Source organism: Lygodium microphyllum, chromosome 25 (assembly GCF_053477565.2).
Source record: "Lygodium microphyllum isolate KBCC chromosome 25, Lygodium_microphyllum_v1.1.10, whole genome shotgun sequence".
In the NCBI taxonomy this organism is placed as follows: domain Eukaryota; kingdom Viridiplantae; phylum Streptophyta; class Polypodiopsida; order Schizaeales; family Lygodiaceae; genus Lygodium; species Lygodium microphyllum.
Window position 1 is genome coordinate 49,201,527 of NC_141159.1, and position 72,089 is coordinate 49,273,615.

The 72,089-nt window shown below is 41.1% G+C and overlaps 1 protein-coding gene across 8 annotated transcripts; it reads left to right on the forward strand.

Annotated features, from left to right (window-relative positions):
* The first annotated feature begins 3,977 nt into the window (after positions 1–3,977).
* On the forward strand, positions 3,978–57,743 carry LOC148014204 (uncharacterized). 8 transcript variants are annotated; one of them, XR_015688660.1, is made up of 14 exons: positions 3,979–6,522; positions 6,659–6,701; positions 19,104–19,185; positions 19,282–19,373; positions 19,463–19,532; positions 22,929–23,019; positions 23,123–23,151; positions 49,622–49,712; positions 49,808–49,897; positions 49,980–50,126; positions 50,588–50,631; positions 56,368–56,465; positions 56,533–56,582; positions 56,861–56,943. XR_015688660.1 is itself a non-coding variant. In XM_087666854.1 (14 exons), the coding sequence occupies exons 1-14, from the start codon at positions 4,627–4,629 to the stop codon at positions 56,982–56,984; spliced, it is 2,877 nt and encodes a 958-aa protein (XP_087522980.1). In that variant the 5' UTR covers positions 3,979–4,626; the 3' UTR covers positions 56,985–57,743. The 8 variants fall into 8 exon arrangements, 3 of the variants coding, with proteins under 3 accessions (XP_087522981.1, XP_087522980.1, XP_087522979.1); XM_087666854.1 differs by having other exon boundaries at positions 49,661–49,712; positions 56,368–56,434; positions 56,861–57,743; XM_087666853.1 differs by having other exon boundaries at positions 56,368–56,434; positions 56,861–57,739.
* The last annotated feature ends 14,346 nt before the right edge of the window (positions 57,744–72,089 follow it).

The window sequence follows — 72,089 nt, forward strand, 5'->3', positions numbered from 1 at the left end:
GTAAGATTTTAAACTCACCTTCAATGCCCAAAAAAAGCTTCAATTTTAAGGTTTGGTTAGACTCCCTCTACACACAAACAACACCTCAATAAATGTTTGCCTTTTTTACCATTCTCATGAGCGGGCAAAGGTGTAGTTGATCCAACAAGTCTTCCAATGCTCACGAGTAAAGTCCATCCTTAGAGATCTTGCTAGCCCCTTAGGCAAGCAACTTCTCCAAGACTGGGCATGATCTCAGGCTCCTCTCTCCAAGAATATTGAGGAATCTTCACCAAAAATGGAAAAAGGAATGCCCAATGGCGAGGATAACTACCTAGAGGAGAATGATTAAAGGGGTGTGGAAATCCTCTCCTACATACAGAGTTAATGTGCTATGATGGCAACTAATGATCAAGAAGCTCCCTTTATGCATGCAAGGCTCACCAAGAGAATCGTGGTTTCTCCCTTATGTCCCTTTTGCGAACATGTAAAGGAAACTCAAAGCACCTCTTTTGGGATTGTTTGCGCATCACTCCAATGTGGAAGGAGGTGAGGGGTGGCTCAATCAAGCCAATCTTCAAAGCACCTTTGGAATGACAATAGCTCTTTTTGTTGATCATGCCAAAATGGCCTCTAGTACATGGACGATCACCACTCTACTTAGTGGATTGGCAGTGTAGTATGTATGGACCAAAAGAAACAATTCACCAAAATGATGGTTTATGATGTGAGAGGCCTCTCATGCAACATACCATGCTCCCTGTGTGTGTGTGTGTGTGTGTGTGTGTGTGTGTGTGTGTGTGTGTGTGTGTGTGTGCACGCGCGCAAAGGCAAGGTTCCTTCATGCTTGTGTGTTGAGTTTCATTGAAGACAACTAAGTTGAGGACCACCATTTTGCCGCCTTTGCTCTCATTGGCATTTCTTCATTGTGAGTAAAATTTGTGGTTCATTGGCTCGAGTTGGGAAGGTTAGGGGGTAGACCCCAAATGTTGCAAAACCTAGGGAGTATTAAAACATTCTCAGTGGTGTTTTACTACACTCCATGTGGAGAGAGAGACCTCTATATGGAATGCACACATAGGGGAGAGAGAGAATCTTAAACCAAATAAAATTGTATTTTTCTCTACAATGTATAGATAATATGGCCTAGTCTTTTTTCTATTTGATGAAATGATTTAATACAAAAACTTCTTCTTGTGCCTAAAATTTAAAATATAGCTCATTAAAAAGTTACTTTTAACTTTTTATATGATAAGAAAATAAGATATCAAGGAATTTTAAAAAACTACGTTTTGAAATACAATGTGCAATCATCTTACTAATAATTATAATATATTTTTGGTGTGGCTTTCAAGGTTTTTTAAATAATGCAATGACATCTATAGGAAATCTTAAGGTTTCTTTTAAAACCTTTATTGATTTTGTAGGATGTCCCTATGATGCTTATGTAAGATTTTAAACTCACATTCAATGCCCAAAACAAGCTTCAATTTTAAGGTTTGGTTAGAGTCCCTCTACACACAAACAACACCTCAATAATTGTTTTTACCATTCTCATGAGTGGGCAACGTGTAGTTGATCCAACAAGTCTTCCAATGCTCATGAGAGTAGAGTCCATCCTTAGATACTTTGCTAGCCCCTCGGGCAAGCAACTTCGCCAATGCAAGACTAAGCATGATTTCAGCCTCCCCTCTCTAAGAATAATGAGAAATCTTCACCAAAAATGGAAAAAGGAATGCCCAATGGCGAGGATAACTACCTAAAAGATAAGGATTAAAGGGGTGTGGAAATCCTCTCCTACATATAGAGTTAATGTGCTAAGATGGCGACTAATGATCAAGAAGCTCCCTTTATGTGCAAGGCTCACCAAGAGAATCATGGTTTCTCCCTTATGTCCCTTTTGTAGGCACATAGAGGAAACTGAAAGCACCTCTTTTGGGACTGTTTGCACATTACTCTAGTGTGAAAGGAGATGAGGAGGTGAATCAGTCAAGGCAATCTTCAAAGCACCTTTGGAATGGCAATAGCTCTTTTTGCTGACTGTGTTGAAATGGACTCTGGTACGTGGAAGATCACCACTCTACTCAATGGATTGGCAGTGTAGTATGTGTGGACCAAAAGAAACCTATCGCCAAAATGATGGTTTATAATATGAGAGGCCTCTCATGCAACACACCATGCTCCTTCTTTGTGTGTGTGTGTGTGTGCGTGAGGCAAGGTTCTTTCATGCTTGTGTATTGAGTTTCCTTGAATACAACTAAGTCGAGGACCACCATTTTTCTCCCTTTTCTCTCTCTGGCATTTCTTCATCATGAGTAAAGCGTGTGGCTCATTGGCTCGAGTTGGGAAGGTTAGGGGGTAGACCCCAAAAGTTGCAAAACCTGGGGTGTATTAAAACATTCTCAATGGTGTTTTAGTACACTCCATGTGGAGAGAGAGACCTCCATATGGAATGCGCATGCAGGGGAGAAAGAGAATCTTAAACCAAATAAAATTGTATTTTTCTCTATGGATTCATACAATGTATAGATAATATGGCCTAGTCTTTTTTCTATTTGATGAATTTATTTAATACAAAAACTTATTCTTGCGCCTAAAATTTAAAATATAGCTCATTAAAAAGTTACTTTTAACTTTTTATATGATAAGAAAATAAGATATCAAAGAATTTTTAAAAACTACATTTTAAAATACAATGTACAATCATATTACTAATAATCATAATATATTTTTGGTGTGGCTTTCAAGGTTTTTTAAATAATGAAATGACATCTATATCTATAGGAAATCTTAGGGTTTCTTTTGAAACCTTTATTGATTTTGTAGGATGTCCCTATGATGCTTATGTAAGATTTTAAACTCACCTTCAATGCCCAAAACAAGCTTCAATTTTAAGGTTTGGTTAGAGTCCCTCTACACACAAACAACACCTCAATAAATGTTTGCCTTTTTTACCATTCTCATGAGCTTGCAAGGTGTAGTTTATCCAACAAGTCTTCCAATGCTCATGAGTAGAGTCCATCCTTAGAGATCTTGCTAGCCCCTTGGGCAAGCAACTCCTCCAATGCATCTCAGGCTCCCCTCTCCAAGAATATGAAGGAATCTTCACCAAAAATGGAAAAAGGAATGCCCAATGGTGAGGATAACTACCTAGAAGAGAAGGATTAAAGGGGTGTGGAAATCCTCTCCTACATACATAGTTAATGTGCTAAGATGGCGACTAATGATCAAGAAGTTGCCTTTATGTGCAAGGCTCTTTTGGGACTGTTTGCACATTACTCCAGTGTGGAAGGAGGTGAGGAGCCAATCTTCAAAGCACATTTGGAATGACAACAGCTCTTTTTGCTGACCGTGCCGAAATGGCCTCTAGTACGTGCAAGATCACCACTCTACTCAGTGGATTGGCAGTGTAGTATGTGTGGACCAAAATAAACAATTTAATATTTAGAAATGACAAGAATGGGAAACCTGATGACCGTGTAAATAAATTGAAGCTTGAGGTGATAGCTGTGTTTGGAATACTCAAGGAGAAACTTTGGCTTTACAAGTTGCTGTGTAAGAAGCTTTGTTGTAAGGAATATTGCCTCGTCGTGTTTAAATGATGCACCTCTTTTACCAATATTAATGTGAGCAAGTGCATTACAAAAAGGTGTAGTCGATCAATTTTTTTTTCAAATGAGGCACAATTTGATGTTTGGAGCTTTGTTTCTTGATTCTTGAAACATGGCAAACAATAAGTAAACTACATTCCTATGTGAAGCTCCTCTTTTTACAACTGGATACAAAAAGCTATATTAGCAACATTTAAGTAACATGTATTTGTAAAACCTTCTGAATATTGGAGAATGTCATGAAAAAAATCATTTGACCACGGGAATAGTATTTCACTCTTAGGTCGCTTGTGGGTCAGGTGGAGCTCTGGACATACCTTGCCAAGTCCATTTGACGAGGGAAACCCTTAATCAAAAACTTATAAGGATAATCTGAGTCACTCATGGGTGCATGGCAAGAAGAACTAAGTGAGCCAGAAACTAAAACTTTCAGTGTAGATCCAAGCCGCTAAATTTTCGCTGCTGCATTGTGAAGCCTGGCGCCACAGAGGAGTTCTTCTGATGTTAAAGTTGTCAGTCTGGTGGTGTTGATATTCGAGCAATTGCTTTCCTTCCTTCTTCTTCTTCTTCCTCCTCCTCCTCCTTCTGGTGTTTTTTCTTCTTGTTCTTGTTCTTGTTCTCGTTCTTCTTCTCGTGTTGTCATTGGAGCAAATTTCTTTCCTTATTCTTAGTCTTCCGAGTGTCGATGATGTCGTAGCAAATTTGTTTTCATCCATTCCAACATCAGTGTGAAGTATTTCAAGCATCGGGCCACAAATTTACAGGTATACAGGCAGGCGATGCTCGAAGTCTCGTAAGAGAATTCCCAGCAGAGTGTCAAGCACTGCGCAGTGCCAAGAATTGCTCGCAGCGGGCATGTCTTGTGCAAGCGCACATGCTCAACGATAACGGTTAGCTGAAGAGAGTTGTAAATGCTTGAGACTTGCTCCAGGTAGCTGTGAAGTTTAGGACTTTGCCTCGGTTGCCTGCAGCAAGGTCGGCATAAAATGAAAGATCCAAGAGTGGCCACAGACTGACAGTTGTAAGAAACAAGAATATGCAGGCGGAAGACAAACCTGGAGGTCCCAATCCTCCAAAGGCCATGGCACCTGTTGTCGTGGGCAGTACGCCAACCAGCCAGTCCAATCCTCCTTTGTCAAGGCGGGTTACAATACATCGGAATGCCATGCGTGCACACTACAAAGGCAAAATACCTAGCTCTATGGTGAAGCCATTGCATGCGTCTAAGGTCTCGTCTTCCTCCCAGGCCATGGGTTCTGGCACTGAAAAGGACAGCCCTAAGAAGGCATTGCATGCACCTAGGGTCTCATGTTCTCATCAGGCCATGGATTCTGGCACTAACAAGGACATCTCCACTAAGGCATTGTGTCCCTCCAGAACGTCCCATAGCCCTATGAAGGCATTGCAGGTCCCTTCTGCCTCTCAAGCCATGGATCATGGTGCTGACAAGGATAGCTCTATGGAGCAATCACAAGCTTCTAGGATCTCTACTACCTCTCAGGCAATGAATTTTGCCAGTGACAAGGATGTATCAAAAACCAAAGTTCCTGTTTCACACATTGGATCCCACAGCTCTGAAACCAGAGGTACACTCAAAGATTCAGGTTTTCAGGACAGAAGCTTGACACTTACGGTTAACCTCACAGGGATGGCTTCACAGCAGTCGGCTTTTCAAGCAAAAACAAACAGGCCCATTAAGTCATCCCATGAGGTCATGAAGGAAAGAATGAGAGATAATAGTGGTTCTTGCTTGCGTGAAGTAGATAAGAATTATTGGGAGAAAGTTGCTGATACTGGGGTTGCTACTGGTCCTCACGATGAAGGACCTCGAGTGTCGTCACATGGAACACTAGCATCTGTTTATAATGCTTCCACGGATATCTTAGCTAAGAAAAGAGATCTGGGATTTATTGGAAGTCCAACAAGCACATGGAAGAAGAGGCAGATCTGTAGCCAAGAAGCTACACCTGGGGTGTTTATTGATGTGAGAAGCTCAATGCCGAGGACACACAATGATTTGACATCAGGCCATGGAGGTACTGTGTCCAAGAATTGCAAGCAAGATTTGAAGAATTCTAACCATGACAGGCAAGGTTGTGGTAATAAAACGCAGCTTCCACCAAGGGATTCTAATGTTCCATCTAATTTCATAAATAACTACATACCATACAGACAAGCATCGTCAAGTAGGTCAGTCCCATGCCTTAAAAAGGTGCCTGATGTACCTGATAATACATTGCTGGAGGGGCTTGAGACAGGTGGTGATATTCATTTCAATAGACACAAAAACAGGGAAAAAAGAACATCAGGGGAAAGTTCGGAAGATGTCCCAACAATTGGTAGCAAAAAACCAAGAATAATTGAAAGCTGTGCCAAAAGTAAGCGTTCTACTGCAGCAGAGAGTGTGTCATTTGAGTCAAAGGTGGAGATCCATACCAGTAAACAGAAAAATTGTACAAATAGTATTCTTCATACAGATGCAAAAGGGGTCCAAATGATTGATGATAAAAGATCAATAATAACTGAAACATCTGCTGAAAGAAAGGGTTCGAATACTGTAGAGGATGTGCACAAGATATCTGGGGGCATGCCTCAAATACCGGAAACATGTAACACAACAGCTGAGGATAGAACTAGGATGCCTGGCCATTATGCTAGAGCCATATGTTCTATTGAAACAGACAATGTGCCTGAAAAGATTGTAAATGTAAGCAAAGTTATAGATACGCGTTCAAGTTTAAGAATCGCAGGTGAAGGGTCAGAGGGATCATCCTTGGATAAGTCTACAGATGCACTAGAGGACCTGAATCAGAGCTCTGCTGCAGCTCATAGTCTTGAAAAATCTTTGTTAGATGAGCTTGAAAAATCATTGGCAGAAGGAAATTGTGAAAGGGCCAGGGAAATGCTTACAGCTTGGAAAACATCATTTAAAGTATGTTGGCTACTACCTTTTTGATGCTAGTTATACCACGCCATTGTGATCTCAGATGGAGGTCTGAAATTCAAGATATATAATGCAGGACTTGTGTTGTATGCTGCATTAATCACTCTTTTTGTTTCTTAATCAGGGTGAAACACAGAAGGAAGGGGAAAGGCACTCATTTTCAAAAGGTTTTAAATAACTCAACTCTTGTGTATATTTCTTCATTGTCTATTTGCTCATTCAAGTAGCCTTTGATCAGATTTTTGCAAAATTTTTTTTTTCAGGAAAAGTATTGACGGTTACTTTATTTTGAAAAGGACCCAAGTACAACTAATAGCTTGCTGTAGTGGAATATTTAACTGTACTTTTAGCAGTCCAATGCTTTTGACAAACTAGACCTGATGAGTTTTTGAAGACAGTTTCTATAGTGGCTTGTAGGCCCCCTGAAGAAATCATCTTTCCTTATGAGCTCTGCATGCAATTCTAGACGTTCTTTATCATCTTCAGCCCTCCTGCCTCAAATTCATGATCAGATCTGCACATTAACATGCTGCTCAAGAACGGCTGCAGGATAGAATTTAGAAATGTTGGGATCAAAATTGCTAAGTTCAAAGAGCTATTGTGATGATGTATCTGCCACTTTGAGGTGCCAAATTGCCAAGAACAATTCATTATTTAACAATGGTCAATGAGCTAGACTTCTGAGTGACAGAGGAACTGAGCTGCGAAGGCACAACCACAAAAGTAGCAGTTCACTTGCTATCATGGATGAATTTGTAACGTACCCGTCTCTCGATTGTCTAGGCACATTTTTGGTGGTCCATCGAGAGACGAGTCTAAGCGACGCCGCCCGGCACTCCCATGGAATGTTATGGGGTTTGTCGCCTAGGGTTTTCCGAGTCCGCTTCGCAACGGAACGCCAACCTACTAGGATCGACTTGAAATTTGGGTTTTTAGTGAACAAGGTCTCCCGATAGCATCCTAACGTCGGATTCTGGACATCCTACTTTATGCAGAGATACTCAATCCGAAGCAGATTCATACTGGACTTGGTTCAAAGAGAATGGGAAACGAGATGGATGCGCTACTCAACCTCTTTGCCCGTAGGGCATAGCCTTATTCCGGTCCTCTAAAACAGCATAAATCAGGTTTTAACTTAATAATACCTAAAGTCGAACGATGGTAAAACGTTGTGAGAAGCCTCCTAGTTCTTTGGGACCACCCTACCATAGGATAGATCCGTCGGGGTTCTGCCCATCTGCTTCCCTTGTTAGCTTTAGTTTTCTAATTAGGTCCTATCACATTTATGTGTGACATTTAAAATCAGCTTTCTTAATTAGGCCTTTTAGGGAATAGGGTTTGTTCACGTAATTTACAGCATTGACATGAAAACAAAACAAGTAGTTCTTTTGATAAACAAGTCCCTTAATTTATCTTCAAGTTAATCTTTTTCTCCTGTCTATACAGGAGAAATTATGTATCCCTTCTGTCCAACAGAAGTGCCCGGTCCAAATCACATGGCACCATAATTTCCATCCAGTATCTAAAATAGGATCTTTCAATGCTACAGATGTTAGGCTCACGACAGTCTTCAACTTCGTCCCAGACTAGGCAAGGGGTGTCCAGAGCTCCACTAATCCCAAGTGACTTAGGAGTGAAACACGATTTCCGTGGTTGGCCTTTTCACCACTCGACTTTCGGCCTGTGAATCGAGCAGTGTCCTCTCGGGGTAATCCGCGGTGCGATCTTGGAGATGATCCATCCATGCAAACTATCATTTCTTAATTAATCCATTTAGAAATCAAGCACGAACAAGGCATTCAACCTTGATATCATTGCCCAAGAAAACATTCTTTTATTTCCATGGCAACTTGTCATTATAGACCCCTGCTATGCATTTACCATTAAGCACGAGCACTTGAAATAATAATCTAAATCACATTTCAATAATCAGCTTAATGCAAAAAGCATTTAAGACGATGTAAATTAGTCAACAAAACAATGATATTCTTTTTTAACATTGCGGGAATAGTCGCGACAACCTTTCATCGCATATTTTCTCTCCCCCTTGGGATCAGGAGCAGTTCTACGTAAGATTTACTTAACACACCCTTCTTTCGGCTAAGGCATATATAAAGGTTTCAAATACTATACAGGACCTAAGTTCTATTAATCACTTACATTGATCGTTAACCCAGCCTTCTTCCCAACAAGTACAAAATCATTGGCCTTTCCTTTGACTTAGGGTTTCCTAATCCTTGAGCTCTTCGCTTACCCTAGAGTTATTGCATCTAGCCCAACCCTGAATAGAATTGATAAACATAGTCGCTATTGGACGGGTCTCAAGGTGTCTTAATTCAATTTCTTATGATTGTTGTTTATGTTAACTACGCGTTAGAGTTTTGAGATTGAATTACCTCCAGGATAGATTGTTTACCACGTGATTTGTCAAGCGTGTAATCTCAATGTACTTTCAGTGTGGTAAAATACTTAATTATTATTTTTCAGAAAAAGAGAGTCGACAACGCTTTGGAACCTTGTATGTCGTTCATGCGATGTATGGATTTGTCGCATAGCATCTAGATGCACTTTGCAAACTCCACATTTCGAATACGTGAAATGAAATTTATTATTTTTGAAGACCTATTCTCGTGTAGCATAGTATGGCGCCTAACGTACTTCATGTGAGAATCAAAGCAAGCATTTATCAATTTGGAGATACGTTACTTACGACCGGTATCGTGGTTGGATAGGCAGTGATGTCCTCGCTCGAGGCTTTGTTGCTCATTGTGGGGTTTCCATCCGTGCGTGTCATTTTCCGCTTGGGGACCATTCTCGATCTTTGCGAGTTGCACAAGACTTTCGCACCTTATGCTCGATTAGTGGGGCTGATTGGGGAGAGAATTGAGGTCGCGAGTGGTGGATAATCTTGCGAGAGAGGTATAGGTTCCTGGCAACGGAAGAAAAAAGTTGCGTGTCGCTACCCTCTTCGAAGGGGAAAGGGAGGAGAACCTTCTTGGGGGGGGGTCTCTCTCTCTCTCTGTCACTCGCTCCCTCTCTCTCTCTCTCTTTTTACCTCTCTTCTTTCTCTCTCTCTCTCTCTCTCTCTCTCTCTCTCGGCAACAAAAAGGGGGGGCAAAGAAGTAATGTCACCTCCCCACTATACAATGGGGAGGGGGATTTTATAGGTGGTGGGGGTGTATTGTTGGGGCGAATGTGTGGAAGAGGTATGGTGGTGGTCTTTCCTCACTTACCACCTGTCATAACATGGGGATTCGAGAGGGGGGGAAAGGTAATAGGCACGTGGCCTCTCTCCATCATCGTCACTCCCTCGTCATCTCCGTTTGCCTCTTCGATGTCTCCTTCCCCTCCACATCATCACCTCCTCCCTTGATGCTATCGTCGTCGTCGTCCACTCTACATCGTTAGCTTTCTCCCTCGTCATCTTCACGTTATCTCCCCCTCCCTTCGCCAGCCGTCGGTGTTGACAGGGGGGTGTAATAATAAAAAAAATTCAAAATATTTAATTCGCTTTGGGAGGGGTTTTATGGTCCATGGGGGAAATATTACATCCTCTTCCCCTTAAAGAACTCGAGATGTCCTCATCTCGAAAGAATTGGGGATTTTGTTCTGGAACTTGTGTGGTAGGACCCGTTACACTTTCGTTGCTCACTCATAAACATATGGTCTTTTAAAACAACCACTTATTGTATTAGATATATCCAAGTCTGGATTACAAGAGAAGAGTTTATTGTAGTTACTTTTGATGGATATCTTCTAGGTTTTTCCTAAGTATCTGGTATATTCTGGATCATTGAAGCTTGTTCAATTTCATTCCTTGTAAGTTCAAGTTCTCTTTGAGTTCTGTTGGGACAATTGACGTAGTTATGTCCAATGTTGTGGCACTCGAAGCATTGGTGTTTAGGGTGCATTGGACATTCCCTTTTGAAATGACCTAACTCCTTGCAATAAAAACAACATGGAGCTTTATCACTTGCGGTCACAAGATTCCTGGTTGTCCTTGGCAGAATTTTCTTCTTTAGACCAAATTGTCCTAGGATCCTTTTAGCGGATCGAAGTGGCCTTTTATCTCGGAAACTCTGTTCCCAGATTGTCCTCTTCTTGGTTGGGGACTGAGCTCCATGGACAATCGGCTTTGCTTGTAATACTAAAGATTACTTTCAAGCTTCGACATTCTGGTAATATCTAATCTATATTAGTTGAGAATAACACTTAAGGAAAATTCATTGCAAGTTATAACTGCCATTCCTTGCAAGAGTATCTCTAATCATTTGCAAGTTCTAGGCTCAAAATTGATGCAACTTGTATTACTCGGATTAACTGTAGTTACAAGAGTAAAGTTTATTTCCATACAAGTTGTATTACATGTCGATAGAACTTCTAGGATTTCTAATCATCCTAAAAAGGTGTAGTAGGCTCTAGGTCTTTGTTTTCATTTGACTCCTCTATATATCCATAGACTGCATTTGTGTAGCTTCGTTTCCTTGGAGGCTCAATGTCTTCTGGACTTAAGTTAGGATAATCAACTCGGATGTGTCCTATCTCATTGTAGTGAAAGCATTGATGGTAGGGACATCTCCTATGGATGTGCCCTATCTCTCTGCATGTATGGCATCTCTTGCCCTGATCTCAGGAATCCTCTTTGTTACAATTGCCTGAATTAAGTTCTTAGATGATTGGCTTTGCTCAAAGTAACGCATCTTGTAAGTCCGTTGGACGTATTGCTTCAAGATGGTGGTTCAGAGGAGTGTTTAGTCCATGGTAAAACTTGGATACTTGCTGTGCAATATCCATAGGTGGTGTGTATTTTAGTAGGGTTACAAACTTCGAGTAGTAGGCTTTCAAGGTTAATTTCAACTCCTTGAGCTTGAAGAATTCATTCATCCTCAAAGTCTAGTAGGTTGGCGGGAGGTATCGTCTGCGTACAAAATCCTTCAACTGAGCCCAAGTAACAACGCTTTCAGAACACCTTGATCTTTGCACCATTGCTTCCACCATATCCGAGCCTGGCCAACTAGTTTCAATTTGGCTATCATTCCTTGATTGGTAGCAACAATTCTTGTCTATCGGCTCAATCTATATCTTCGCCTTTGCTGTGACGTCTATCCCTTTTCCGCCAAACTCAGGTGCCTTAATTTACTTGAGAAGGAATTTCTTCTCTTACATGTTAGCATTCGTGGGTACAAAAGGTGCCTGATAGTCAAGCCATACCACTTAGGTTATTTTGTTTAGGATATGCCTACGAACCATACATTAATCAGTCACGCAACATTGTGAAGTTTTGCTCTAATACCAACTGTAATGTACTCACGTCGCGGTTGTCCAGGTACGTTTTTAGCGGTCCATCGAGTGAGAAGTCTAAGTGATGCCGCTTGGCACTCCCATGGAATGTTACGGGGTTTGTCGCTAGGGTTTCTAGAGTCTGCCTTGCAACGTAACACCTGTGGCCGAGGGAATCCACTAGGATCGACTTAAAATTTGGGTTTCTAGTGGACAAGGTCTCCTGACAGTATCCTAGCGTCGGATTTTGAACATCATACTTTACGCAAAGATACCCAATCTAAAGTAGATCCATACCGCACTTGGTTCAAAGAGAATGGGAAACGAGAGGAAGACACTACTCAACCTCTCTGCCCGTAGGACATAGCCCCATTCTGGTTCCCTAAAACACCATAAATCGGGTTCTAACTTAATAATACCTAAAGTTGAACGACGATAAAAGCTTGTGAGAAGCCTCCTAGTTCTTTGGGACCACCTTGCCATAGGACAAATCCGTCGGAGTTCTGCCCACCTACTTTAGAACATTTCCTTACTTACTTATGGGTGCTGGGCTGCAAAGTCGCAAAACATGGAATAAATTCTCGGTGTTCGAGGTTATGTTTATGACTGCAATGCGTGCTTCGGATTATCGACAGAGGCTAGGTATGATGAATATCCTAGACCGCATCTACAGTCCTTCACCCTTGTACGTGGAACAGAGATGGATGGGTGAATTAGGAATATATTACATAGCAGCCCACTGGCTTGCATACCTTCAGACCAACTTGAAGAGAATCAAGTGGATGGAGGATTTAAAGATCGTGAAGCTTTAGTTTTTTAATTAAGTCCTATCACATTTATGTGTGACATTCAAAAGCAGATTCCTTAATTAGGCCTTTTAGGAAATAGGGTTCGTTCGTGTAATTTACAGCACTGACACGAAAACAACACAAGCAGTCCTTTTGACAAACAAGTCTCTTAACTTATCTTCAAGTTAATCTTTGTCTCTTGCCTATACAAGAGAAATTATGTATCCCTTCTGTCCAACAGAAGTACTTGGTCCAAATCACATGGCACCATAAGTTCCATCCAATATCTAGAATAGGATCTTTCAACGCCACAAATGTTGGGTTCACGGCAGTCTTCAACTCCGTTCCGGACTAGGCAAGGGGTGTCCAGAGCTCCACTGATCCCAAGCGACTTAGGAGTGAAAACACAATTTTCGTGGTTGGCCTTTTCACTACTCGATCTTTGGCTCGTGAATCGAGCAGTGCCCTCTCGGGGTAATCCGTGGTGCGATCTTGGAGATAATCCACCCGTGCAAACTATCCTTCCTTAATTAATCCATTTAGGAATCAAACATGAACAAGGCATTCAACTTTGATATCATTGCCCAAGAAAACATTCATTTATTTCCATGGCAACTTGTCATCACAGACCCCTGCCATGCATTTACCATCAAGCACAAGCACTTGGAATAATCATCCAAATCACATCCCGACAATTAGTTTAATGCAAAAAGCGTTTAAGACGATGTTAAATTAGCAACATAACAATGATATCCTTTTCTAACATTACGGGAATAGTTGCAATAACTTTCCATCATATATTCACTCTCCCCCTTGGGATTAGGAGCGGTTCTACGTAAGATTTACTCAACACACCCTTCTTTCAGCTAAGGCATATGTTAAGGTTTCAAACACTATACAGGACCTAAGTTCTATTAATCACTTACATTGATCGTTAACCGAGCCTTTTTCCCCCAACAAGTATAAAAGTATCGGTTTTTCCTTTGACTTAGGGTTTCCTAATCCTTGAGCTCTTCGCTTGCTCTAGAGTTGTTGCATCTAGCCCAACCCCGAATAGGATTGATAAACATAGTCGCTATTGGACGGGTCTCAAGGTGTCTTAATTCAATTCCTTATGATGGTTGTTTATGTTAACTACGCGTTAGAGTTTCGAGATTGAATTACCTCCAAGATAGATTACTTACCACGTGATCTGTCAAGTGTGCAAGCTCAATGTACTTTCAGTGTGGTAAAATACTTAATTTTTATTTTTCCAGAAAAAGAGAGTCGACAACACCTTGGAACCTTGTATGTCGTTCATGCTACGTATGGATTTGTCGCATAGCATCTAGATGCACTTTGCAAACTCCACCTTTCGAATACGTGAAATGAAATTTATCCTTTGTGAAGACCTATTCTCGTGTAGCATAGTATGGGGCCTAACGTACTTCATGCGAGAATCAAAGCAAGCATTTATCAATTTGGAGATACGTTACTTATGATCGGTACCATGGTTCGTTGTGGGGTTTCCATCCGCGCGCATCATTTTTCGCTTGGGGGCCATCCTCGATCTTTGCGAGTCGCAAAAGACTTTTGCACCTTATGTCCGATTAGTGGGGCCGATTGGGGAGAGAATTGAGGATGCGAGTGGTGGATAATCTCGCGAGATAGGTATAGGTTTGCGGCAACAAGGGGAAAAAGATGCGTGTGGCCACCCTCTTCGGAGGGGAAAGGGAGGAGAACCTTCTTGGGGGGCGGTTCTCTCTCTTTCTCTCTCTCACTCCCTCTCATTCCCTCTCTCTCCCTCTCTCTCTCCCTCTTCTTCTTCTTCTTCTCTTCTTACCTCTTCTTTCTTTCTCTCTCTCTCTCTCTCTCTCTCTCTCCTCTCTCCTTCTTCTTCTTCTTCTTACCTCTCTTCTTCCTCTCTCTCTCTCTCTCTTTCTTCCTCTTCTTCTTCTTTCCTCTCTTCTCCCTCTCTCTCTCGGTAGCAAAAAGGAGGGGCAAAGAAGTAATTTCGCCTCCCCACTATACGATTGGGGGGGGGGGGGGGGGATTTTATAGGTGGTGGGGGTGTATTATTGAGGGGAATGTGTGGAAGAGGTGTGGTGGCGGTCTTTCCCCACCCACCACCTGTCATAAGCATGGCAACTCGAGAGGGGGGGAAAGGTAATAGGCCCGTGGTCTCTCTCCATCATCGTCATCTGCTTCTTCTTCTCCCTCATTGTCATCTCCGTCTGCCTCTTCGATGTCTCCTTCCCCTCCACGTCATCACCTCCTCCCTTGATGCTATCGTCGCCGTCGTTCACTCTACATCGTTAGCTTTCTCCCTCGTCATCTTCACGTTATCTCCCCCTCCCTCCGCCAGCTATCGACGTTGACAGGGGGAGGTGTAATAATAATTTTTATTTGAAATATTTAATTCGTTTTGGGGGGTGTTTTATGGTCCGCGGGGGAAATATCATAGAATTTTAGGATGTCCTTAGGTAGGCATGCCTAATTTGCGTGGACGTGGTTAATTTTCCTTCTTATCTTTGGTAGCCCCTTCCATTGGTTTTGAGATCTATTGGTCTAGGTTTTGGTGGAGTCTCGTTTGGCCTCCCGTAAGAGAAGTAGAGCTTACATGCTTTGGGATATTGAAAAACCTTGGCCCAATAAAATTCATCTTGAGGCACTAGGTGTGATACCTTGGTTTTTGAGCTAAAATGGGGGACTTTTGTAGGACATTGTCTTGATGTGGCCGATTGGGCCATTTTGTTTACGAATGTGATTGTGTTCTTGAGGTTTTGCATTGTTGTTCAGATCCTGAAATGGATATGTAGGAGTGTGAACCCTAGGACGTGTCTTTGCAACAATGTGTTTCTCCCTCTATGCCTCTTGGTTTGCATGGAAGTGGAAATAAAGATTCACTTAACGTTGGGCTTGAGGTTGAGTTGCATCTTGCCTGTCAAGAACATGTGTCTAAGCATGCTTCTTAGGTTATTGTGATTAAAGGCCATGCTTGACAACAATCTTGTTCAATTCTTGTGCATCCAAATTCTGATAATGTTAACTCAAGACCTTTCAATAGGGAAGAGATTTTACTCTAAATTTCAATCATCTCATGTGCTTGCTAGTTGGAGTGGTTGATAAAGATGCTTCAAATCTTGCATTGAGGTTTGCTGCTCTTGGGAGGTCGTTGTCCTCTTGGGATGCTTTGTGTAGAGTGTATCCAACAACAACAATTCTTTTTCCATGCATTGATTGCTTGTTTGCAAAGGGTGCATCTTATGGATGTGATCTGTGATGAAATGGAGAGATTTCAGGTTGCTAAATTGTGGATGCGCAATGGAAAGCAGTGATTTAGTAGTTTTTCCCCTCTTTGTCCATCATGAGGATTGCCTTATGGAATGTTAAAGGGGTTTTGTTGAGCAATAAGCAGTACAAATTATGTAGGATTGGTTTTGCTAGTAATTGAGATGTTTTTCGTGTGTTGGAGCATAACCAACACTCATTGACTAGTTCCACCTACCGCTATAAGGGTTTTATGGTGTTCTTTAGTGGCCAAGTTCTTCATGAATTTGGAGTTATGTTGGCTTTTAATCTTTGTTGCAGCCATCATTGGTTTGTTAGGATATTTGGAGCAAATTCCTGGTTGGGAGATTATGTTTGAGGGGGAGATTCTATGGTTGGGGGGTGCATATGCACCTAATACAACCCGAGATCGCCATCAGCTTTGGGAAGATTTGTAGTGCCTTTCTATGGCCCATCAGGGGCTTGTTATGGATGACTTTAATGTTTGTGTGTCTATAGACTAGGCAACTTCGCCTCACTTTGTTGTGGATGCTCTTGAGCGTCAAGCTTGGAATGCTTTGGCAGCCTTGTCATTGAAACGAGACATGTGGCCTTGGCTCCATCCTTAGTTTGGATTTATATACTGATCTCTTCAGCATTTGGATACTCGGGCCAGACTAGATAGGATGTACATTTGCCAAGCTGATTCCTTTCTTTAGTAGAGGTTGACATGTAGGTGGAGGGACAACATGTTCTTTTTGATCATTATCCCTTGGTTTTGGAAATGACTTAATGATGACAGATGGATGCCTTCAAGGCTCTGTTGGCTCGTTTGCCTTTGGCTTTTAAGCAATCTTTTTTGTTGCAGTTTTTGGGGTGCGTGTAACAATTGATTTCTACCTTTAGCACATAGGTTATGTTCAAGGCCATCAATGCACACTCCATTTTTAGGGATAATGCACATGCTTTGTCCCAATAATATGGTATCTAGCACACATTTGGCTTTTGAGCTGATTTGCAGCATTTGCAATCATTGTTGGAACATTTGGTGTCTATGCAATAGGCAAGCGATACCTCTAATGACTTGGTCAATGTTTTGAATGGTTGAAATGCAAAGTCCAAGCTCTTCAAAAGGAGGAATATACTAAATATAAATTGTTGGTCCATTTGGAGGCTTTGCATGATAATAATTGTTAGACCCATCATTTTTTTACTCATTTATATCAAAAACATGCTTGGGAGAGCATTGTGTGTTTGATGAATGTGTAGAGTGGTAAGGTTATTGAGGCTGCAACTATTGTTCAGATGTGCCTCTAGTACTAAACATGTTTTGTTGGGTTGATGTGAGATTCTTTTTAATGCTATTCATTTTGCTCGTTGATACATTTGTGACTTGGTTTGAAATTAGGTTAACCTTGAATGGGCAGATTTGGTGGAGTGGATATTACTGAGACTGAGTTGGAGGGTGTGCTGTTTCACTTACCACCTAGGAAAAGCCTTGGTTGGGATGGCCTCCCTAGTGAGCTGTTTTCATCCCATTTTGAACTAAGGACCAAGTGACTCACCTTTGTTAATATGTGTGGAGATCTAGCTTGATGCTTTGGATTGGAAGATTGCCTTATTTGTTTGCTACCCAAGGGTTCTTTCCCACATATCTGAAATAGTGAAGACCCATTTCTGTAATGGGTTCCTTGTGAAAAATCTTTCCCAAAATCATTGCCAACAGATTGTAGAAAGTGTTTTCATAGTTGATTCATCCACGCTAGTATGGTTTTATTAAGGGATGGAACATCATGTATCATATTTTGAGTGTCCAAATGGGGATTGATTATACCAAAGCCTCTAGCCAATAGGTTGTTATGATCCGGCTAGATATTGAAAAGGCTTTTGATCATGTTAGTTGGTTTTTTCTATAGCAATTGATGTCTACCATGGGTTTTGGGCCTTGCATGACTTCTCTTATGGATATCATCAATCGGGATGATGTGGCACGTGTTGCGCTTAACCCCCAGGGGAGGGGGGTCACAAATGAGATTGCCTTGTCTCATTCTTTTCATCATCAAGGATGGCCTCTTTAGTCCTTTATTGTTTGCATTGGTCACTCACCCAATGCTCTCTTTGTTGGATAGGTTGGAAAATGATGGGGAGATGGTTGGGCCGACTCTTCCTAGTGGTGCTCAACTTTTGGGTCAAACCTTGATAGACGTTTTCTCATGTTTCTTAAGGCTGACCGGACCAATATCAATAGTGCAATGGCTATTTGGAGTCCATTGTTCAGCTTCAGGGATTCATATCAATGCTTAGAAGTTTACATCGAAATCTTGGCAAGGAGCAGTTGTTTCTAAAGGTGTAATTGTTGAGCTAAAAGCCTAAAACAACCATTACATGCTGAATTAGCCTCTTGAACAACCCCAAAAATGCTTAATTAATGAAAAACCCTAAAACGGGGAGTAGTTCGAGAGAGTTAAAATGGGGAGAGGTTCAAGGTCCTGAAACTTTCTATAAATAGGTAGGTTACCCTCCATTCAACCTAATCTCGTTTTTGCAGGTTTCATGTGATCTAGCTTCGCTACCCACATCTTGTTCGCGGAGGACATATTAGCCGAGGTTGCCCGATATTGTCTCCATCCATCCAGCACCTGTTTCCAGCCTCCATCGTGCAATCTACATCAATTTCTGTTGCATTTGTTGATCAGCCACATCATCTACAGCTGGCGACCTGTTGAACTGCTGCGTTTGTGATCTGCCGTTGCAGTACAAACTGCCACATCATCATACATGCGGTTTCACTATTGTTAGTCTGCCACATCATCATACCTGCGTTTTTACTGCTGTCAGCCTGCCATATCATGGTCAGCCTGCTGTGTTTGCAGTTTTCTCTCACCTCTGATTGTCCGACACTGATCCGGTATCACCCTTGCTGCGTTTGCTGCTGTTAAACATCTTGGAGGTTGCCTATTATATGGTCCTCCTCATTGAAGGAATTTAAAATCTTTCTCACATTACCTCCTTGTTGCATGGTACACAGCTGGCCTAATTTAGTCCTGTTTGTAGAGATGCTGTTGCTGTTGGTTGGAGGTTTAGAGTAAAATTCTCCCTTAAGAAGGATAGTTTTGTTTTTCCTTGCATTACACAATGACTGTCATTTGGTTGTACATGTTCTATGTGTGTAGTTTTAGTGGCATGCCTTTAAAAAGCTTTTTATACTTGCATTCTGGGAAATTGAATCTGCTGTTATTATGTTTTATCCAGAAGGAAATGAGTATAAAATGCTGCTGGACATTCCTGGGAAAAGAAAGGGTCTTATTGTTAGTCCTGATATAAGCAGGGGCTTGTAAGTGATCTATCCTGCTTAGAAGATTGCGTTACTGAGTAGTTGGATGGTGCTTTTAAGTCTGTCTCTGCATCATAAGTCTTGTTTTGCAAATAGGGAAAAGCTGCCAATATCATGTGTAAATGAATACAATGCAGAAGTTTTACCGGAGGATTTTTTGTACATAACAAGCTCAGTCATTTCAGCAGGTATTGTATGGTGAGGTTTCAATTTTTGGGCACTCCTGTTTGCATTATGGCTCTTTTTCTGTTAGCTAATTGGCTTGTTCTTTTTGTAGCTGCCCATGTTGACATATCCTTCAGTAGAATTGGAGACCTTCACTGCAGTTGCTTTGGTGACTGTTTAGAGTAAGAGTTCTTTCTTCTTCTTTGTTCATAGATATAGCATGATCGAACTTTGGAATTTCCAGCACTAGCTGGAATAAAAACAAAACTTAAACAAGAGAGTGCATGTGGTGTACTGACCTTGTTGTTTGAGCTTGCATGAGCCTTTAATATGTTGCATTACACTTGTAGTTGCCTTTTTATGCATGTAAGTCTTATTATGATCTACACAGTTTGTATAGAGAGATCATAGAAAAAGCCAAACTTCGGAATAATCCACAAAATAGTTATTCTTTAAAGTTCTTGCAAGTAGAATATATCTATCCATGCAAGTTGTCTTGTGCTGGTCTGTTACTCAAAGAGGAGCTTCAAATGAAGAACTTGTGATGTGCTTAAGATGTTGAATGTGTGCCATGATCCTCTTGTGTTCCAAGATGAGATTACAAAGGAAGTCACATGTGGATCTTTTCAAACCCTTACTGTAGCAATGAATTAGGCCTTGGCCCTGATCTGCGGAGGTTTTAAAATGGTTGCAGGTTGGCTTTGGAGAACTATAGTAATTGAGAAACTGGGCTTAGCCTTATCTTAGATATTCTTCTCCATTATTCAGACACACTCATTAGCTTTATCTACTTGCATTCATTGGCTGTTCAACATTGGGCTTTCTATGTATTGTAAACGATATGAAAATTGTTGGACTTGTTTTAACCATGGATCTATTTTTGAAAGCTGAGTATGACCCACCTGGCACTTGCTCTTTGCAAGCGAGAGTAGAAGACACATTCTCTGCAAGTGTGGACATTGGACATAAGATCATGCAAGTGGTGTGACCTCTGGAGGATTTGGACGAGAGCTGCAAGGACTGGCTGAACATGCTAGGCAGGTGGACGGCAAGGTAGTTAGACAGGTTGTGCTTCTCTTATGATCCTCAACTGTGCCACAGGAGGCTCTGGATTTGCAAATTTATAGGCTGCCATTGCTGGCTTGTGGACACAATTTATTCTCCAGCCTTTGATCTTCCCGCCCGTCCACATTAATACAAATGTTGATCTGTTGGTGTGAAACTAATAACTATGCAGCTTTGTCTCAAATAGGGTTTTGCTGCTGTTCACCTCTTTTCTTTTCCAGTTCAGCGACCCCATGGACTGGAGAGAGCATTAATCTTCTTCCATCTAGATTTTAAAACATTGGCCAATGTGGGATTGCTCTGAGGTCTAATTGCACCATCAGAGCAAATTACGCATTATCATTCTTCATCCTTGTATCTTCCCAATACAACTGTCAGTTGTGTTTGCTCTAAAACTATGCAGATAATAAATGCTTGAATGACTATGAATTGACTACCTTTAAAGCAAGCAAGTAAATACTACCTTTTCTGGGTTGTGGTTAACTAAATAAATAAATAAAGTAATATAGTAAAGTAATATAGTAATATGGGTACTTTGTTCAATAAATAAAGTAATATAGTAATATGGGTACTTTGCTGGAGGGTTGTGGTTAACTACCCAGAATTAGCCTTAAACTCAATCTCACACTATCAGCTAAATTCATTTGGCTCTCCTACAGCCCCAAAACTGATTTTTAAATGAAGTTAATTTAAATGGGAAGCTTAAGAGTTTCAGTAGAATGGCTGAAAAAAGTTCTATAAAGGTTTGCTTGACCATTACTTCCATCCTTGATCCATCATGATCATGCCCTGATCAACCTGCATTTGATATTGGTCCCCATTTCTGTCATTATTGCCACATCCTGCTGCCCTCTTGCCCAGCCTTACTACATCAGTGATAATGGGGGACCAAGCAGAATGGGCAGAACTAGATGGGAAGGGGGCTAGTCTCAAGTGAGGCGTCGTCCGAGAGGTGCTAAAAGTAAGGGCGGGGGCAGGGAATAGTGGAAGTATTTGTACACTAAAGCAAGAGGTCCATGTGGTTCCAGTTTAGAGGATGCAGATTCAATGAGTGTATGTAGAGTTCCGGGGGCAGGATCTCCAAGTAATAGGCGCTGATCCATGCTACTTGCTAGAGAGGATTGCACTCCACCCTTGCCATTGCGAATTGCTATGCCAAGTGCTCAATCCTCTCATTGTGCCAGCTAGCAGCATCCTGGAGATAGTAGATGCACATCATGTGCTTGGACGATAGGGCCTCTGATTATGTTAGTTGCCCTTTTCAGTTGCTCCACTTCAACACGTAGTTTGATATCATGCTCCACCTCTTTTGTCTCTTTGTGCTAAGCCTTGGCCTCTTCTAGCTCTGTGCATTGGTCTTTTCCCTCCTTGAACTTCTTCTACACGTCGTGCTTCTTTTGGATTATGCCAGGATCTCAGCAAATGTTCAGGCTTGGGTGTGGGCTCTTAGTGTGGCAGTGACTGTGACTGGGGCCACAGGTTAGAAGAAATAACACCCCGTTGCATTGTCTGATCCAAGTTTTTCCAAACCAATTATGGGATATTCTTTTTTAAGTACTCAAACTTTGCATGTTGCATTAGTCAACAATTGGCGATGATCATTTTAGAGCACTTGAACTTGCTCTAGAGCCTTGTCACACTATTGCTCAAGGGCCTTGTAGTGCTCCATGAGCAAAAGCCATTTGGAATCATGAGAGAAAGTCTCGGTTCGTGAAGTTGAAGAAGTCTTGGGCACAGCTTCCTTGGAGAGATTCATCATCAGTGATGGGACTACCACTTTGCCAAGCTCTGCAGGCATACCTTGGGGGCTTGACCTGTTGCTATCTCTGGTGATGTCATCATCAGCTTGGCGACATCATTCAGCCTGCTGTTATGGTTTCTGCTGCTGTGTTTTGCTGTCCTGTACCTCCTACTTTGAACAATTGCATCTGGATTGTTGACTTAGCTGTTTAGGCCTTTTGTCATTTAGAGGACTGCTGCATTTTGGTGATTTTCTGCACTCCTTAGCCTCAAAAACATCATCCTCACATTTGGCACTGGGTAATGGTGGTCAGCTGCGTTCGGAATCTGTTCTGGAGGATTACACTCTCTTTCAGCATCCCTCACCCCGCTCATAGTGATACTCTTAAGCTCACCTGTTAGTTGTGTGTTGTTGACACTCTATTTTTTCTCTACAAACTCTAGTGTTTCTTCACAAGTTTTACTTAGGAGCTGATGACTGAGAATAGAGAATATAAGTCAGCCGTGCTATTTTAGTTTGACAACTGTTTTCTATTTGTATCAAAATGTATCAATATAAGTTTTTTGGTTATGATTTCTGATGAATTTTAGTGAGTGGTTTGGCCTGTGTGTTTTGTATGATAAGCTAAAGGACTCATAAATGCTGTGTGAATCACTAGATCATCAGAATGTGCCCTTGAGTCTCTGTTTAGCAAGTAAGTAAAAGGTGAGTGTTTAGCATGATGAAAAGTAGTTTGGAAATAAAGGGACTCAAAAATGTTGTGAATTACCAGATCATCAGAAGCCTGCAGATGTACAGATTCTACGCGCGGGGAGTATGCATACAGTGAGGAAGGTCTCCTTATTCATAGGCTGGCTACAAGTGTATGATCCTCAGAGCTTTCCTTGTTTTGTTTAATCAAAGCTTTTGATGCTATAATTAAAAGTAATAATTGGGAACTGACCCACTTTTGAATCTCATTCGCAGATTCAGTTTAGATATGCAACTGAAAATGGGTATGTACCTCAGTTGTCTCGAATTGTTTATTTTGACCTGCTGTATGCTTGATCTACTTTGCTCGTGCTATTACAAGCAATATTACCTTGCTATCGCTGAAGTCACCTTATCCTTTCTTTATTGTCATTCCAATGACAATATGCTGTTGTTCACTCTCATTATAGATTGGTTGAATGTCAATGTGCTATTTCCATTTTTGCCTAATTTTCACTGTCAGTGAAGTTTTGTTTTTGCTTTAAATACCTGTGGTAGTATAATTTACTGCAAACTTTACTTGGTCCTCCATTGTAGTCTATATGGTTGTGTTCTGCTTTTGCAATTGACCCTTTTTGGTGTGACAAACCAGCCCCCAGATCCCTGGTTGGATTGCTCTGGTGAGAGCCGATCCATCACCTGTTCTCCCCATAGGTCCTCTTGACTTGATCCATGCAGGCTTCAAGAGTTGCAACAATGGAATATCCAATTGGATTCTCAAGGGCAGCAATGCGAATCACCCTCCACATCATGCACATAAGAGCACTGGAGAACACGAGAGCACAAGAGCACAAGGGAATGCAAAAGAGGTCGCAAGGGCTCATCTTGAGGGCAAAGATCTCTATTCACCATGCGGGACTATATATAAGTCCAAGCGGCTCCCCTTCCTAGCAAGCATGAATGACGTTGACAATTGATGAGCTGACTTCCACGTGTGCCGCTGCCATGACTTGCTGCCTGACACCATTCATCCACCTCTTGTGCACAACCCCAACCCCCCACCCTTTTTGCCTTGATACCCACACCCTATAGGTGCTGCACTCTGCACTCTGCACTCTGCCTGCACCCCCCAACTTGACATGCCCACTGCCCACACTTGTCTTCCCACACCTGGCAGGAATTGCCACCTGCTGCTTACGCCCCCTAAAAAGAAATGCTTGACTATAGAATACAAACACATTGTATGATGAACACGCTGACTAATAAAGAAACATAGTCAAGGTTAGGGGTAAACACATAGACAATGAACACAGAAGATGAATAAATCTGAATAATGAATAAATATAATAGTCAATGCAACAAACACTATGTAGGGTGAATATTGAACATTAAGTGTAGGTTTTTAATCAATGCTCGTCCTATTGAGTAATATATGTCCCTAGGTGAGAATAAAAGGGATGGTTAGACCCAATACAACACAAGACGATCAAGCTATCCCAACCACCACTAGGCGTCCATGATGAAGGAAATTTATGGGGAGCATGTGGAGAGTCAAAAAAGGTAAGATGGAAGCAAAAGAAGATTGCCCTAGGAGAGTGCCATATGAGCTGCTTTGAATATGGTGGATTAAAAGTTGACCACTCGACCAAAAAGGGATAAATGCGCATGGATGTATGTTTACCATTTACAAGAATAGAACACCAATGCATGGTGTAATGCAAAGGGCAATGCAAATCAACAAGCTCATGCAAAATGTTATGCAATGGTGCCACTTGGACATTGCCCTCACAAGGAAATTGTTCACTTGCCAAAGCATCCTTTTACAATCAGTCATCTGGAGGATGTGTATAAGCATACAATGTACCAAAAGTAATTGTTTATGAAGCAAAAATGAATCAAAATCTTGCTATCCTCAGAGAAGAAGGCCGCTCCCTCTCAATGTGGAAGGGAAAACCAAAGGGAATCACCCTCTCCCCATCAATCTGAAGAAGTAGGGGAGATTGCACTCATGTTGATCTTGGATAAAAGATATTGAAGAATTAGATGGTTGATCGGCTTGGTAAAATATTTGCAAAATTGTCAGATGAAGGTTCAAACTCTAGGCGGATGATGTCTAGCTCAACCTGCTCTCTGGTGAAGTGGTAGTGGATATCGTGCTATACACAAACTGGCCAAATGTTACCCCAAGCCAAATGGGATGGGCTAGCATTTGAAATCCTTGACCAATTTCTTGAATTTCAGCTTTTGATTTCAGTATACGATGCCTTTATTTGTTGGCATGGGTCCCAAGGTGGTTGCTTAAGGCTAATTTCTACAGAGAATTAGGGTTTAGAGAACTCTCACTACTATCCACCAAATCTGACTGAGAAAACCTTCAATTGGCTGAGAAATACTGAGATACTTGGAGGAGAGGGTGGAGAAGGTGAGAGAATCCTGAGAAGAGAGAAGTTCAGAGTTTCCAAGCAGGAAATGCTTCAAAACTGATTGCTGCCATGTCTAATCTGCATTTAATGCAATTGCTTGCTGCTTGGAGCCTAGAAAATGCGTCACTAGCCTCCTAATGCTATTGCTAGCCCTTGGGAAGCACAATTTTGCTGTCGCTGGCCTCCAATGGCCGATTTTTGCTCCAAAATCAGATTAGTAGCACCTTCTCTCTCTCTCTCTCTCTCTCTCTCTCTCTCTCTCTCTCCCACCCAAGCTACATGCACTGAATGAGGCTCTCCTAACCCCAAACAGCCTTCTCTCCCATTGCACGGGCATTTTTGCCAAGTGGTAGTCTTCTAATCTCATTATTTAGCAAATTTCAACCAATTAATTAAGTATCAAAATTCATTAACTCTGAAAATTAATTTCAGCCATTTTGACCCTATCGAAAAGTACTTGTATCTATTCACAATTTAATTGGCTAGGCCACTTGCAATTCCAAATGGCCCCCAGTCTTAGTTGACCCTTAGATAGGTACAAATTAATTAATTAGTTGCCTAGTCCGTAGTGTCACCACTGACACTTATTGGCCAATTAATTGTCGTAGGGCCAAAACTAATACCAATTGACATCCAAGACCCAACTAGTATAACTTGTCACAACTTTTGTCTTCGACAGTCTCTGCCTTCTCGAGGTCCTTGGCTTGTTACCATGAAATAATTGTCAGAAGTGGAGTAGCAATGGAAGTGCAAACATATGCTGTAATAAACTGCTAAAACACAAGACAAAAGAGAAAGGGAAAGAAAGAACACTGAAGAACACAATACATATGAGAACTCAGATGTATGCTCGGAAAATGGAATCCATATATCAGACACGAGACTGTTGCATACAACAATGAGTCACTGGCTGCGTGGGCACCGGCACCAACTCCTCTCTCCATGGGACCTCCAAGTGGTGAATTGAACTAACTGAGGAGGAGCCTAGAATATATATAGGCATGAATAATGCCATAAAATATGTTAGGTCAGCCAACATTTAATGTTGGCTGATTGGCAGTAATAAATGCCACAATAGCATAAAATGCTATACACTTAAAGGCCTAAAATAACTACATAAAGTGCCCAGCCATAATACATGCTCAGACTCACACATGAGCTGACATACTCTGCTAACACCCTCTCACAGATCATGGGTGATCTGATACAATACAATGGTACAATGAGAATGAATTAGAAACCATACAACATAGAACCACCAAGTAGAACCATGGATACTCAAGCAGTGGGTGATCAAGCCACCACCAAGGTGCCTCAGAGAGAACCTGATGTCGATGTCGATCGTACAAGCTCCTGAAGCTAGAGAAGATCATAGCAGTTCTCAATGTTTGTCAACAATGCCTTTGATGTAGCACACATGACCATCTTGTCACCAATGCTGCAATGCATAAATGACCATGAATTCCCCTCCTTTGGCTAGACCGCCAAAGTGTCCCCTCATTGAGCTTCGGATGAAAGCCACCCGCTCTCTGTCAAAGAACCAGTCCATCATGAACCTGGATGTCAATCCTAGCTCCAAGATTTGTACTTTCCAGACTGTGGTTGATGCATCAGGGATGTCCCTCGCTGGATCCTATGCATTTGTATAGAAATATAGATGAGGCGCGGCTGCCCCATCTCACCACGCTCTCACACTCCCTCTTTGGCACTGGAGAGTTGTAAGGGATGATCTCATCACCACCACTAGAAAGCAGTTGAGGAAGGGGCCACCAAGCCCTTCCCACGATCCAAAGAAGAGGATCCCTTTTGTGCCTTGGACTTCGTCTTGGCCGGAGGATTTGAGTTGGAATCTGAGGCTGATGATGACTCGTTAGAGGAGTCTGCATCCCGCTTCGTCTTCTGCTCCTTTTTCTTCCTAGAAGCCACTAACTCTTTGCAATTCTTCCGTAAACGACCCTTCTTGCCACAGTGGTAATACAAGGCCTTTGACTTCTTCATCTTCGAACCCCTCTCTGAAGCTGCAAAGAGCCTCACCTGAACCTCCATAATGCAATGGAAGTCGCCCTTGTAGTCGCAAAGTCGCCTCATGCTCAAGCAACATCGAGGATATATGAAGAAAATTGACAGGAGTCGTAGTTGTCTGCACTCGTAAAGCATTCGCCGCTCCATCAAACTTCTAAGGAAGCTTGTAGAGTACCGTACCAACAAGATGTGCCTTTGATAGGGCAAGACTGCATAGTGGGAAGCTGGTCCTGGATTTGGGTAACTCGAAGTAGGAATGATTGGATTGTATCTTTGGTTTCAAATTTCAGTTGTTGGAGCTGGCCATAGAGAGTAACGGCCCTCATGGTGGAAGGAGCCTCGTACATCAACTGCAACTTCGACCATACATCTGAAGCTGTGTTGTAGAAGGTGACTGTCGGTAGGACTTCTTTGAAAATACACCGAAGTAAGGCCGAATAAGCACGGGCATCATCCGAATCCCATGTAAGCACTGCTTTCTCATGGTTGTCTTCATCAAAATCGGTTGGAACAGGAGAAGGTTGTTAAGGACGTGCAATAGCTCCGCCAACCACGTACCATAATCGCTTCTGGATAAACCAGGCCTTCATCACCGTAGTCCACGTGTAATAATTAGGTCCATGGAGCTTGTCATCAATGGATGTGCATGGAGGAGCCATCTGTAGAGGATTTAGAAGAGAAGTGGAAAAAAGATGGTATTTGGAGAGGAAACACAGCCAAAGCACGAGCATAGACTGCAAAACCAAGAGTTCACATACAATATAACCCAAAATCTGACCAAAAGAAGACAAATGCTGCTGCTGCTGCTGCAAAAAAAAAACAGTCAAAAACTGCCAAAAACAGCAAAAATGGCCTGAAGGTACAATCGCCCAGCCAGGAAGGAGTCAGGAACACTAAAATGCAGGCTGCGTATTGCCACGAATAGGCTGAAAAACTGTCACAGCAGCCTGAAAACTGAAAACGCAGGCAACAGAGGGGCTGTAGACAGCAGGAGATGGCAAAGTTGTAGAAAACGCAGGTAAAAAGTCGCCTATATGGAGCAGCAGTCACCTGATCAGCAAGGGTGAAAACAGTCATGAAATTAGCAAGAAAACACAGCAAGAGCACAAATCCTGAAATCTGATACCATGTTAGAAGTGGAGCAGCAATGGAAGCATAAACATATGTTGTAATAAACTGCTGAAACACAAGACAAAAGAGAAAGGGAAAGAAACAACACTGAAGAACACAATACAGATGTGAACTCAGATGTATGCTCGGGAAATGGAATCCATATATCAGACATGAGACTGTCACATATAATAGTGAGTCACTGGCTATGTGGGCACTGGCACCAGCTCCTCTCTCCACGGGATCTCCAGGTGGTGAACTGAACTAATTGAGGAGGAGGAGCCCAGAATATATATAGGCATGAATAATGCCATAAAATATGTCAGTTGACCAGCATTTAATGTTGGCCGACTGGCAGCAATAAATGCCACAATAGTATAAAATGCAACACACTAAAAATGCCTAAAATAACTACATAAAGTGCCCAGCCATAATACATGCTCAGACTCACACATGAGCTGACATACTCTGCTAACAATAACTGCTATGTGCATCACATGTGCCTTACAACATTGCACATTTGATTATTAAATTAAGCAAATGTTACTGGCAAGAGCAAAGCGTCTCAAAAATTTCACATACCCGTGATAGACCTCCCCCTTGAAATCCTTGCAATGTCTTTGATTGCATTGCAATGTGCCAAAAGAAAAGTAAACTACACTGGAATTTCCATAATGCATCAGTCACAACATTGGCCACAGTTGTGAGCAAATGCAAGTTGTAGGAGAGAGAAAGACTAAGAACGTAGGAAAAACCAGCAGCAGCAGTTAGCATGCTGAAATCAGCTCCGAATAGTGTGTGGTAGGTTGGAAACAGGCGCTAGACTGTTGTAGACAACAATGGCCAGCTTGGACCGCAATGTCCTCTGCGTCCAGGGTGTGGGCAGCAAGTTGAAATACCTGAAATTTGCAAAAACGAGATTAAGGCTGAATAGAGGGCAGCATACCTATTTATAGAAAGTTTGGGCCCTCTCAAGTGGGTTTGTGCTTATGGGATACAGATACTCTCTAGGAACGTATTTCTCTTTAAATAAACAAGGTTTCTTTCATAATTAAGCATGGTTTGGGGCTGTTTAAGTGAAGCTGATGCATTTTTAGCTCAACGCCCCCTCTCAAGGCCAAGAATGGTGCCATGAGAAGTAGACTAGCCAAGCCCTTAAAAAAAAAAAAACTTTTATCCCAATGCATTCATGAGTGGGAGTTCATTGGAAGGCTGCAATGAGGATTTTGCGGTTCTTGAGGGGGACCCCAGATCTAGGTATTTATTATCTAGCAAGTATAGAAGATTCAGCTTTTGTTCTATAGTGCTGCACGAATTCAGATTGGGTTGGAGACGTTGACCACAAGAGGTCAAACATAGGTTATTGCTTTACTCTGGGGTGTGGGTGCTATCTTTTGGAGTAGTAAGAAGCAACCCATAGTTGCCTTATGATCTATAGAGATTGAGTATAGAGCGGCATCTTCTATTACATGTGAGGTAGTGTGGCTTTGGAGGTTGTTAGGAGAGCTTTGCTACCCGCAGATAGGTCCTACTATACTTCATTGCAACAATGAGAGTTGCATTGCTTTGGCATGGACCTTGTATTCCATGCTAGGTCGAAACACATTGAGATATGGTACCATTTCATTTGGGAGAAGATCTTGGATGAGACTATTGATTTGGTGTATTGCAAGGCTGAGGATAAGTTGGTAGATTTGTCGGTGAAGGCCCTTCCTTATGCCATTCTTTGACAGCACTCCAAATCCTAAGCCTTATGTGGCATTTGTGATCTAGGAGGGGCTGTTAGATATTTAGTCATCCCTTGGATAGGCACAACAAGTAGAGTACAATTACTCTTGGGCAGATTTACGCATTTTGTGGATTAGGTCAGATAGTTTTATGAAGTTGCCTGTTGATTCTCAGCAGTTCTGAGCAATCGGGCAGGTCGTACAGGTCAAATAGGCCAGGCAAGAGTGCCATGTGTCATGCTGCAGACTTTACACAGCATTTTTATGATTATTTTATTGTGGTGGCTGTTTTTTGCTGCAGTAAGCTAGTTTTTGGCTGGCCGACCTGCATTATTTTATTATTTCTTTCAGCCTGTATATTACTGACTTGCCCCCACTCATTTCGACTTGAGTTTTGTAGGTGGAGAGAGATCCTTGGCAAAGATACACTTGACAGCCCATTGTACATATTAGCTTCCTTCATTTCAGCATTCATTTGCTGCAGTTTCTTGCGTTCTATTGTCTCTTTCTCTTTCCCTCTTCTCTCCGTGTCAATTTTCTTTCAGTTTGTTCATACTCTTCTGCATTTGCTGCACTCTAATAGAATTCTCCTCAACCTCCTAGGTGTCCAAACCAATCTCTCTTCCGCCAACCACCCTCAAAGCAATGGACAAACAAAGAGAGTAAATCAAGTCTTGAAACAAGATCTCTGATGTGCAGTCAATCATCATCAAGATAATGGGTTGAATTTACTTCCGTTGGCTGAATTCGCCTATAATAATGCTAGTCATACGTCTACTAGTTATGCAAACTCCATTCTTTGTCAACTATGGAAGATACCCTAAAATGAACATTTATATGAGCCACCTAGTAAAGAATCCAACAACTATGAATCTACTTGAACACTTGTCAAAGATTTTCAAGGAGTTAATGTCATGTATTTAATAAGCCCAGGGAAGATATAAAGACATTGTTGATCGACAATGGATGCAACATCAACTTACAATATAAGAGATTGAGTTTGACTTTTATGGCAAGATTTATGCTCTTCTCGCCCTTCCTAGAAGCTCAATTATCAAAGACCTAGGCCATTCAAGATCATTGGCCAAGTGAATCTAGTCACTTATCATCTCCAATCCATGAGAATTTATCCATGTCTCAGTCTTGGAGACTTGCCATACATCCTTAATTAAGAGGGAGGAACTTACAACCACCACCACCTGTTGAATTTGAAGGTCACCTTGAAGTTGAGACTATTCTTGATTTTAGAATCTCTCATTGAAGGCTTGAATACCTTGTTGATTGGAAGGGACGTGATGCTAGTAAACGAACAAGGAAATGAGCCTTCTAAAGGAGTTTCATCAATGACATCCATTGAAGCCAAGAGCCTTACCAAGAAACCCCATTGCTCCTCATGGAACTCCTCGTTAAAGGAGGGGGATTAATGTCATGGACACTGAAAAACCTAGTATCTTCTAGAAACTTCTAGGAGATTTTTAAAATCTTGGAATATTTTTTTAGAAGGTTCTAGAAGATCACTTATATTAGCATTGCTTATGTCATCAATGATGTCATTATTTAGAAGCTTCTTCTTAACCTCTTGAACTCTAGTATAAATAGGGGTCTTGGGCTACAAGTCCTTCAGTCTTGCCAACACTAGTTGCGAGGCTTCTGTGAGGCAAGTTCTCCCTAGTTCCAGTTGAAGCTATGTTTCTCTAGTTCTTGTCTTATCTTAGATCTAGTCTTGTATCGAGATTTCGTCTTGTATCAAGAAATATATTGATGTACTTACCTTGTTATAATAAAGAAATAAGTTCTTCTTCTTTAAGTTATTCTCTTGTAAGTTGTGAGGTGACAATGCTTGTCCTTGCCAAGTTCTTGTCACCCTCATAACACTAGATATAAGCCAGAGGTGCACGTCAGGCATATCTTCGAGGATCCTTCGGAGTGGAATCCAATAGAAGGCTTTACAAATCCTGGATAGTTTACTGGTACAAGCAAGGTAATGGGTCTTGTAGAGGAGGCTTGGGAGCTAAAATTTTTGTAGGTGGATCAGGAGCAAGTAGTAGACCTAGCTCAAAGGGCACTATCTTTGATATAGTAGGTTGAGGAATTGGCTCAGAGGCCATGTGAAGAAATACCCTAACATAGAAACACAAATAAGATTGTACGACAAAGCATAGATTGAAAGAAGAACTAGGGTAACTCAGAAACAATGAACACAGAGAATGAATGAAATAATATGACTATTGAATATACAATGCTAATGCAACAAACACACTGTGCAGTGAACGAATACTGTACCTCGAACTCTTTATTTCAAGGATCAAGGTAGGGGTAATGTTAGAGAGTGTGTCGTACTTTGAACAGATCCGAAATTGCAGCAAGTAGCCTCTGAATGCCGAACACTAGCAAATGCAGCCAAGGAAGGTTGAATTTGATGTACATGGTAGTGGAGGAGAGAGAAAGACTAAAAACGCAGATGAGGAGAGAAAAATACAAAAAACGTTGGCTGTAGGAGAGAGAAAACAACAAACGCAGGTTGCAAGAGAGTGAAAGGCTAAAAACGTAGGAAAAACCACCTGTAGTAGTCAACATGCTGAAATCAGCTCCGAATATTGTATGGTAGGTTAGAAACAAGCACCTAATTGTTGTAGATAGCAATGGCTAGCTTTGACCTTGATATCCTCCGTGTTCGAGGTGTTTGCAATAAGTTGAAATACTTGAAATCTGCAAAAACGAGAATAACTCTGAATGGATGGCAGCATACCTATTCATAGAAAGTTTGGGCCCTCCCAAGTGGGTTTGTGCTTATGGGATACAGACACTCTCTAGGAATGCATTTCTTTTTAAATAAACAAGGTTTCTTCCTTAATTAAGTGTGTTTTGGGACTGTTTAAGTGAACTTATTGCATTTTTAGCTCAACATGCCCTCTTAGGCCCAACAACGATGCTATAAGTAGACTAGCCAAGCCCTTAAAAAAAAAAAAAAACTTTACCCGAAGGTGTCCCAACCCAAAGCAACCAGTGTATCGAACAAAGGGTGTGCGTTCGCTACCCAGTGGTCTACTAAGACTACAGAGGTGATGGTTATCTTACCAAGGGAGTTGAAGTGATCACCTCAAAGAGGCCAAGGCATCGAACAAAGGGTGCACATTAGCTGCCTAGTGGCCTACCAAGTCTTGCAAAGGCTGATGGAATTAGCTATGGATTTTTTTTTTTTTTGAGGGCTTTATAGTTTTGATAAATTTAACATTAAGTGAGGGTTTCAAATCGGTTTTCATCCTATTGAGTATTGGTGCCCCAAATAGGAGAGTGATAAGGGATAGTCAGACCCAAGACCTTCACAAAACAAGCATACTATCCCTACCATTACTGGGTGTCGGTGAGAAAGGAAAACGACTAAGATGTGGGTGACACAAATATAGCAAAGATATAAAGCAAGCAAAACAAGCAAAGCAAGCAAGCAAGCTAGGGAGAACTACCTTGGAGACTGCCATGTGCAATGCCACGAATATGGTGGATTCATAGTCGACCACTCCAAAAGACCGAAAAGGGATAAATGCGCATAGATGCATGTTTACATGAACATAATGCAAGTGCATGGAGTAATGCAAAGGGAGATGCAAGATGTCATGCTCACACAAAATGCAATGCAACGGTCTCACTTGAATAGAGTGCCCTTGTAGGAGAATTGTTCAGTTGCCTAAGTGCCCTTTCACAATCATGTCATCTTGACAGTGCGGATGAAGTTACAAATGCCCATAAGTACAATAGAAGAGAATAAATGAATGAAAAAACTATAAGCATCATCATTGTCACTATCAAGAGAAGTAGCCGCTTTCTCTCAAACTGGAAGGGAAAGCAGGAGAAAAGTACCCTCTTCTTGTCAATTTGAAGAAGTAGGGGAGGGTGTATCCAAGCCAGTTCTGGGTAGAAGGCACTGAAGAACCAGTTGGTTGATCGCTTTGGTCAAAACATTTGCAAAATTGTGTGATGAAGGTACAAGCTCTAGGCGGATAGTGCCTAGCTCAACTTGCTCTCTGAAAAAGTGGAAGTGGACTCCCATGTGCCGTGTCTGTGGTGTGATGATTGGATCGCTCGCAAGGGCGATGACACTTTGATTGTTGCAGTAGATAACGCTGGGAGAGTCACAAGGGAAGTGAAGCGCCGCCAATAAGTTTCTCAGGTAGATGGCCTCGGTGGTACTATTGAAGAGAGCCCTATACTCAGCCTCGGTTGTGGAAGCTGCCACTATCTCTTGCTTATGGCTGGACCAAGAAATGGGAGTCATGCCCTGTGTGAAGAGGTAGCCACCATGGGAATGCTGGGTGTCAAGATCTCCTTTCCAATTAGAATCAATGTACCCTTGCAAACATAAATGAGAACCATAAGTGAGACCATAAGAATAAGTGCACCGTAAATAACACAACACACGAAGACATGCAATCCAATGTGACATCCTAGGTGCTGTGAAATACTTACTGAGAATGTTGACTAAGTAAGCTAAGTTTGGCATAGTTTGAATTAACTAGAGAAGTTTTCCTATTTTCTCATTAGGCGTATGTGTGTATGCATGACACCTGAAGACTCTGAAGTGGGATATGATAGGTCGAGAGCCAAAGAATGCCTCGTATGGGGTCTTCTGGGGAAAAGCCGCTGTTGGGCACCGGTTGAGGATGTACACTGCAGTGTTAGTAGCCTTAACCCAAAGGCGAGCTTTGCTGCAAATAACATAGAGCGTACCATTTCCATGACTGTCGGGTTTTGATGCTCTACGACTCCATTTTGAGAGGGAGAGTTGGTAGAGGTGAGTCGGCGAGAGATGACATGGTGCTGTAGAAACTCGGAAAACTTGTGGGAGATGAACTCACCACTGCTTGTACTCCTCATGCAACCAACATGACGACCCGTTTGGTTATGAACCAGCAATATCTAAGCAGAGAAATATGTGAAAGCATTGGACTTATGCTTGAGGAAGTACATATACATTTATCTGGAATGATCATCCACTATAAAAAAGAAATACAACACGCTGTTTAAGCTAGCAGTGGATGTGGGCCCACAAAGATCAACATGAATCAATCTAAGAGGTGCCTTAGCTCTATGTGTAGACTGTTGAGGAAATGGGTACAGTGTTGCTTCCTGAGGTGACATGCTCTACAGACATCTTGAGCTATTTTTAGGTGAGGAAGGCCCTCAACCATCTCACGGCGAGACAACTCATAAAGAGAGTCATAGCCAAGATGCCCTAGGTGGAAATGCCAAAGACGCTCATTGTTCGTAGCCTCTTGAGATGTGGGTAATGCTTGAAAGCTATTGAACATAGAGCCCTCGGCTGTCGGCTCGGTAAGAAAATGGGTCATGTGGTATGGGCCATTAGGACGTGTCTCACCAAGAGCAATCACTAAACTAGTCTGAGAGTCAAGGACCTAGACTATGGTCGCTGTAAAGAAAACTGCTCGCTTCAACTGGCAAAGTTGTTGAATAGATAACAAGCTTAACCCAAGTTGAGGGGCATAGTATACATTGTCCAGCGAAGCTAGATTCGAACCCTTGTTAGTGGCAAAACTGATGCAACCTTCAGCCTGGATCTTGACCTTGGAGTTGTTTCCTACGCAGACTTGCTCGATTGCAAGGGCTTGGATACAGAATATGTCCTCTATAGGAGTCATGTGATGTGTAGCTCCATTGTCCACAATCCAAACATGTGTTGATGTGCTCGGTTGTGACGAGTGGCCCTTTGCGGTAACCTCATCGAGAGGCAACTCACAGATGTGGATGAGACTTGCATTGGATATCTCTACTACGGAGATGATGTGGGCCTCTGCAGACTAGTTAGACAAGCCCTTTGGAGTTGAGAACGTTGTCGATTGAGATGGCTGACCAATGGCAGTGTGGGTGTGACCTTTCCACTGCCCCTTGCCATCACCTTGCCTCCCCTGAGGGGGATTGCCCGACTGAGGGGCGGGGGTCTGTGACTTGGGTTTTGGTGCTATATCTCTTGCCTTTGATCGACTCGTCGTCAAAATGGCGAGTCTTTTGACAATGTTGACAATACCTATTCTTCTTAGGTAATTTCTGCTACGTGGGTTTGAGTTGAGATTGGGAGTTTCCTTGTGATTTTCCTTTTTGTTTTTGTTTTTGATTTGAAGTTTGATTTTGTTTACCCTTTCCTTGCTACCCCTTCTAAGAATGAGCAACAAGACCCCCCTTTGAAGGATTACTCATATGAAACTGATCGAACAACCGTGCATAATGCAATAACTGACATTCAAATTCACAGAATGTGGGTAAATTTAGTAGGGAAATCACTTGCTGCACAAAATTGAAGTATTTACGTGACAACTTTTGAAGAAACAATGTGACCTAATCGCGAGAGGACTTAGGTGTCCCTGTAGTGGAGAATTCGGCAAGGAGACGTTGATACTCAACCAACTTGACTTTCAAGTCATCCTGGGCTGAGATTTTGAAGTTTTGAAGCTCATGGTCAAGATTTATGTGACAGGTCTTATCTCAGCCGCATAAGGGTCACTCACGTCTACCAATCGCTCTAACATTAAGTCAAAATGTTGAAGATGAGAATGAAACTCAGGCAATAAGCCTTGTATCGGCTCGATAATAGCGGAGGCATTCCTAGCCTTCCATGAGCGGGGATGACCTTGTATGGAATGAGTGCGGAATCGGGTTGGGATTCCAACCCTTGCATAAGATCCCATAGGTTCTATGAGTCAAGGACATGTCTCATCAAGTTCGATCAAGTTGTAAAGTTTGATCCATTAAAACGAGTCTTGTCATCATTGAATACATGCTTGGCGAAAGATGAGATAGAACCATGAGGTGTTGGGAATGTGGAGTAAGATGGAGGTGGAGGATAAGATGGTGGTGGTGGTGGTGGTGGTGGTGTCTGATAAGGAGAAAGAGGGGAAAGTGGTGGGATGGTAGAAATAGTCTGTGAGTATTCAATGAGTGTCAATTGATACGGAGGCATTGGAACGTGAATGTTTCCATAAGGTGCCGATGGAGGTGGAGAAATGGGATACGCAAGCCTTGTCCAAATGTCGACTGGGACACAACACAATGACCAGAGGATCCACTAGATAATGCCATGAGGCAAACTGTGGCACCAACAAATCCATACTCGGGAGAGAATCGGGGGAATACCCAGGTTGCAATGATCTTGAAAATGTGTGAGGAAAAGGTGGAACACTACCCGATTGAGGAAGAGATAAGGTCTTAACGGTTGTGCGGAAGTTTGAAAAACCCTCCGGTGTGGTGAATGAAAACACATGTGATCCTATATGAGAGGCAATATGTGGTGCACTTAATGGAGGCTGAAAGGATGTGGCATCGGAATAAGATGGTGGGATGGGAGGGAGATTAAATGGATTTGTGATAGGTGTAGATATGGGAAATAATGTGGGTTTCTTTTGTCCATTAAATGCATTAAATTGAAATAATGATGATGAAGATGCACATACTTTATTTTGGCCTTTGAAAATAAAATTGTTTGAAGTGGAAGGAGTACTCACAATTTCTTGATTCAACTACTTACCTAGTCTTAAGTTCATAAAGAAATGTTTGCCTTTCTCATTACTCATAAACTAGAATTGTTTTGCATATGTTCTTCATCATGATGATCATCGATACCAATAGGAGAAGGGGAATCATTATTAACAGAATATGAAATGGTAGACATATCTGGCACCGGAGAGAATAAGTATGAAGGCAATGGAGTGTACTCTATGCCACTTGCGGATGGCCAGTCCTAAGTGGAGATTCCGCTCTTCTTGCCTGGTTAGTAGATTAGTATACCAAATCTAAAGGGTGAAATTCAGACTTACCTTCTATCTTCTGTTGGGCTCTATGCATTAAAATGAGATTGTACCCAGCTGCAATGATCTTGTAGGTCGTGGAACTCCATGGTAGTCCGATGTTTGTTCGACCATGTCAAGAGCTTGTGAAGCAAGTTGGGAGGCCCCTCCTACTTGTTCCTCGATGGATTTAGCTCGGATGTGAGAAGTGGTGTGGAAGTAGCGTTTGAAGTCATCTGCCCTTTTGTTCTTGCTTCTTGTGTAGAGCTTTCAGATCAAGGCCTAGGTTTCTCTCAAAGAACTTGGCTCTGATACCATGTGAAGAAATACCCTAACACAGAAATACATATAACATCGTACAACAAAGCATAGATTGATAGAAGAACACAGTTAGGGTTAGGGTAACTCAGAGACAATGAACACAGAGGATGAATGAAATGATATGACTATTGAATATACAATGCTCATGTAGCAAACATACTATGTAGTGAATGAATACTATATCTCGAACTCCTGTATCTCAAGGATCAGGGCAGGGGTAACGAGCTAGAGAGTGTGTCGTACTCAGAACGGATCTTGAATTGTAGCAAGGCAGCGTCTAGATGTCGAAGACCAGCAAACGCAGCCAAGGAAGGCTGAATTTGATGCAGACGGCAGTACAAGAGAGAGAAAATCTAAAAACACTGGCTGCAAGAGAGAGAAAACAGCAAATGCAGGTTGCAGGAGAGAGAAGGACTAAAAACGCAGGAGAAACCAGTAGTAGTATTCAGCATGCTGAAATCAGCTGCGAACAGTGTGTGGTAGGCTGGAAACAGGCGCCAGACTGTTGCAGACAGCAATGGCCAGCTTGGAGCGTGATATCCTTTGCGTCCAGGGTGTGGGCACATGCACCTCCTTATCCTCAATAATGCAAAATTTCTACCTAAATCGAGTAACCAAACTAAGTTCATAGGGAGTGTGATTGTGAAGAGAGCTAGAGTACAACCTATTTTGAAGATAAGTTGTTATAGCAATTGCTTCTTCCCAATACTTAGTATTCTTTTTCAAGACGTGGTATTGATAGCATAGCTTTTGCAGCATTTAGCAAAGTGCCATTCTTACGTTCAACAACTCCATTTTTGCAAAAGCTTAAATACCTGAAATTTGCAGGAACGAGATTAAGGCTGAATGGAGGGCAGCATATCTATCTATAAAAAGTTTGGGCCCTCCCAAGTGGGTTTGTGCTTATGGGATACAGACACTCTCTAGGAACACATTTCTTTTCAAATAAACAAGGTTTCTTTCTTAATTAAGTATGTTTTGGGGTTGTTTAAGTGAAGCTATTGCATTTTTAGCTCAACAGACTAGTGTAGTGGGTTGCACAATATCCCTCTCATAAAGTGACATCTCTTCGAACAATCATCTTGTTCGTATGAGGATTGAACAAATGATAGGCGTTCTTCTCAAAGAAATATCCAACAAAAAGCAAGAGATTAGCTTAGAGAGTGAGCTTTCCTATCTTATCATTAGGAGTTTGTGTCTAAGCATGATATGCGAATGTTCGGAAGTGGGAAATCATAGGTTGTGTCAAAAAATGCCTCGAAGGGGGTCATCTAAGGAACCATTGCAATTGGGCACAAGTTGAAGATATACAATGAAGTGTTAATAACCTTGATCCAAAAGCATGTTAGGTTAGAGTTTAGCAACATGCGCACACTTGCACACACTCATAGTGAACAAGTGAACAACGAGAGGAGAGTGTTGGAAGGTCACATTTGTGATGAAGATTGTGGAGTCTTTGCTAGGGTTTACACTGAGGAAACACAGTGTACGACCACGACATAAGCACAAGGAGACAAACATAGTCATAGAAAGCAAAACTCAAAACTCAAACATAGAAACTCAAACACAAACATAAGAAGGGAGAGAAAGAACACAACTCTGAAGTGAATGAATGCTGTAAATGAATATAAGAGTGTACAGTGTGCCGAAGGGAAGAGTAATGTGTCGGAGAGTGACCTCCACTGGAGACAGATCCCAAGTTTGTGACCACTAGTCCGAATGTAGGAAGAAGAGGATGTTCTAAACGCAAGTGTCAGCTGATGCCGAGCACCTAAACTGTACACACAGCAGACGATAATCAAAGACTGTACACACAGCCAATGAGGAGCCGCTTGATGAAAAGAAGCTGCCGCTTGATGAGGAGAGGCTATCGCAAGCTGTGGAAGGCTGATGCAAGGCTGTGTATGCAGTCGCCAAGATGTGGCAGCTCCAAACGCAAGCAGAAGAGGGTCAAAAATTGTCATCAATGCTGATGGAGGAGCGCTAGATGTAGAGGAAGGTGTGGCAATAGTTGATGGGGCTGGACAGCCACATGTGTGGGGGTTGATGGGTAAAACCTGCACACAAGGGTGAGAAACCTAGACAAAAATGGATGAGATTGAATGGGGGCAGCCTGCCTATTTATAGATGAGGATGGACCCTCCCAAATTAGGGTTGCATTGAACTCTCTCAAATCGTGCCCCGTTTTAGGATTTTCATTAAATGAAGCTTGTTTTGGGGCTGTTCAAGTGGCTAATTAGCATGGAATGCATTTCTTAGCTTAATACCCTCTCTTAGGCGCAAAAGAGGGTGAGAAAGGAAGGCCAACCCATTTTGCCCAAGGCGTCCCACCCCAAAGCAACCAGGGTATTAGACAAAGGGTGTACGATGGCTGCCCAATGGAGATGATGGTTATTTTACGAAAGGAGTCCAAGTAGTTACCCCAAAGAGGATAGGGCATCGGACAAGAATGCTCGTCGGCTGCCTATTGGCCTACCAAGTCCTACAAAGGTGGATGGACCTACAATGAACTTTGATTTAAAAAAAAAAAGTGAGAGATGGTTTGTGGTTGATTGATTTAGAAAATGGGAGAATGAAAAGGGATGGTTACGTCCAATCCATCACAAAACAGACAAGCTCCTCATCCACTCGAGGTTGTCGATGACGAGGGAATGGTGATGAAGTAATGGTGGTGTGGTGTACAAACCATCAGTGGAAACAACTTGGGATCCATCTAGTGGTGCTCTGCACAATGCGTATGCTACATGTTGTGAAATGCACATGTAGCAGGTGCCACTTGGACAGTGTCCCTTGTGGGAAAATTGTTCACTTGTCCAAGCATCCTAGTACAAAGATCAGGAAATCACGCAATGCAAAGGGTGAAGGTGCAATAGGAAGGGGGGGAGGGGAGGCCGATGTCGAAGACAAATGCCGAAACCTATAGAATACTAAGTAGGAACCCCCTCTCAACCTTGAATGTCGATGCTGAAGGAGGAAGAGGAGCTAGATGTCGGTCTTTGTGTGGTGTTGAGAACCATGATGAGAAGAAGCATCCCAATTGGAAGAGCTAGGTAGAAGTCACCGCCATGATAGCATCAAGAGAGATGTTGTACGATCCGCCTTGGGAGGGAAAGCCTCCATGTTGGTAGAAGAGCAAAACTTCTAGGAAGATGAAACCAGAATGGAACGATGCGCATCCCATGTCTCCAGCCCAAGTAGGACTAGACAAACTTGCATGTTAGCCCTGCACTGAAAACAAATTCTAGAAAAGAGAGTAAGATCTGCAAAATCACAAAGGTTAGTAGTGAGATGCTTTAAAAAAAAAGACAAAACTGAAATGGAAAATTAACTGAATGAACAAGTGCAATAATGCAAATGTGTATGGATGTGTAAATGTAGCAAAATACTTAAAAATGAAAGGGAAAAAGACAAGACTTCTATGGGCTTGACTCTATAGCCTAAAGCTCTAAAAGTGGGACAATGAGAAAAAGCTAAGTGGGTGGCCACCATCGCGTATGCCCACTAGTAGGTAGCTGCAAGATGCTTGACGAGGTGGTGAGGTAGTCCTAGATGAAGGTAAATGTGATGTGGATGCATAAAGTGCAATGGGATCGGTGCTAGCAGACCAATCAGTCAATCCCTCTGAAGTGAAGAAGGATGGCCATTGAGGTTGGTCATATGCCACATGTCGAGGAGCCGGGGGGATTGAAGGAGAAGATGGGGCAGTAGCGGGAGGCGTAGCCCCACTAGACTGTGTAGTCATAGTAGTCTGCTGTGGTTTTTTGGGTGGTAAACCCTGGGCCTTGGAGTGACACTCCTCGTCCACATGGCTTGCTCTGGGACAATGGGTGCAATACCTATCTTTTTAAGGAATTTTTTGCCAAAGGAGTCATGTTTCTTTGTTTTTGTCGGAGGAAGTGGTGTCACCCTTGTTTTGGCTTGTCTTCGCATCTTGCGAGTTCTTGCCACTTTTGGTTTTTTCTCTTGGAAGAAGAGGCAACCATCCCTCGCCCTTGCAATGGATGTGTGTAGAGGAATTTTTGTGGACTTGATTATGCAACTGCACATAATGCAAGAACTGACACTCAAAATTGTAGAAGGTTGGCAATCTAGATATTCAGAAAATGTGTTGGATAAAATGGAAGTATTTGTCAAGTAACTTGTTCAAGAAGGACATGACCTGATCATTGTTTAACTTTCGAGAGCCAATAGTGGCAAACTCGGCTAGTAACCGTTGATATTTGGCCAACTTGACTTTCAGATCATCCCCTTCCTTAATGGAAAACTCCTGAAGTTCAAAGTTGATGTTTATACGCCAAGTATGATCTCTGGTTGCTAGCGGTCGGTGAGATGACTCCAACATTTCAATGTGAGAGGAAAGTGCTGTAACTGAGAGTGAAACTCAAGATGCAAACCTTGCATCAACTTGACATTGGCCGTGGCATAGCGAGCTCTCCATTGATGGATGTACTCGGGGTGGGCTAAAGACCAACAACCAGGTCCTGAAGACTGTGAGACTCAGGCACTTGTTGCATATAGTTCGACCAAGTGATGAAGTTTGTCCTGTTGAAATGAGTATGTTCTGTTAAGGCATTTTTGACCGATGCAACAAGAGTGGTAGTGCTCGGATAAGGTGGATAGACTGAATATGGTGGTGAAAAGGAGTACACTTGGGAATGGGTCCTAGAGTGCCCACCAAGCATACGAGAAGTGTGCATGGTGGATCCAAATGTTTGCATGGGATGACTAGACATGGGCATTGTTGTTGCATGAGTACCCCATGGTGGAGGGATAGGGATACGTGGAGCAGAGGATGAAAATCCTTGCGTAGGAAAGTGTGTGGGTATGATATGGCTTCAGGAGAAGAGGGTGGGATGGGAGGGAGAGAAAAAGAGTAATTGACTTGCTCAAATGCAACAAAAGATGTAGGTATACCTGATGATGAATGTTTGCTTCTTGAGCCCCCTCTATTAAGATTTACGTACATTTGATTATCCGGATCTTGCACACCAAAAGGCAAAACAAGAGAGGGTTTTGATTCGAACGACTCAAAAGGGTTGTACGAACCTAACACAAGGCCTGGTTGAGATGATGAAGATGGATCACCAATCATCCCAAATGTCGTATTGCCTCCGTGATTAGAAAGGTGGGAAGCCTCACCAATTGGTTTGGAAGGACTAGCAAAATTGGAAGAAGGGATGTCTCTTGGTCCATACTTGTTGCATAGGTACTCCTTGAACTCCTCCTTTGTGAGGTTAATGAAATCTGGAATATTTGGCATGGGTGTGAACATAGAGGGTGATGGTGATGGTGAATGTGGAGTGTCGTCTTTCTCATGGAGTCCATAATGCCTCCTCAAGGTCTCCAGTGATGGAGAAACTTGATAAGACATCATGGGGTCACGAGAAGGTGTGTGACATTGTGATTTGGTTATGAGTCGTATTGTGTACCTTGTGCAAAGACTAGCACTCTAGAATATCTGCAGGATACTCTTTATAAGAGCATTGACTCTGATACCATGTGAAGAAGACTATGGAGTCATTGCTAGGGTTTTCATGGAGGAAACTCAGAGTGTACAACCACGATAGAAGCGCAAGGAGACAAACATAGACATAGAAAGCAAAACTCAAACCCTAAATGCAAAACTCAAAACTGAGACATAGAAACTCAAACACAAACAGAAGAAGGGAGACAAAGAACACAACTTTGAAGTGAATGAATGCTATAAATGAATGTAAAAGTGTACAATGTGCCCAAGGGAAGAGCAGTGTGTTGGAGAGTGATGTCCATTGGAGACGGATCCCAAGTCTGTGACCACTAGTCGGAGTGTAGGAAGAAGAGGATGTTGTAAACACAAGTGTCAGATGATGCAGAACACCTAAATGCAAGTAGAGGGAGTGTGAAAGAGGGCTGGCGACAGTCAAAGACTGTACATGCAGCCAATGAGGAGCTGCCTGATGAAAAGAAGCTGCCACTTGATGAGAAGAGGCTATTGCAAGCTGTGGAAGACTGATGCAAAGCTGTGTATGCAGTTGCCAAGATATGGCAGCTCCAAACGCAAGCAGAAGAGGGTTAGAAACTATCGCCAATGCTGATGGAGGAGTGCTAGATATAGAGGAAGGTGTGGCAGTAGTCGATGGGGCTGGACAGCCACGTGTGTGGGGGCTGATGGCTGAAATCTGAAAACAAGGGTGAGAAACCTGCACAAAAAGGGATGAGACTGAATGGGGGGCAGCATGTTTATTTATAGACGAGGATGGGACCTCCCAAATTAGGGTTTCACTGAACTCTCTTGAACCATGCCCCATTTCAGGATTTTCATTAAATTAAGCTTGTTTTCGGTCTATTTAAGTGGCTAATCAGCACGGAATGCATTTCTTAGCTCAACAACATCCATTATGTGAGAATAAATGAAAATACAATCCCTAAGGTACTAAGTACCACGCCCATTGATGGGGTGTTCAAACGGGGGAAAAAAAACCCTTCTTTAGCTGGAAGGTAAAAAGTGCTTGTGAAACCAGCCTTCCTTCTTGGATAGGGTGGTAAAATATGATCAAGCACTTAATTACTGTAAGCAATAAATGAGCATAAACTAAAACACACACATTACCTTAACAATCTTGGACAATAGACATCTTGTTGGCCCCAAAACTAGCACCCCTTTTAGTATTTCTTTAACTTCAATTGCCAATGGATCAATTACAAGCCAAGATTCTCTGATCTCCTTGGCTAATCTAGAAGCCCCTTGCTGTATAAACAATCAGCAAGCGATTTGGGCCAATTACCCCTTGATTTTCACCTAGGACTTGCACAAATGGAACTACCAACTGGCCAAATGCTACTCCAATTTGCAATAGAGGGCTTGGCATCTGAAATCCCTGTCGATACAACAAATTGAAGATGCTGATTTCAATGTACGATGCCTTATCTTGTTGGCATGGGTCTTGAGGTAGTTGCTAAACCCTAATTTTTGCAGAAAATTAGGGTTTACAGCAGAAATCCTTCTGTTGTCCACCAAATTTGACTGAGATCTACTGAGAATGGCTGAGATCTCTTGAGAAGGGGTTTGAGAAGGTGAGAGAAAGCCAAGATGAGAGAGAAATTTGCTTCTTTTCGCAAGAAAACTCTAAAATCTGCTTGTTGCTTGCTCCAGTCTACATTTAATGTAGTCACCTTCTACGTGGCACCTCCAAAATGCTGTCACTTGACTAGCAATGTTAATGTTGTTGCTAGCCCCTAGAAGGTGTCTCCCTACTGTCTTCTACATGTTGAGGCCCCAAGATAATTGTCTTCTGCAACAAATTGCTATTCTTTTATCAGAAAACGGACCATCAGCTCCCTTTCTCTCTCCTAGAGGACATGAAGTTGGGCATCACACCAAGATTGACATCAGGCTCCTCTTCCTCCTTCGGCATTGACATCCAACGTTGAGAGGGGATTCCTACCCTTCTTGGTATTCTATAGGATTTGACACTTGTCTTTGACATCAGCCTCCCTTCATTGTCGTACCTCTCCTTTGCATTGTACGATTTCATTATCTTTGTAAAGTATACTTGTGTAAGTGAACAATATTCCCATGAGGATTAGTGTCCAAGTAGCACTTACTGCATGCGCATTCTCATTATGTAGCTCACTACTCTATGTATCTCATTGTGTAGAGCACATCTAGGTGGAGATCTTAAACTGTCTCCACCAATGGTTCTTCACCACCTTTCTACCATCTCACTATTCTTCATAACCCTTTCCCTCGTCATTGACATCGTGGAATGGTTCGGTTAGCATGTTTATTTTGTGACATATTGGATCTAACCATCCCATTCATTCTTCCTAGGAGGTATCGTTACTTGAAAGGCCACAAACCATATCATTCTCTACCCCATAAAAAAAAAAGGTTCAATGTGTGGTTCCATCTGCTTTCATATGACTTTGTAGGCCAGTGGGCAGTTGACAAGTACTCTTTATTCAATGCCTTGGCTTCTTCGAGGCGATCACTTGGATTCCCTTGGTAAGATAACCATCACCTTTGTAGTCTTGGTAGGCCATTGGTTAGTTGACGTATAATCCTTATTCGATACCCTGCTTGCTTTGGGATAGGACGCCTTGAGGTAAAAATGGGCTTGAACTCTTCTTTCAGTCTCTTTTTGGTTCCAGTTTTAGGCTTGAGAGGGAGTGTTGAGCTAAAAATTCATTACTCATTGGTTAGATCTTTAAAATAGCCCCAAAACAATAAATTGCCAAGAGTTTCATTAAATGGGGAGTAGTTCTAGAGAGTTTCTGTGTTCCATATGCAAAACCCTAATTTGGAAAGATCCTTCTCATCTATAAATAGATAGGCTATCCACCATTTAGCCCCATCCTTGTCTTGCCATCGGCCCTCTTTCACTAGTTGTCTTGCCTCGAATGATTGCTGTTATGTGGTCTACAGCTATTGCTCAGTCTTCCACAGTTGTGGGCGATCAGCTTCCATCACCTACATCAGGTCGTTTTTGTATTTTCAGCATTTTTCTTTGTCAGCCTCTGCCCTAACTGGTGGTTATAGCACTTGGGATCTATCTCCGGTAGACAACACACATCAACACCTCCCTTTGCTTGCCCCCTTGAGAGCCACCAGCCTTGGACAGCTATGCCTTCTTTCCTTCATTTACAACATTCATTCATTCGCTTCAGAGTTCACTCTCTTCTCTATTTGTGTTTGTGTGTTCTGTATTTTTGTTTTGTGTTTTGCGTTTGAGTTTTGCACATCACTGTCTGAGTCTTTGTGTTTCAGTCGTGGTTGTACTTTTTTGTTTCCTTTGTGCTAACCCTAGCATATCTTCACAGGGTTACCCCTCTCTCTCTCCTAGTCTTGTGGTCAAGTATTACTAGTTGGTGGACTTTGAGTGCCTTTTTGGCATGGTTCTTCTCCCATTGTTCATTGATGCAATGATGATTTCAAGGCTATAGAATGTATGGATGATGATGTCAAACCCATAGAAGATCGCTAAGTTCCTAGAGATTGAGATATTAGACACGAGTTTTCGTATACTAGAGCATAGTGACAAGGTGGGTTGGACAGAGTCTTTGTTGCCTTGAGTTTGGGCACTAGACCTCAGAGTGTAAACATTTGGGGCTAAGGCCATAGACTAGGCGACTACACAAGTAGAGGATAATAGATTCATTAAAGTTTAGCAATGTAGGGATAAAAGGTTGTGAGACCCTAGTAGCCTTGGTTGGAACTAGCCTTTCTTCTCGCATAGGGTGGCAAAGAACTTGATTTAGTGCTAATTACAGCAAGTATAAAATTCACATAAACTGAAAATGCAAATGTTACCGCTTAATCTTGGAAGTGGACACTCGGTTGGCCCCAAAACTAACTCCCCTTGCGGTATTTCTTTAAGTTGTATTGCAAAAGGTGGAAGTACATTGAGATCTAGCACGATCTCCTTCAATCTCCAATACATCTTGCTGCCCAGAGCAACTAGCAAGCCTTCAAACTAATTTTCCCTTTGGTTCACTTGGAGATTGGCCTTTAATTTGCTTCTTGGATGACAAATTCTTCCCCAGACTTAATGTTGGCTGGTTGGCCTCTTGAAATTTTGTGAAATCCTTGAATTTCAGCCGTACAATTTAAAGTACTAGGCCTTGAATTCTGAGCACTCTTACTAGGGTGGTTGGTAAACCCTAATTTTTGCTGTAAATTAGGGTTTAGCAACAGAAATTCTTCAATTGCACCCTCTTGGGACTGAATTTGGCTGAGATCTCTTGAGGGAAGCTGTGAATTGGTTGAGAGAATGGAGAGGAAGATGGAGAGAGAAATTTTAGAGTTTTATCACCAAAATTGGTTGAAATTTAATGCTGCCTTGTTAAGGATGGTTGATTGACTGCAACCCACTATCAGTAGGAGCCCCACATGCAGTCACCTACCCTTGTGGGCCCCAAAATTGCTCACCTGCCTCTAGTGGCCTCTTGATTAGATGGGGGCAGCTCTTTGTTATCCTCTAATGGCTGTCCTGATTACCAATGGCTAATTGCAGCAGTAGCTCTCTCTCTTTCTTTCCCAACCTCCAACATGCTGGAATGAGGCCAACAACCTCTAATAACATTTGTCTCACTTGCATGGGTAAGTTTTGCCAAGTGGTAGCCTTCTAATTGCATTTTCCAGTCTAATTAAATTAACATAATATTACTTTTGAAAATTATTTTAGTTATTAATTCTTGCTCATAAAATTAATGATGTTAGCCAACAATTAAATTGGCTAGGCCAATTTGTTACCCAAGCAATCTTGAGCATTTAGTGGCCCTTGAATTGTTATTAATTAATTAATGCCTAGTTCAGAATATCACCACCGACATTAATGGCTAATAAAGTGTTCTAGGCCAAAATCTGTTACCAAGTACCACCTAGTATGTATAATCTATCACAACTTTTGCTTTCAACACTCAGAAACTTTTGAGGGTCCTTGGTTCATCATTGTGAAATAACTAACGTGCACATCACATGTGCACCCTTTCATTTGCACATTTGATTAACATTTAATCAAATGTTAAGCAAAGCATCAAAATTTCACGTCCTTGTGGCATGAGCCCAAGGATAGTTCCCACTTTCTTTGGAGGTGGGAATCTTTGTAATCTGCAAGTCTCGGAGTGGCAAGGTACATTTGTTGGCCCCTCCTGTTGGGCTGAAATACTCATTCTTCCTCAGACTTCCCACTCTGACAGATGGACACAATCATAGGTGGAGGCCTTAAGAGACCTTGTGTTTGATGATTTCTCATAGTGGCTTGGAGAGATAGGGTTGGAGTTATTTTTGGAGCTCTCTCTACCACTTTAACATTTGACTCTATCATGTTAGTAAGTTCGAAAACTTAGCTTAGCAAAAGCTTCGTGCAAGTTCCCCAAGAAATCAACATTCTAATGATTATATCGGTAATAAAATAGCCATTCTTGGGATGTGCAGCAATTATTTCAATCGGTGGATAGTTCAACCCAATCTTTTTGATTTCTTCCTTGATATCTCATTAAGCTCTGGCCATTGTTTGTTAAGGTACTGAATCAGTGAGATTGATTGTGGAACTAGAATAAATATTATTTTCTTTTTTATTCCACCCCAAGCTGATAAAATACTTCAGATATTGCAGTCTGCCACTAAGAGCTCTCTCTCTCTCTCTCTGTGCCACCCCACCAAAAAAAAAAGATTTTACAAGATGAAAAATGATAAAGTAATTATTATCCACTCTTATATAGCAATTATGAAACCACCACCATGAGCAGCCAAAAACTGTCATAATCCTTCTATAACCAAAACAACTATAACACGCGCGCACACACACAAAACTGTTTTTTGAGAGAGAGAGAGAGAGAGAGAGAGAGAGAGAGAGAGAGAGAGAGAGAGAGAGAGACTTAAACAATCATATCAAGCAGGGACTTCATAACTGAATGTTGTGCAAAGTGTCGATGCAGCAAACAGTGTGGAAACCGTGTTGTGCAACGTGGTATCACTCGGAGACTGCAAGTATGGGACCTTGGTTTTCTTGGTTAAAATATATTTTTTTGTACCTCAGACATTCTGCAAGGTAAACCTAAGGTCAAGTTTCTTTTCTTCTACAGGTTTTTATGACACCGTCTAAAAAGGGCTGGGGAGTTCGTGCACTTGAGAAAATTCCTGCTCGATCTTTTGTTTTTGAATATATAGGAGAGGTATCGTTTGTTTTGCTGGTGTTATTCTTGTGCTTTAAGATTCACTATTGTTAGAAACAATGATTTTCAAAATCTTTGGTAGATAGCTACAAATCAGGAACAATACCTCCGCAACATGGAGTATGAGAGGAATGGAGTTCATACTTACACCATGGATTTGAATGCTGATTTTGATATGGAACAACGGCATTTTGGGGAAGGCTTAAATGATGAAGAATTATTGGTGTTGGTGAGTGTTGTCTCTACATTCCCAATAATGAGTTTGGTGTGCTTATTTCTTACCAACCTTTGAAGGTCTTGAAGACTGGCAGTTTTGAAATTAAGCTCATCTTACCTTCATCTGTGGCAGCTCCACATTTCATGTACTGGAATTTGCATTCAGTTCTTGATCACTTATGTTTGTGAGGTCTAAGACTGCTGACTTCCATTGTTAGTTGAAGCAGAAAATTGCTTTTGCAAAGTTAAAGGCTGCTGGTCTTTACTAAATTATGTTTGAAAACCAGCTTAAGAAACTCAGTTTTCAATACACCTGACATGAGAGCTGTCTTCACAACGTCATTATATTTTTTGCTGGTTCACAATTAGCTAAATATTTATGCCAAGGTGTCTGTGTATGATGTTTATAGATTGTAGATATTTAACAAAGATCTGACTCTTTTTTTGTTTGTGGTGATGTTGGAAAATCTACAGGATGCCACAATGTTTGGGAATGTTGCACGATTTGTCAATCATAGGTAAGATCCTGCTGTAGATCCTGTGTTGAATGTACACTTTTAAGGGTGGCCATAAGATCATCCAAAATAAACTCAAGAGACACCATGATACAAGCTTCAGAAGAAGCCTTTATTTATTTATTTATAGTATTTGTGGGCGGGTTCTGGAACAGACTTCATGAAACATGAGGTTGCATCATGGTCTTTCAGTTTCAAAGAATTATTTATTGCTGAAAAAAAGAATGGAAACAAAAGCAAGTGTAGTCACGTTTTATCTTAAAGAATATACAGAGGGATGATTTTGATTGTCTATAAAACCTCTTGACTGCAAGTTTGCATTAGGATGTTTCATAACAAATGCATGCTTTCATTCCCGGACACTTGTATACAGTAGGGTTATAGCTTGTCAAAATTATATAGAGTGGAGTAAAAATTTTAAGAAAAATGTTATGTTGCAAGGTTTGACAGAAACTGCTATGTGAGTGTGACAAGTCGGTTGGGAAGCTTGAGAGGGGTAGAGAGAGAGAGGGCTGGCTGCTACAGGTTCACTGTTAGGGGGTCACATACCAGATCCGTGATGATGACAGGGAGTGAGGATGACAGTTGTTGGGTGGGCCATTTCCATGAGAGAGAGAGAGAGAGAGAGAGAGAGAGAGAGAGAGAGAGAGAGAGAGATTCTTCGGAGGCCAACATTGACCTATAGGATAAATCAAATGGCTTATTACATTCCACTTCAAGTATCAATGTCATGAAGGCAGGTAAAACGAAAAACAGAAAAGAAAGAAATTTAGATAGGATCAACTCTGACTCATAAGAGCTTTAATTATAACATAAAGTTCCATTACAAATATACAAGGTAGCTAAATTCCACTAGGTGTATTTTCTTTTGGTGAAGTGGAGTGTGGAACTCCTTGAAGATTGCTTTTCCTCCTCAATGCAATGTCCACTTACCATTTCTTTGTGCTTCTTTGACTTTAGTTAATTCTATTGGCCGATTTTTTGAGTTGAAGTGGAATTAACTCATTTGCTATCCATTCATCCCTTGTAGGGACTTAGTTTACTTCATCATATCTGTTTTCTTTGTCATATCCATCCTTTGCTCGTGTGCCTTTTGGGATAATGTTAAGGGGCCCTTGCACGGAGAGAGAAAGAAAGAAGAAAGAAAGTTATATTAACGCCTATGAAAGGCCAAGGTGGCCTATGAGACCAAAACGTTACATACAAAATGTATGGGAAATTTTCCAAGTCCCAATAAAGCTACCATCTAATGCTATGATAAACTAATTGAGTAGGTACAAGGTGGTGTATAGGGTGGGTACAATTCATATGTGTTCCAAGTATGGTGTGGAACTGTTGATGGAGCTTGGTCATCCTAAAATGTCCCGCATGGGTCTATCTAACATCGAGAGGCTGAATTGGCGGGGCAGGGCCCTCCGGTGGTGGCGTAGTATCCCTTGTATCCTTGACTTGTGTCTCTTGCGAGGGTGTGGGCTGGTTGGGTGTGGGCGCCGAGCTTTGCTTCTTGTCGTGGCTATGGCTAGGGTGGTCCCCCGTGGCCGGGAGGTCAGTGGGGTTGGTGGGGGCTCAGGGGTGGGGATGGTAGTTGGCTCTCGGTAGAATTCTGTGAGCAGGTGTTAGGCGGCTCCCTGTCTTTGCGCTGAGGTCCGGAGGAGGTGGTCTCTGTGGCGCCGTATTTCCAACAGGAAGAGCCCAAGGCATCTCTGGTCCTTGAAATCCATCACTCTAGAGAGTGGCCCGAATCCTTCTCTGGATAGGCAGTGGAAGCGTCCTTGGATCTCGTAGTATGCTGGGCACCCTGCATATGTAGTGTTCTTCTGTCTTCGGCTTGAGCTGGCAGATTTGGCAGATTCGATCTTCTAGGGGGAGAGGGTGAGCCCCGTATCTACCTATCTTGACTCGTAGCTGGTGTGAAGATGTACGGATCCATCCAATGGCGCTTTCGATTCCATGGGGTAAGTGTGTGTCCATGTAGCTTGGGCGGGTAATGAAGCCGTCCGGAGAAATATGCAAGAAGTGCTCCCGGTAGAAAGCCTTCTTTGTCCCTAGGTCTTCTGTAGGAGTCACCCATGTCTTGGCCGTGTGTAGCGGAATGACATCCATTCTGATGATACGGTTCACCTCCTCTTGGCTGAGCTCTAGGTGGGGGTAATCTAGGCTGTATTGTAGTGGGGGGAGGTGGTCCATGTGTAGGCCATGTAGCCATAGCCAGGTCTTTGTTCGGGCATACTAGCATTCAGTGTCCCCTTGCAGTGCTAGTTGTTTGGATGACTCTAGTGCGAGTTTGGGATACCGATGCCGGGGCAAGTCCCATAGTCGGTGCAAGGCCATTGTTTGGAAGAGGGCCTTAGCTACGATGGGCAGTGCCCCCATCTCTGCTCTGATGATCTTGTGTGGCATAGAAGGCTTGCTCCGGATTGTGCGGCCCTCCTCGTGTCGTAGAGACTAGATCCCCATATGGGACCCCCGTACAAGAGTGCTGGTGTGACTAGAGTGTCAAATAGGTAGAGCTTTATGCGGGGCTCTTGGAATTGTATGTGGGTGCATTGGTTTTCCATGGATCCAAGGGTTGCATAGCCTCGTGTCGATCTATCTTCTGCTTCCTTTCTCGAAGTGAATCTCGGTCCTGAAAATGTAATCCTCAGATAGGCGTGTCCGGGGAGGTAATGGGTGTCTGAGCACAGGGCTCTTGGATTCGCCTTTTACACCTCCTTGCTGTCTTGTCCCAAGAATAGCTGGTAGAATTTGCGTTCCACTTTGGTTAGGTAGGCCCGTTTCTTCCTTCGTACGAGGCGACGAAAGAACAGGCGTGCCGGTTTGTGCGTGTGTACTCCCTATGCTTCATCCTATTGAAGACGGAGCTGGGTTTCCGTGCACTTTGCGTCATACCAGCTATTTTGTGGGACATTCTTGTCTGGAGGGGAGGGCGGGGGTGTGTGTGGGGGAAGTACTTGGCTGTTGGGGTGTGGAATGTTCCCGCCAGTTGTGTTTTGATCTCCTCCAAGGGTGAGTAGGGGTTCATTTCCTGCAGGCTCCAATAGAGGTGGTCAGAATAAGCGCTCGCAGTTAACTTGGTGAAGTGGTACCTGGGGAATCTTGGGAGGCTGGTTGCTGGGGGGGTTGGGTCATGTCTACAGGCGATGTCAAATTGCAGGTAGACATGGTTGGTGGCCACTGCGAGCGGGTGGGGTGATATTCTGAAGGACTGGATGTCAGGGATAAGTGATAGGGGCCCAAGTATGTAGTCCATTGTGCTTGCTCCCAGTTTCTGTGTAGGTGCTCATGGTGCCCCTATATGGTGGATCCACATAATGGGTTAGAAGAAAGAAAGTGTATGCTTCCACCTATATGACCCGATTGGGTACATGTTACCCGACTATTATGGTTAGACTCACACATAGAAATGATTAGTGTCTTGAAGTGTGGGCTAGCTGCACTAGAATAGATAGTTACAATTGACAAGATGGCATGAAAATTGATGAGGATTCTATGATTGTTGTAATATACTTAGAAAGAGCTTTCACACAATATCCATATTGTGGGATTTCTAAATTTTAGGTGTACATTTTAGGAGTCACAAATTGGCCTAAAAATGCCAATGCTAAGAAATAGGGATAGACATTCTAAAATAGCAAGTTTGTGTTTAATGGTGCTTACTAAATTTGGTTGTTTCTATTTCTTAATAATTCTCAACTTGATTTGTTCTCATTCTACATCATATTTCCTTGCTCTAATCTCATGTACAACAGCTGAAGGTAGCCCCAAAGTTAGCCACAATCATCTCAACCATCATCCTGTAAAAAATTATACGGCGCAGCGAACAGAATCTGAGAAAGAGATAGGGAGTACACAACAGATAAGAGGAGAATCAGTAAATTCTTTAGCTCCAAATAACTGATACAAAGATGGCTCTGTCCACCCGTGCGCTTCCACTGTGTGAAGCTTAGATGGCGATCTAGACAGAAGATAGGTGAAGAGCTTAAGGCTAGCTGGAACAACAACTCTGACTGGGTGAAAGATGAATGATAGATGGCTGTGAAGGGGTTTACCTTTTATAGCCCGCGAAGGCCGTTAGGTCGGCCTGACCGACCTACCATATGAGCCTCCACTAGTCGGCCAGGGAATATTTCGGAGAATATTCCCTTTACCATCGGGCCGGGAGGGACCGCTGGCCCCCCTGGGACCCCCCAGCCAGGGGCCGCTTCCGCAGCCCCCGGACCCCAAAATAGGGGCCCCTTTTAACTCCCTTACCTCGCAACTCGATGCAATGCGCCTCGAGTTGCTACCAGCTTAACCACTCTGTCTAACCCAAAGATTAGACCCACAACGGTCACCTTTTTGCCATCCGGTCACATAGACCTCATCTGATATACAAGTCAGGACTCAACCAATGTCCGGGCTCACATTTGGCTTCTCCTCATAATGGGGGCCTTACAACTTTGAGCACCATGGATCATTGGTGGCACCTAATGAGGGTGGGGCATTGATCATATCTAACACATCCTCCACTTTATCATCAAATCTCTCAATTTCCCTCTTCTCTCATAGTTGATTTATAGGACCACAGGCTTACAAATTCATTGCAACACCTAATTTTCAGGAAAAATGTTATTGACAAACGTACAACAATCCTATTGGACTCTTCTTAAAAACAGCGAATCAAGCTATTTGGACATATGATTTTAGAGATTTATGCTATTTCAGAAATTTTCTTTACAAGCCAAAATCTTCAAAGCTAATTGGCTCTATGATAAGCTGAGATGCCACTTCCCAATAGTGACAACACCTTTTTTGAAGCTCTTCTTCCACCTCAAGATCAAGAAGGAAGCCATCTCAATGTACTGCTGATCAACCATGAAAAAAAGGTGAAACTTCCCCCTTTTCTTACCACAAATTGATCAAGATGGAAGCCATGTCAATATACCGCTGATCAACCATGAAGAAGGCTGATTTTCTTTCTCTTCCTACTCTTCATTTGTAAAGAAAAGTTAATTTATTGCATAGTAAGTTACGCACATGTGCATGTCTATATCCTTTGCATGATCTTCTGAGATTGAGAAATACTTCTCTTGACTCTCACAATATCGTCAACCCTCATCTTGTCTCAAATTTACTTCTTATATGGCATTGTTGTACAGCAGAGAAGCGCTCCCTCTTCTTGGCAAAATTCTGGCAGCCACTTGTCATCATTACAGAATGTGTTGGACTACGTACACATGTAATGAAGGGATTGTATGTTTGAAGATGCTCTAGGGTTGAATGCAATCAGAGTTGCAAAGCATCCAGGAATTGGAATCTTTGTGATGTTTTGTATGGTGAGTGGAGGAGGTTATGAGGGCATGAAGTTAAACAGTTTGCTAATTTCTCTGACATTTTTGTGCCTAGATGAGGTTTTAGGCCCCTGTTTTAGCTTTGTAAAATCTCATGAGGCAGTTTTCCCATATTTGTAGTTCTGGCTGTTTTCTTGCACTGTGCTTGCTACACATTGGTCAACAGTTTTAGATGTTTGTTAGTACATGTATCTCTTTTTGCATGGTGCGATAGCATAGATTCAAAAGTATTTTAATATTGCAACGTACTACTTGGCATGAGCCATTTAGACAGTTAGGAACCCTTCTTGGCTTTCAGCTTTAGTACAGCTTTACTTTCAGATTTAGTTTATAAAAAATTGCATAGCTTATAGATTACATAGAACTCTGATGAGTTGATACTTACTAAGTTGGACCTTTTGATGTTCAGGTGTCATGATGCAAACCTTTTCATTCGACCTGTACAGATTGAAACTCGTGATACACATTACTATCATGTGATGATGGAAACCTGAGCTGCTTTTGAAGGTCATCTAGCTTGCCAAAGCTTATTTACTAGTGATGTCTTGGCTAATGTTGCATCATTTTGTTGCAGGTAGCATTTTTTGCTGCGCGGGATATAGATATAATGGAGGAATTAACTTGGTTGGTGCTCCTGAGAACTTCACATTCTAGAAGATTCTGCTTCACTAAATTTAATCTTAAGAAAATGTGTAGTTTCTGTCACACCTAGAGTCTGACAAGGTCATTCGGCTACTAGGACTTTTGTAGAGAGGGGTTGATGAGCATCTTCTTGTAGAAATATACTTAGAAATAAGGTGTTATTTCTGAGGTTTGGCGTTTTGCATGAGTATATTTTCTGAGCAGACTATTTTGAAGTTGCTAGTGGCAAGGTTTGGTATTTACACAAGTGCCTACTGCAGGGATTATGGCATTGACTTCTCTGATGCTAGACATCCAGTGAAGGCATTCCGGTGTCGCTGCAACAGTACATACTGCAGGGACAAACAAAAAAAGAAAAAGGCAGGGAAGTCAAAATTTGTGTGAAGTAGCTAGCATGTATTCGTCATTCCCCACCGCCACTGGTGTGTTCCCTGCAACTGGCTACTCTATGGGAGCTCAACAGACATGAATGTACATTAGCATTACAGGAAGGGTCTGGGAAAAACCTGCCAAAAAAAAAAGGCCAACCAAGGCCATTTGTTTATTATTACCCAATTAATACTCGATGAGATAATTCTAAAAATGCGATTTTCTCATATACATGTGAGTGCATAGTGAAATTCACGGTATCCTATAGCCTCTTTCTAATGTTGTGATCCATGTATATAAAGACATCAACAATAGACATGCAACAGACTGGCCTCACGTAGTCAGCGATATTAAGAACTGACACAGTTGACTGGAGTACATCAACGGTTCAGCAACACACTTAATTTAGGAATGGAATTATGGATCGATCTGTGATGCGTACTAAGGCAGGTCTTAAATAGGGGCCTGGCAAAACATCGATTTTTATAGAACGGGAGGGCTTTATCTTACCACAAGCACACGAGCGGCTTTGTCATGCTAATGGATCTCGCTTGAACAATGGACATTACTTGGTTGTTTGGAATGCAAATTGATCAGCTGCAGCTCCATCGGCCACAAGGGAAGGTTCTTGACGAGTGAATTCTGGAGCTCAAGTCGTCCTGTCAAACATGAAGAGAAGGAATTGACAATTGATCGTTTGCATCACCATGGCTCACAAGTTCTTGGCGTATCCTTACCAAGCCTTAGTGGTTGCTTTCTCACACATCTTACATTTGTTATCCTGTGCTCTGTAACCTTTTGAAATGTTTAATAAGAACCATTGGAAGCAGCCGTCACTTTTTTGTCTCGGTGGATGCGTTTTTGTTTTGGAGGATCTTTGAGACTTGCGTAGAACTATCATTTTCAAGAATTCTGATATCCCATAAGCTAGGCCATCACATTCGATCTTGGGTGGTAAAATCCAACTATCTTAATCTCTTATATAAGAATGCTCCTATACAATTTGACGTTAAAGACCCCTCCTATGTGCATTAGGATACGGGACACTCCGTATCTCATAGTGCTAAGTTTGTAAACATGGATTTTCTTTGTGACTCATACTTCCATGATTCAAGCATGCAACCAGAAGGACCAGCTTCCATTCACATGCATTAGGTACATACAAACGTGTGGCAACTGACCAATCACATGGGCCAACAAAGTCATATCTTCCCAAGTTGGACCTATCATGTATTGTAACAAGGATACCACACGTGCTGGACACATATAACGCTCTTAGTCAAGCGACTCACAAAAAATGGATTTGAGAGAATTTGGCTTTGGAAGGTCATCCAGGAATATCTTTCTGAAGAACCACCCCCATCTTAGACTGGATACACACAAGATTCACACACTGCTCAAGATGTAGGACTGCGGTATACATTGGGACCCCACCGTTGAATGGGTGGTGGTCCCTTGGATACTACCACCCATTCATACACCCCATAGGTATGGGACTAGTGGCGGGTATGCTCATGAGATTTGCTTCCATTTATAATAATTTTAAAAGCAAAATGTCTATATACAGGTGGGGTATTTTTTTGATTCCTTGAAATTTGCTCAAGCTAATTGATTGGAGTACTATATTTATTATACATTAGAGGGAGAAATGTCTCTTTTCTTGAACATGCTATAGTTCTGGACGTTGGTTTCTTTTTTTTAGGGTTGGAATAGTTATTTATATGGGTCGCCTTCATTCTCAACCCTCTTTTTCTCACTGCTGAGCATAGCTGATTTGCTATGCACTAATTGGAAGATGTGTCTGTCTTCAAGCTTCCATGCTGGGATGCCCTTTCTCTTAGCTCCCTCCTTCACGGTGCTTAACTACATAGCCTCTATACTATAGGCTGGGGTGAGCTTGATGTCAATCCTAAGGAGGTAATGATGCTTTCAGCTAGTAATACCCCCTAGTTTGGTTATCCAAAGAATCCTCATAGACGATGGCTACAGCTCTGATGCTCCTTAATGCTTAGTTAGGTGGATCAAGAAGTTTGAAAATAGAAGTATTTAAAGGTTTCTTTGCTTGCATGTAGAGAAGCCCCGGGGGGTCTACCTATAAGAAATTATCTATATAATGTGCGTTCAAAGGATATTACGAAATACCCTTTCTTTACATGTTATAAGGCCTTAAAATGACCCATTTTACTTTACTAAACTTACCGTTTTTTTTCAAATAGTGATTAAAAAACCAAAGTATGATCAATTAGATAGTGTAGAGAAATTGTTTTTGCTATTATAGAGAAAGTTCTTTTGTTTTTATAGACAACAAACCCTCTATTGTGCAGTTAGACCTAAAGAAGTTGTTAGAGGATGATACTACAAACAGGGCATAAAGAATGAATGGAAAGACGGTAGGATGTTGTATCTAAATTAGTAAAGAGATAGAGAAGAAAAGAGCTATTGGCCATGTATAGGCCTATGCTCCCGATCAGTCATGGGCATTAGAGCTAGTGATTAGGCAGCTACCTCCTATACTTTCTATAGATTCTTCAAAAGACAGTGTGATGGGTGAACTTATAAAAAATACATGGGATTTATAGATTAAGCTTGCTAAGCTTAACGAGTCAGAGAAAGATTCTACTATGAATACCCTACCTAGGGAAGATTTTGTCTACCATTGCATATGGTGTGATAGTACAGAGCACGATTGTAGAGACTGTGAGTCATATAGAGATGCTTTAAGAAAGGATTTGATTTTTTGGAAAAATGGAAAGATTCATGCAAATGAAACTATTATGCCCCTTTCTACAAAATTTGGGAAGGTAGATATGTTGAAGATTCTTGAAGATCTTACAATACAAAATGCATATGCAAATGTAGACGTTGCTACCTATGGACTTCGAAAGAGAGATTTCCAATTTTTGATGTAGATAAGAAACCAGAGTTATGGACCCATGCCATGGAGACTATAAGGATAAAGTACCAAAGACAAAGCTAAATAATACAAGCTGAAGCATTAGAGAGAATACTAGGTACTATGATTCCCCTATGGATTCCTATTCTTTCTATGCTCATTTATGAAGCAAGGGGACACATATGTAATAGTGGAAGATAAAAGAAAAATAGATTATAGGAACCTAAGGACCTCAAAGAGGGTTACTAGAGGGGGTGGTAGGCTAGAGCATGAGTAATCTATGCCTTTGGTCCATAGCAAAACATGGAAGATGTATAGAAGAAAAAATAACAAAAAGAAAAGAAAGAAGAAAAGCAACCAGGATACAAGCTGATCTTTGACACATCTTAAAATGGTTTTGGAAGAGAGGATTCTAAGTAGTAAACTTGATTTTAAATTGGATAAAATACTTGGAATAGAAAAAAGAGAGTTTCATGAAGAAAATATAGATATTATAAAAAGAAAAATATAGTTTTTGAGTGAGTCAACTCAAGCTATGATATAAAGTGAAGAAGAAATAGGTACATTCAGGTTTTGAAGATGATGTAGGTGTAGAGGCTACCTATGAAGAAGCATAAAAGCTTATTGTAGATAGTGCTAAAGTGAAGAGTGTTGTAAATGAAGATTGTGATATGTAGTAAAAAGACAAATGATGCAAGGTACATGCACTATACAGAGGACAAAGTGCCTTTAGAGGTGATACCTAGTAGTCATTATTCCAGGAACCATTGTGCCCATGCTACCATGTAGACTATAACGAAGGGTGGAGAGCTAGAAACTCCATGTGTCACCGCATTGATGGACCATGGTTTTGAGATAAATATCATGGTTAAAATTATTTATAAGAATGAAAGATGGCATGTGAATGTGGACCATGGATGGAGGATGTTGGTAGTCAATAACTCCATAGGAGATCTATATGGTGCTTGTTCAAATGCGAAAATTACCATAGGATATGTGGAGGATGATCACCATTTCTTTTTGCAAGATTGTTCATCATACTCAGTGATCTTAGGGTAGCTATTTATTACTGCAGCATGCATGAATGGAGACTAGAGTTTTGGATGATGGTTCTACCTATACAAGAATCTAGAGCAAAGATAATAGAAGAGTAGTACAATTTGTGATAGTCTATGCCAACTGTGTATGCGTTTCAAGTCATTGCTAAATTTATGATGCATGAAGAGTCATATAGGGAAAAAAGGGCTAAAGCTGGAGTTGAGTCAAAGTACAAAACAATGGATAAAAAGGTAAAGATAGTTGTAGTACCATTACCTCCAAAGAGTAAAAAACTAATGTACAATTACCTCCAAAGAGTAAAAAACTAATTAAGTTTTCTTCCAAATAGCCAAACCTAAAAGATCCAAGGGAATTTGGCCATAAATTTACAAAGAAATCTCGTGAAGAACTAAAGATTGGCAGTAAAGAGTTTCCCTTATCAGCAGAGAGATAGGGTTTCATAGAGATATTATCTAGGCATGTCAGGGCATTGGCATTTCAACCACATGAAATAGGTTTTGTGGATCTAGGAGCTATAACATCCATGGTGATTTTTACCATACCACACATATGTTAAAATTTGTGACCTATAACAACGCCTAGGGCTCACTTGTCTAAACTCATAGATCTGTTATATGAAAGAATAAGAATGGGTATTCTACATCCTTCATATGCATTATATTCTAATAGTAGCTACATTTATTTCTAATGTGAGAAGGTTAGATTCACTTCCTCTAACTTGGTAAGGATTTTCTCACAATCTAATATATAATATTTGATAAACTTCTATAACCCTGTTCATTTGGCTCTTCATCATTCTCTTTCTTTGCACATCCCTTCATGGACACATCATCCAAGAATGACATTGTCAAACTTGGAATATAATCCGTGAGTACCTTGTTCATGGCATCATCAAATGAGCCATACAATTTATAGCTCCATGTGGCAATGTACACATATGAACCAACCCAAGTGCAATCTTCATTGTAATCAAGTCTCTGCTCTCCAATAATACAAGCTGGAATTGGTCATATCTTGAGTATGGATCTCCCAAAGAATAAATAGCTATACACGTGAATACTTTTGCAAATTCATCCACCATTGATCGTGCACCCACATTTTGAATGGTTACTTTGTTCATTGGTTGAAGATCATATATAGATTTGGGTGTACCAATTTTTCTTAGACACTATGAACTATTTAAGTATTTATGCCATTTGAGAAGTATTTTCTATTCTCCATCCTCACAATACAGGTGCATTTGCTCATACACCTCATGGATGAGGTATCTATAGCAACACAATACACAATAGATAGATATTCTTCCTTGAACACTTCTTGAAGACATTGAAAGGTTTTGTGTGGCAAAAGGCAATACTTGAGAGCTACATGGTAATAATGTAGCTGATCCAAGTGTTACTAGTCTATATTATAAAATATTTAGGGGATCAACATGGTGACATGTGATTCCTATAGTATTTACATGAGAATAATCAGATTGTTGGATAGGTTGCCAAGATAAGGGGTAGGAAAAGAGGATAGACAACTCCCTTGCACAAAAAATAAATAGGTTTTTATACTACATCATCTAGTCTTGGAGATGTATATGACATTGCAAAGGGGAAACTACAGCTAGCAAGACAAGCCTTTCAAGGCATATCATAGAACATGGCCTCTGTGCTATCCAAAGTGTTTGGAGACATTACCTAGCATTCATCCTAGGTTCTTTGAAGAAGAATACTTTAACAAGCTTTAGTTCTTCCATCCACCAAATCCACTTTAGGTTATTCTCAAGGGAAGCTAGCCTCTTAGCATTGATGAAGCATTATATACTATATCAAGGCTAGTCCTTGTCCATGTAGTATCCTAGGGCATAGTAAAGGCTTTCCTAAATCTTCATAAAGTCTCATAAAATCTTCATAAAGGCTTGCCTAAATCTTCATAAAGTCTTCATAGAGTAATCCCATGAATGAAGGGTAGATTGGTACATGGTGTAGAAGACCAAAAAGTCATGAAAGGATTCATTTTGAATCCAAATTGCAACAAGATAAGTTAACTTGAATCATCATTTTAGGATAAGATTGTGAAGAAAGAAGATCATTGTATTATTTCATTTATTTATATATAAAAACTTTGATCAGAAGCCATACATCTCATACAACATCAAACATGATACTGCTATAGGGAAACAAAATAATACTTAGGTGGTTCACTCACATGATGTTTAAGGATAAATACTCTCTAAGATAGTAAAATCCATCCGCTTGATAGAGTTAGAAGCTCAGGATCGATAGGAAAACACAATATGATTGTGTTGAATGACCTAGGTAACCCTCCTATATATCCAGTGAGCCTGTGTCATAGCCTCACCCTCAATGATACTCAATATGGCTACGGGAAACTATATAAAAGATAAAAAGGTGGACAATGTTGAAATTCTTGGCTCAATGAAGTCTCCACAAATAATACTCTAAGTTGCCACATAGGTGCAGTCATTAGGAAGCATCATATACCCCCATATATTGTGTCCATTGGGAGATCTTGAAGAATTGGTGGTGAGGTGGAACAAAGATCCAGTCCATCATCCAAAAAAGATGCTCATGTAGAGGGAGATTGCATTGTGACCCTATTTGATAAACTAGGGGGAACATCACACGAAATTGCTATTGCATAAGATTTTGAAAGAAAGTAAAAGAGTATCTCTACTTTATTATTTATGAGTTTCTTATATTATATAGATTCTTCTTCCATTATTAAACAATAATAATGAATCATGGAAGATTTATAATTTCCATGAGAATTTTATAACTTTAGTATTTCTTGAGACTAATGGTCAATCTTGAGCCTTATATTTTATTCTAATACTAGAAAATATTTTGATTTACAAGGCTTTTAGATGGTCTAAAGTTGTATTGAGGTGGAATGGGGTGATATGCTCATTAAGATCAATAATGTATTTGAGAGGAGAAATGTTTTTTACATCCATGGTTGTAATGGTGTAATTAAGCTTGCTAGATACTTTTAAATTAGGTACAAAGGACTTAGGGGGCCAAATTTCAATGCATTTATAGCTTATGAATTTTGTGAGTCATGAGTAGACATGTGGATTTTGAAAAGTTTGAGTCCAATTTACATACGTATACACACATATATTTAAATACAAAGGACATTCAATTGATTTTAATTATTGGGAAGTAAGAAAAGAAAAGAAAAAGCAATCAACTTACCACATTTGACTAAGTTATGGACTATTAATGAATAAAGTGAATCAAACATGAAGTATTCCTAAATAAATTAAATTTTAAATAATTGCTAGACTATGGTCTAATTGTTACGCTAAAAATACTAATATTTCTTAGCTATTTCAATGATAGTTTAAGTAAAAAATCCTCTTAAGAGTCTTTATAATCCCAAAGATAGTTTTTAAGAAAATTTTGGATGCATTTATAAAATTAAAATTTATTATTTATTTTTGAGTTTTATTTAGTAATTTTTGCTAATAAAGTAAGAGAAATTTAAAATTAACCTCTACTCCTATTTACTTGTAACTTATTTTAAATATATGATATTTTTTCTACTTTAATTCTAATGATATAAGTTAAAATTAATTTTATCTTTAATATTTTAGCATATTTCTTTACTATCGATTTTAGGGTTTAGTGAATTTGAACATAATGAAGATTGAACGGATGAAGGGCTAAGTTTAATCATTATTTATGAATGTTGAAAAGCTAATATATTCATGGTTGGGCAAGGGAGGGATGGACTTGTCTTTTGTTGAGAATATTTGGAGAGAGAGAGAGAGAGAGAGAGAGAGAGAGAGAGAGAGAGAGAGAGAGAGAGAGAGAGAGAGAGAGAGAGAGAGAGAGAGAGAGAGAGAGAGAGAGAGAGAGAGAGAGAGAGAGAGAGAGAGAGAGAGAGAGAGCATGGACTATGTTGCATGCATCCCCTTTTGGGATGCCCCTCTTACCCCCTTTAAGCTAAGGTTAATTAGCCTTGTTTGTTCATGTTTTTTTCTTCTTTTTAATTTGTTTGAAAAAAATTACTTTAGACATTAGAAAAAATCTAATTTAAAATTTGGGAAGTAGATTTACTAAAACCAATAAATAAGTATGCTAAAAATTGAGTTAAAAGTTAAAATAAGTAAAAATTTTTACTTCATTAAGAAGTTTGTAGAATTCTCATAAAGATTTAAAGTTAATTTATAAGAAAAATAAGATACACTAATAAAATTAATAGTAAATTAAAAATATGTAGTAATTTGAAATAAGTTAATGAAATCAATAATAAACTTTGATAAATTAAGGAACCAATAGATAATTGTGATAAATGAAGAAAATGATTAAAAAATCAAAATAAAGTAAAAAAAGAGAATTTATTATAAAAACATTAAATTAGAATAAGTAAAACTAAAAATAAGATAAATAAGATCAAGCCAAGTGAATTAGGCAAAAGTAAAAATTAGCTTATATTGAAATATTATAAATTAGATAAATAGAGAATATAGCAAAAAAACTAGATTTTGTGTGTGCGTGCGTGTGTGTGTGTGTTTATGAACATGTATATATATTTGTAAAATTTGGTGGTTCACATGCAAGAAGGAGGGAATTGGGCATGATCATGTGTGTTTATTATCAAGAAAACTTTGGTATGTTACACTTCTCATACATGATCGAAAGCTAAAAAGGTCAGCTCGTCATGAACAAGGAGGAGAAGAGAGTTATTAATCGAATACGTGAGTTTTTTATATTGAATTATTGACACAATGTTATAGTATGATGTAGAGAGTAGGGCCCCTAGAAGAAAAATAAAGTTAGAAAGACTCTCCATGTAGAGCTTGCACTATAATCTACAATACATAGATTTTCAAATAATTCCATGTGATGGTGCATCATGAAACACCTTTCCCATCTTCACTTAAAGGCATGAGATGCGTATTATAATGGCCTATCACGTCCTAGCTAGCTTGAGAAAGAGCAATGGAAGTAAAGAAAGAACTCAAATTTGAAATCTTGATAACTAGTTGATGCATCAAAAGGAGGTGATGTGTTTTCTTTATATAACTTTTTCTATATATGCATGTATAGACTGTGTAAAAATAAATTCACTTGGGGCTAAGTATCCCATTTGTTGTTTTATACAGAATTTAATTGGGTTTACTTAATTATGATCACCTTTATTTGTATGCTTTTAGAAGGTTTTATATAGGTTTAAACACTAGTCCATGCAAGTAGAGATTGACACTAGAGATCCTTGCTTTTTTTCGTATTTGTATGCATTAGTATATGCATTCCTTTTTTTAAAAATAGTTATCAGAATCTACCATCAATTATTCTGAGGTTTACTCAGGCACTTAATCCAATGCCAATACAAATATAAAGAGATTGAAGCTCTTATTGATGCTTAATATGATGGTGGCACATGATCTTTCGAAACATTTTCGGTCTATTTTTGTCTTAAATTCCACTAGTATTTCCCTCATCCCTTGTAGTGAAACCTACTCATAAATTCATGCACTAGTTAGGTTCCTTTAGGACTAAGCATTTCAATTAAAAAGTCTCATTACTTGATTCGCACAAACAAACACACACACACACACAGAGAGAGAGAGAGAGAGAGAGAGAGAGAGAGAGAGAGAGAGAGAGAGAGAGAGAGAGAGAGAGAGAGAGAGAGAGAGAGAGAGAGAGAGAGAGAGAGAGAGAGAGAGAGAGAGAGAGAGAGAGAGAGAGAGAGAGAGAGAGAGAGAGAGAGAGAGAGAGAGAGAGAGAGAGAGAGAGAGAGAGAGAGAGAGAGAGAGAGAGAGATTTTAATAACATGAAGAAAAGAAATATGCTCATTTGTTTAGTAATAGCAAAAGGATAGCTTCACATTGAAAAGAAAAAGGAAATGTGACAAAGTGATTAAAATCTTACAAGAGCATTACCTTAATCTATATTTATTTTAAAATTTTTTAAATCCTTAATATATGGGAGATACACTTTCCATTTTACAATCACAAAGGCCTTATAGCCTCAAGCAGTCACACAAAGACTCGTGTAAGGGGACTATAGGAAACACTTGTAACGTGCCTGCCTATCCACTGTCTAGGAACGTTTTTAATGGTCTATTGAGAGACGAATCTAAGCGACGCCGTCCGGTACTCCCATGGAATGTTACGAGTTTGTCACCACCTAGGGTTTCTCGAGTCTGCCTCGCAATGGAACGTTTGCGACTGAATCCACTGGGATCAACCTAAAATTTGGGTTCCTAGTGGTCAAGGTCTCCTGACAACATTCTAGTGTCAGGTCCTGGACATCCTACTTTACGCAGAGATACCCAATCTGAAGCAGATTCATGCTGCGCTTAGTTCAAAGAGAATGGGAAAAGAGAGGGATGTGCTGCTCAACCTCTCTACCCATAAGGCATAGTCCCGTTTTGGTCCCCTAAAAGTGCATGAATTGGGGTTCTAACCTAACAATTTCTAAGGGTCGGGACGTTGGTAAAACCTTGTGAGAAGCCTTCCAGTTCTCTGGGACCACCCTACCGTAAGATAATAGATCCATTAAGGGTTCTGCCCACGTGCTTCCCTCAATATGCATTCTTTAGGATCTAAGAGTGATACTATGCAGAATTTTACTTAACGCTTCATTCGTTCAGCTAAGGCATATGTTAAGGTCTTATGTAACAACTATACAAGATGTAAGATCTATTGATCACTTACATTGATCGACAACCCCACATTCTTCTCAACAAGTATAAATGTATCGGTCTTTCCTTTGACTTAGGGTTTCCTAATCCTTGAGCTCTCCACTTGCCTTTGCAGCCTAGAGTTGTTGTTTGTGTCTAGCCTAACCCCGAGTTGGATTGATAAAGGTAGAAGTTATTAGACGGATCTTGAGGCATCTTAATTTTAATCCTTAGGATCATTACTTGTACTAACTACGCACATCATCAAGATTCCAATCTATCAAACATGAGCTATTAGTTTGTGATATCAGCAAGATCTTGGGCAAAGATCTAGAGTTTCCAGGATGAATTTTCTTTAGGCTAGGTTGCTTACCATGCAATCCATCAGGCGTGCAAGCTGCAATATATACCTTCATTGTGGCGAAAACATAACTACTAATTTGCAAGAAGAGGGAGTTGACAATACTTTGGAACCTTATATTCTTTTCATGCTACGTATGAATTTTTCGCATAGCATCTAAATGCAATTTATTTCTCTTGATACATGCACTTCACAAACTCCATCTTGGAATATTTGAGATGAAATTTATCCTTTTCAATGACTTGTTCTAGTGCGGCATAGTATGGCCCTGATGTGTTTCATGCGAAAATCAAAGCAAGCAGCTACAACTTAGAAATGTACTATTTATATCCGCTACCATAGTTGTATTGGCTGTAATACCCTTGCATGAGGATTCGTTGCAGATCGTGGGATTGCCACCCGCACTTGACATTCTTTGCTTGGGGGCCATTCTCGATCTTCCTTGCTTTAAGTGCAACCCCTGCAGGGACTTAGCAGCCTCTTGTTCAAGAAGGGGGGGGGGGATTACGGGAAATTAGCTCGCGGGATAGGGAATAAGCTCGGGGAAGAAGGAAAAGGAAAAATATGTGTGGCCACCCTCTAAGGAGGGGAAAAGAAGAAGAACCTTTTAGAAGGTTCTCTCTCTCTCTCTCTCTCACTCTCTTTCTCACTCTCTCTCTCTCACTCACTCTCTCTCTCTCTCTCTCTCTCTCTCTCTCTCTCTCTTTCTCTCTCTTTGTGTGCTGGTCAGCGAGCCAAGGCCTCCTCCCTTCCTTTGATGGGGGGATGGGAAGGAAATGGAGTGGTGGTGGTGGTATCCGCCACCTGTTGCCATTTGCATGGTGGCAAGGAGTTTGGGCCTCCCAGCTAGCTGGGGGTTGCGAGAGGCTAGGGGGTGGGGTGGTAGGTCACGTGGCCTTCCTCTCCATCAACATCATTGTCATCTTCTTCTTCACTTCTTCTTCGTCATCATCCACTTCATTTTCCCCCCCGTCATCATCTACTTCTTCTTCCCCTTCTTCGTTGACATCATCTTCTTCTTTCTCCTTGTCGTCATCCACTCCTTCTTTCCCATCGTCATCGTCTTCACCGTCGAGTTCTACTACTTCCCCTCCCCTCCGCCAGTTGACGGCATTGACAGGGGGGAGTAAAAAAATTTCAATTCATTTTAATTATTATTTTTTTGGGGGGGTTCCTATGTGAAGGGGGGAAATATAACATCCTGTCCCCCTTAGAGAACTCGAGATGTCCTTATCTTGGAAGAACCGGGGGTTCGATTTTGGAATTTGTGGGGTAGGACCCATCACACATTCGTTGCTCACTCATAAGTATATGGTCTTTTAAAAGAACAACTTATTGTATTAGATATATCCGAGTCTTCATTACAAAAGTTTATTGTAGTTACATCTCATGAGTATCTTCTGGGTTTTTCCTAACTCTCTGATAATTTCCTGGTAGATCCTGGATCATTGAAGGTTGTACAACTTCATTTCGTGTAAGTCCAAGTTCTCTTTGAGCCTTGTTGGGACAATTAACATGGATATGTCCAATGTTGTGGCACTAGGAGCATCGATGTTTAGGGTGATTTGGACCCTTTTGAAATGACCTAACTCGTTGCAATAGAAACAACACATAACTTTATCACTTGGGGTCACAAGATTCTTGGTTGTCTTTTCTTTAGACCAAATTGCCCTAGGATCCTTTTAGCAGATCGAAGTGGTCCTTTATCTTAGAAACTCTATTTCCAGATTGTCCTCTTTTTAGATATAGACTGAGATCCATAGACAATCGACTTTGCTTGTAATACTAAAGAATACTCCGAAGCTTCGACATTCTGATAAGACCCAATCTATATTAGTTGAGAATAACAACTTAAGAGAAATTCATTGCAAGTTATAACTGTTCGAAATTGATGCAACTCATATTACTCGGGTTAACTGTAGTTACAAGAGTAAAGTTTATTCCAATACAAGTTGTATTACATGTCGATAAAATTTCTAGGATTTCTAATCATCTTGAAGAGGTGTAGTGGATTCTAGGTCTTCGTCTTCATGTGATTCCTCTATATATCCAAAGACTGCACTTGTTGAGAGCGGAGTTTTGATGCCGAGAAGTGCTTAAAAATAGCTAAAAATTACGAATATTAAGGGAAAAATATTCAACATCGAAGGCGGCGGCTCCAGCTAGGACAATTTTAAGCGTCAAGTGCTTTAAAGGTGCCCGAGCGACACTTGTTGATTTTTGATAATTTTTTAGATTGCTCTGCGGGTTGTCAGGAGTTCTGGCCAATGCGGGATGTCAAGCCGGACGCCCAGGATTTTTTAGAGCTTGATTTGGAGCCCGGACGGGAAAATGGCCAAGGAACCGGTTAAGATGCGAAGAGGTGGACAAAACTTTGGTTAAGTGGCTAGTGCCCTTTTGGGAGCCCAAATTTTTGATGTAGCATGAAAATTTGGCAAAAATTGTGATGAAGAAAACGTGAGGGAAGCGTGGCCAGACAGGCACCGAAAAATGTGCCATGGATGGAGGGGATCATGATGCCTGCCTACACACAACCTATGCAATTGACATTACCCTCGAACTACTTCTTCCCTGTTGATCTTATCACCGTCTCTCGCCCATCAAATGGTGGCATGGATGGAGATATCTGATTTAGTCTTTCTCTCTCCTCCCTCTCTCTCCCTTAAGGGGCTGTTCTTGTGTGGAAAAAGACAATGAAGAATGGTGGAGGAAAGCTTGTCCAGATGAGACCGGATTGCTTCCGGATGGATGAAGACTTGAAGAGTGCTGTTCTTGAAGATGTTGAGCATTAAATGCATGCTGGAAATCAGTCCCGTAATCAAGACCAAGAAACCGAGACCTGAAAATAAGCGGTAATGCTATTTTTATGAAGAAAAATGATCTTTTTATACTATTTGCTATATGAAACCTTGTTCATATGGGATGAAAGCTCATTATGATATTGTTTGCCATGAGTTTCAACTGTTTGCAACCTGAAAATCAGAAAATATAAGGCTACATGGCCGAAATTAGTGTCAAAATACATGAAAAACACGCGTTTTAAGGGTAAAATTAGGTTTTTTTGCTACATAAATGAGAAATATGATATGTCACACCAACTAAATCTGAGTTTTTGCTGTCAATGAACCTAAGGGCCACAGCCCACAATCAATTTTCATTTTCAGTCATTATTTATTAAAGTAAAATAGGAAAAAATGCATAAAAATGGGTTTAAAATTAGGGAAAAATAGAAAATGGACTGAGAAAAATTAGGGAAAATTAGATCTATGTTTGTGCAATGTATAACGAAGGCAAAGCATGAGGTTGGCCTCAGTTTGTCCCCGTTTCTATGTTTTGTGCGTATTTATTGTTCTTTTAAAAGGAAAAAATGCATAGAAACCCTATCTAACCGATTAATGATGCAAAATGCTAAGAGTTGGATGAAGAGGGGCTAAAATGCTGAAAGATAAAGAAAAGATTTGATTTATGCATTGCACTTGGCATATAGGAGATAGTTTGAATAAAGAGGATGGTAGTATGAGTATATGGCTCGGTGCCTCCTTTCAACGCAACACACATTAGTAAAATTCATGGAAAGAATGCTTTATGCACCATGCACGATGCTGATCTTTTTTTGTCCGAGCACGTGGCCATACAAAATTTGCATTAAGCATAATAATTAAAAGGTATCAGAAAAATCTCCTGGATGCATGGCACCTGTCTTCCTTAGGTTGTGACCAACGATGAGCGTGAGAGGACGTCCCAAGCTGTAGGTTAGTCGTTGGGTCCTAAAGGGAAATTGTTGTGAGGAATGGTACATCCTGGAACGTAAAATATTGGTACCTTGAGAGGAGTTTGTGCTCATTTGTGCTATATGTTTACCAGCGCATTAAAGGGCCAATTCCTAAGATGTAGGAGAGCTGCAGTGGGGCTCCGACTATTAGTCGGTGGAGTGCCTCCTATGTGCGTGTGACGAGGCATTATGCCTATGTAATTTGGGATCTCCCTTTGAGGAGTTTAAGGGAAACGTTGGACTATGAACTATAAACGCATAGATTAAGCTTTAGGGCAGTTTGTACTTTAGCATTAGATTGACGCTCCTGGTCCGCGAGGCCGTGAGGGTGTTTGTGTGTCATGAGCATGAGGTCCGGCTAGTGCTATAGCCAGTGCTGGCCCATTTTGG

Bases quoted from the DNA above. Each gene is read 5' to 3' on its own strand.
- LOC148014204 (XM_087666853.1), top strand. From the start codon at position 4,627: ATGCAGGCGGAAGACAAACCTGGAGGTCCCAATCCTCCAAAGGCCATG. The intron at 49,713-49,807 runs GTATGGGACCTT...TTTCTTCTACAG, and splicing joins GTATCACTCGGAGACTGCAA to GTTTTTATGACACCGTCTAA. The intron at 50,127-50,587 runs GTGAGTGTTGTC...GAAAATCTACAG, and splicing joins ATGAAGAATTATTGGTGTTG to GATGCCACAATGTTTGGGAA.